A 60,948-nucleotide genomic window follows, 5' to 3' on the forward strand; every position below is an offset into this window, starting at 1 on the left:
CAGACACTCCAGAAGAGGGAGTCAGATCTCGTTACGGATGGTTGTGAGCCACCATGTGGTTGCTGGGATTTGAACTTCGGACCTTCGGAAGAGCAATCGGGTGCTCTTACCCACTGAGCCATCTCACCAGCCCCGAGATAAAAGATTTTTAAGACTAGAAAGTAGAAACACTTTGGAGATAAGAGACTTTTGGAAGGGTAGCAAAAGAACATTTAGATGTAAAAGATTTGGAAATTATTTGTTTATGCAATGGTAGAGGTTGTTACCATAAAAGATAATATAGAAATGAAGTATGCCAATCTTTTGTTATGGAGCTGTACCAAGGCCAAGCCATTTACAGTAAGACTGTGCGACCTTAATAAAACCTGAGTCTGGGGTGCAAACTAAAAAGGGTCATAAATGGAACTCCAAAGTGGAGGAAAGCTTCAAAAGGGAGCTGAGAGACAGTACAGTGGCTCAGACTGGCTTTAAGATTTGCAGGATTCCAGGCAGGTCCTAAGGGGAGACTGACTAGAGAAAGCTCTAAGAAGGAACTATGCACAAAGAGAAGTCTTAATGACACAAATTTCAATCCCAGGTGTCCCAGAGCAGATGAAAGACTTGCTTGAGATAAATGTCCCAGATTGCAGAGAAGAAATGTCCCTTTCCATGTGATTGGCAACCCCAGACAGGTTAGAGAAAATTGCTGGCACATTGGTGCAGATTTTGTAGTAATAGCAGACGAAGCTGGCAGCTACAGGGGGACATTTATCAAGTAGAGGAGAAAAGGGGGGAAAGAGAGATGACTACATGGGTATAGTTGCCCACATAGACATGGTAGCTCTAAGAGCCAGAGAGACACTTACCAAGTAGTTGAGAATAGTTGAATAGATAAGAATCAAGACTCTAGAATTTATAGCCAAAATGGGTAGGTGGCAAAAGTCAGCAGAAAGAAATTATCCCTACAGACCTTAAGAGATTCAAATAGTCAGCATAATTTAGAGAGACCAGCTACCTTTAAAAGAAACTAATTTGTGTTATTTCTGTGGTGGTTTCTGCACCGGATGAAAAACAAATGAGAACATGACTATGTTGAAGGATATTTAATCATACTGTGTGTACCTTGAGATTATGTGATTTACTGGAAATTTTTTGTTGTGGTGGTGGTGGTGTGGCTCAGTCTTAGCACATACTTTTAATGCAAGAGCTTTCTGTCTGAGTAGTGTAAACAGGATTAAATAAAGTCAAGAGTTAGAGAAAGCAACCACTTGACAAGAAATGACTATAGAATTATTGAGAAAAGAACCAAAGAGAGTAAGAGTATGTCAGAAGGATGGATAGAGAGACACACAGGAAGTAAGAAGGAAGAAAATTCAGTTTAAAAAAGATTTTTTTTAAGGTGGGCATTTTTTAAGGGGTATTCCTTCTGGGACATTGGCTGAGGAGGAAGGTCAACTGGGTACTTTCTCTGCCTCGCAGAGCTAGCAGGCTTTCTTCCCAGCATCTGGTTCCCAAGTCTTCATAGGAAAAATCAAACAACATGACTGCCCCAAGGTATGTTTTGAAGAGGAGGTTTATTGTAGATATGAGGGAGAGAATAGCCAGAAACATCTGGAAGTGTTTATACTGAACATGGCCAACAGACAGAGCTTGGCTTTGGGGGGTTGGGAGGGGGTAAGAGAGAAGAGAGGGATGCAAGTGTACCAAGAAAGAGCCAGGAGTAGAACCAGATAGGAGCCAATAGGCCAAGAGACCCAGTGTCCAAAATAGCTATGTTATATGGAGATCAATAAGTCGGGAAGGGAAGAAGCAGAAAGTTAGTCCCTGAGATGGAAAGGTTTAGGGGAAGGGGAGAGGTGAGCAGTGCTGGGAGGAGCAACAGGTACTGAGTAATGTTGCAGAGAGCTGCAAGTATTTGCATTGATGTTTTAGTAGGCACTTCAGTCAGTGATTTGTCCCTCTTTCTTTGAGGCCTAACAATGTGGAGTTGAGTAAATACTACAAATTAAAAACAATACTGTTACTGTTTTTTTGTCATGAGTCAATCTCATAATAGGGATATAATTATTGTCTTTAATTTTTCTGCCATTTAAACTTTACTTTGAAATATCTTTCCTGAAGTAGATCCAGTTTCTTCTGTTTTAGAGTTTCTACTCTTTCTGGTTTTTTAGATTATATTATAATTTACTCATTGCATTTCCTACCTCCAAACCCTCTCCTATACCCATCGTCCTTGCTCTTTCAAATTCATCACCTCTTTTATTATTAATTGTACATACATACATTAATACAAATTGTACAATGTTTCTTGTATTTAAGTGTTTTCAGGCTGATCATTCATTGTTGGATAAACAATTGGCGTGCTCTTCCCTGGAGAAAAGTATTTCTCTTGCTCTCAGAATTCCTTATTTGCATATTGTTCTTTGTGTAGGGTTTAGACGTTCTCGACTCTTTGCCTGACCACACAAACACAACCGTTTTCATTGTCTTTGTTCAGTTCAGTATAGGCAGTCACACTAGAGAGACTTTATGGGTGTGGCTTCTGATGTTCCCAGGAGACACAATTCACAGTAAACTTCCGTTTCTCCACCTCCATTTTCTCTGCAGTGTTCTAAGCCTGAGGTATAGGAGTTGTGCTGTAGATGTCAGTTGAGACTGAACTCTACAGCTCTGCATTTCGATTGGTGTGGTTTACACAGGTAAGTTCCCTTAAGACTACAGTTATTTGTGAGTATAAGATCAAATGTTTAGCATTTAGTAACGTGATAGTTGTAGGTCCTATTCCAACGATTACTATTCACCCAAATAAAGCAGCCAAATTTTCTGTTTCAAGCAGCAGTTTACAGACATTTGGCGGAGAAAGGGTCAACAAAGAATTTGAGTCCCGAAGGGGGTTGTGGTAGCCCCAGGGACTCATGGGAAATGTAGTACTATTGTCTGCAACATGGCGGCGTCCGGTTGAAAGGGTGTCAGAGCATAGGTGGTCAGGCTGCACCGGGGAAGGCTGGCGATTGACAAAGCAGCTGGGAGGTGAACATTTCTGGTGAGGAGAGAGAAAAGTGTACGCCACCTGATTGGGGCCTGGGGATATGGAGGATCGCAAATCCTGGCTTACTCCTTTCAGCTCCCTGTCTGCTCTGTCCTGACCAGCATGGGCCGACTCAGACCGCGAAGAGTGCAGTTTATGGGTTGGGGAGGTAAGGCCGTTGGGAACCCTGGTAGGATCTAATGTCCTTATGTTTGGCATATGATGGATGCCTAGCGGTGTCTGTATTAGCTGCCATAGGGGTTGAAGACCAACCCTTGCTTTTAGTCGTTTTTCAGCAAGCATCAATTCTGTGAAGCACGGATATGCAAGGCACTCTTGGCCCACATCTGCCTTATATTTTTTTCTTGATCAGTCCTTCTGCTTCTGGGGTCAAGTAGTGTCAGACTGTGGTTTTGATGATTTCGTTTAACGTTTGTCTCTAGCTGTTTAGCAGGTACCCAAGATTGTAGACGAGAGTTTCTGACTCCAACACATGCAGATAATTGGGATACTCACTCGGTGGGTGTTACGGAAATCGCTGAAGATGGCTGCCAAAATTAGAATTACGGAGTTTAATAGCTAAAATGGCAAATTCTGCTTAGGTTTATTTAAATATGTATATTTAATGAGTCGCTACTACATATCACATCCTGTTTAAGTGCTGTGTACTACCCGGTGAATAATACAGACAAAATCACTACTTCATGTACTTAACTTTCTATTCACTTACAGAAGATAACAAACAATGAGTGTAAGAAAAAATAGAGTGTGTAATTCAGAAACGGTAATTTTTTTCTAAGTCTTAATGTTTAACTCTGCTTTCTTTTTAAATAGATAATGTAATTTGGATAGCTTATTAATTCAAAAGACATGTATCACCTGCATGTGTATCTATATACCACCTACATGCCAGAAGAAGGAGTGAGATCTGGAACTGGAGTTGTGAATGGTTTGAATTACTATGTGGGTGCTAGGACTTGAACCCGGGTCCTCTGGAAGAGCAGCTAGTACATATAACCAGAGTCATCTCTCTAGCCACAGCTCTATTTTCTAACTCAGACACGGATACAGTACAGTTGGTACTTGGGGTACTATCCAACAAGATATATTGAGAGTTTACTAGTAGCAGAGCCTTTATTTCTTTGTTCTCGTCTTACCAACAGAGAATTTGCTCAGACTGAAGGCAACTGAACAACTAACTGCGATGGCTAGTATCCTATTTAATAGTGACCTTACTCCTGTCACATGCCAGGTGCATCCAAGCAGCTGTGCACTGACCCGATCCCTGTTCTTCACATCTGAGTAATCAGCCAAGGCCTATTGATCCTGTGGGAACTTTGTTCTCATCCTTGCCCTCCTCTCCTCCCCTCCCCTCCCCTCCCCTCCCCTCCCCTCTCCTTTCCTTTCCTTTCCTTCTATGCCTCCAGTAGAAACTAGGTTAACATTTCTGCTTGCTACAGGTGGATTAGTGCAGGTCTTCTCATTCTGAATTGTCCTATCATCATTTACAATTAACCTGCTTTACTGACTGTACCTCTTAACTTGTTTGCTAAGAAACTGAAGTAATGCCATTTTCCTACTGTCAAACTACTAGAGTTTTGACTGTGCCTTAGTTGGGTTTTTTTGTTGTTTTTTTGTTTTTTGTTTGTTTGTTTGTTTGTTTTTTGAGACAGGGTTTCTCTGTGTAGCCCTGGTTGTCCTGGAACTCACTCTGTAGACCAGGCTGGCCTCGAACCCAGAAATTCACTTGCCTCTGCCTCCCAAGTGCTGGGATTAAAGGCGTGCACCACCACACCGGGCTTGCCTTAGTTGTTTTGAAACATAATTTTATTTGTTTATTTTGTTTGTTTACTTTGAGGTATGCAGCTTTATTCTAGAGGGTCAGTAAACATATGCTACTCAAAAAATTTTATGCCAGCTGGATATGATGCTGCACATTTGTATTCCTAGCATACAAAGGCTGAGACAGGATAAACATTATGAGTTTGAGGTCACCTAGGTCTTCATAGTAAGAAACTGCCTGAATAAACAAAACATAAGCATATATTGGATATGTGGGTATATACCCACTTCAAAGGTAGATATCAGAAATGCAAGGTTATCCTCTGCCTTGTCACAATCTGGAGACCAGCCTGGGAGATACATGGCTCCCTCTTTCAAAACAAAACAACAAGAAAGTGGGGAGGGGGAACCCTTCAAATTATGTCTGTATTTCACTATTGTTGGACATTATCGTTTTTCCTTTTTCCTTTTTTTTGTTTCAATTATCTCTCTGAATACCTTCTTTTAAAATGACTATTTGTTCTGTTCCTTCTAATTTGAAGTTTTACAAACTTTTTCAGTAACATTGTTTTTGTGTTTTGGTCTCTAGTTATGCCACAAAACCCAGTAATACTGTTAAATACTATTAGCAGTTAATTATATGGAGATATGTCATAACTTTTCATTGTTAGGTATGTGCTTGTTTTGCTCATCTCACAAGTTCCCACAAAGCCACGTGCCATGTTACACTTGTATGGTTAGAGCACTGAGACTATCATAGGCATACATGCTCACTTGGTTACCATTCACTCCTTCTTTCCATATGTTTCCTGGGCACATACTATATGCTGGCATTCCTACTTTGCCAGAGTTTACATCATGATGGAAAACTTAAGCTAACAGATGAATTGTTATGCATGTTGTGTTAAATTCTGAAGTATTTTTACATTTTTATTTGTTTTCCATTTTCTAGATTTTTGGAAAGGAAACTAAAGTTTCTTTCTTTTTTTTTTTTCTTTACGTAACACAGAAAATTTTATAAAGTATAGAATGTATGAATAATAATTGTTCCTTCAAGACTTTTAAAACATATTTTTTATATATTTTACTTACAGTATTACTATGAATATCAATCATAAAGGTGTTTTGAAACTCACTAAAATGGAAAAGAAGTTCTTAAGGAAACAGAGTAAAGCCAGGCATGTGTTGCTGAAACATGAAGGCATCCAAGCAGTGTCTTATCCCACTCAGGTGACCTTAAATTGTTATTATCATTTGAATGTGGCTGTACCAGTATGTTAATATATTATGGGGTTTTTTTTGTTGTTTCTTTTTTCATAATTTATTTACTTTACATCCCAGTCCCAGCCCTCCCACATTTGCCCAGTACCATCACTACATCCCCATTCCTCCCTACTCCCGTTTTACTCAGAAAAGGGCAGCCCTCCACCCCATGGGTACCAACCCACTTAGGCAAATGAGATTGGAGTAGGACTAGGTACATCCTCTCTCACTGAGGCCAGACAAGGCAGCCTAGCTAAGGGAAAGGGACCCAAAGGCAGGCAATGGTGTCAGAGACAGCCCTGGCTTCAATTTTTAGGAGATACACATAAAGATCAAGCTTTACATCTGCTAACTATGTGTAGGTGGCCTACATCTATCCCATGCATGCTCTTTGGTTGGTGGTTCAGTCTCTGTGAGCCCCTATATGTCTAGGTTAGTTGACTCTGTAGATCTTGTGTTATCCTTGACCCTCGGTCCCATCCCTCACTTTCCCATAAGACTACCCGGGCTCCACCTAATGTTAGGCCGTGGATCCCTAAATCTGTTTCCATTAGCTGCTAGATGAAGCTCTTCAGAAGACAATTATGCTAGGCTCCATTCTGCAAGCATAGCAGAGTATCATTTATAGGGTCAATGGTTAGCTCCCTACCGTGGGTATTATGTTAATATACTTTAGGATAGCTCAAAGCTGTAATTGTTATGTATTGCACCCATATTAAATATACATTGTGGCAGGATGTGCTAGTTTTCCATTTATATGGTAGCCTAGTCTGTAGTTTGAATTCCTTTCACTAGTGGAAGTTGAACTAGAGCAGTGGTTCTCAATCTGTAGGTCAAAACCATTGGAAAATACATATTTCTGATGGTCTTAGGAACTCCTAACCATAAATTTATTTTCCTTGCTACTTCATGCTAAATTTTGTTGTTTAACAGCGTCTCATTTCCTAATCCCATCAGAAGTATGTGTTTTTCAATGATTGTGGCTCACGGGATAAGAACCATTGAGCTAGAGCATGTTGCAGGTACATATTAGTAATAATATTGTACAAGTCTTTATAGTTGATAATACAAATTCAACAATCATTATTATGTTTAGTTCTTTTTAAAACTCTATATGAGCTAGATTGGAAAACTATCTAGAGAGATTAATTTCCTCTATTATAAACCAGTTAGTGATTGAATAGAAACTTGAAGGTAGATCTTTTATATCCTAATATAGTCTTGTTTCTTTTCTCCCCTTTTCTATGTTACAAAGTATTTAGATTATATAATACAAAATATTTTCATTAGTCCTTATTTATAAAACCTTTTCACTGTCTGTTGGCAGTAAGATGATATGAGCTACTGTAAAGTTTCTTGGGCTTTAAATTACAGCTCAGTTTAAATCCTCACTTCTCTTCTTATTTAGATAGGAGCATTATTTTTGACCTGGGCTTTATTTCTAAGCTGGGCATAGTATAGCATAGCTAAAGCTTTTGGACTCTCAGAGGTAAATCTGCTTGTCTTTTATTTATTAATGAAGTGACTAATGACTTCTAAGTAGCCTCTGATCACTGGAGACACCAAGGCATGATTGGATAAGTCAACTTAGCCATCCTTTTTCCTGTGAAAGGAAGTTGAGTTGAGTACTATATTAGTTACTTTTATTATCATTACAACAGAATATGTGACAGAATAAGGAAGAGAGAAATTAATTTTTTATCATAATTTAGAAACTACAGTTTCTATAGCAGAAAAGACATGATATAATATAGCAGAAAAGACATGATATAATACTAGCTTCTGTTCTTCCATAGTCCTCCCCAAAACATGGTCATGTTTGTCACAACTTCTGGTGCCAACTTGTATTAGTTAGGGTTTCTATTGCTGCAACAAAACACCATGATCAAAAAAGCAAGCTGGAGAGAAAGAGGTTTATTTAGTTTACATTTCCACAGCCCTATTCATCACTGAAGGAATTCAGGACAGGAACTCAAAGAGGGAAGAATCCTGGAGACAGAAGCTAATACAGAGGCCATGGCTGCTGCTGCTTATTGGCTTGCTTACCCTTACTTGCTTTGCCTGCCTTTTATAGAACCCAGGACCACCACACCAGTGGTGGCACCACCCACAATAGGCTGGGGCTTCCCCCATTGATCGCTAGGTTTGGAAATGCCTTAGAGCTGGATCTTATGAAAGCATTTCCTCAACCAAGGCTCCTTCCTCTCTAATGTCCCTAGATTGAGTCAAGTTGATACAAAACATCCAGTACACTGGTATTCTAGATCATGTTGTATGAGAATGTACAGAGAATAGAAAAAGGTACTTTGTTTCCTTTAGTGTCTCTTACTCAGTTTTAGGGAAAGAATCGAAATGTTTTTGTAATGTTGTCACATATAACCAAATTGTTATGGCATGTTTTGAAAATACCTTACTGAATAAGGTCCATGGTAAAGCAATCTGAGAATAAATTTTATGCTGTTCAATGTAGTACTGTAGCAATGAATTGAATATAAGTATATCCTTATGCTTGTGTGTAAAATGTATTTGACTAGACTCTATAGAAGAGAGTTTTATCTTTCTTATTGTCCAATTTATTGGCAGTTCTATTACACTCTTCAAGGAAGCTTATAAATATCCTCGTTTTAGGTAATCTAGTTAATTTACTAAATTTGAGCTAAATACATTTCAAAAAGTTAGTAAATTTATAATGAGAACAAATGTGTCTTGTAGGCTAAGAATTTTTTCACATTTTAAAAGCATATTAAATAAATTGAACTGAGAAATTTATATGGTCTGTATACCCTTGAAATACTCTTTTAAGAACATTTTCAACACTTGGTATAAATAATGAAATTGGTAAGAGTACACCATCCCTGCTGAGGAATGGTGGTACATATTTTTCATCTAAGCACTCCAGAGTTAGAGGCAGATGAATCTTTGTGAGTTCGAGATCAGTCTGGTCTACAGAGCTAGTTCCAGAACAGCCTACATAATATATTCGTAATACATGGGTACTGTGGCACATGCACTCCCGCACACAGACACACACACACACACACACACACACACACACACACACACGCATGCATAAGCTTTCACATGTATACAAATAAGATTTAAAAATAATAGGTGGTAAATTACATTGACATACTTTAACATTATAACATTATATATGGATTTTTTTTTTCAGAATCTTTCTTTTTTTCTTTTTTTTTTTTTCAAAACAGGGTTTCTCTGTATAGCCCTGGACTCACTTTGTAGACCAGGCTGGCCTCGAACTCAGAAATCCGCCTGCCTCTGCCTCCTGAGTTCTGGGGTTAAAGGTGTGCGATACCACGCATGGCTGGGAATTTTTTTTAAGTATAGTAACTATGAGAGTACTATACCATGAACATAAAAATAAAGATGAGAAGATTCCCTCTTTCACTCCAAATCCCTTGACTAGAGCAGTCTTCAAATTGACAGAAAATAAGCTTGCAACTTATAAAGGAAAGAAAATTACTTAAAATTTGACTGAACTATTTTTTTTTTAAAGATTTATTTATTTACTGTATGTAAGTACACTGTAGCTGTCTTCAGACGCACCAGAAGAGGGCATCAGATCTCTGTTACGGATGGTTGTGAGCCACCATGTGGTTGCTGGGATTTGAACTTTGGACCTTTGGAAGAGCAGTCGGGTGCTCTTACCCCCTGAGCCATCTCACCAGCCCCCTGAACTATTTTTGACTCAGTTAATTTCCTTGAGAAGAAATCTTTTCATGTTTCGTGAACCTGCTATTAATTTTTTGATTCAATTTCTTGGCTTTACCTTTTTGGTAAACGTGGCATAATGTTTATATTCAAAGTGTGAGTTCCAGAAAACTAACAGCAATAATATTTAAACCTAGCTCCTTAATTACTCACTTAACTCAACTTTTTGGTGAGTACGTTCCCACTCTATAAAGTGGGGCTTATATTATACAAATAAGTTTACTCTGTCTTAAAAATTATGCTAAACATGATTAAATGGGTAAAGGCAAAAAGTATCAAGGTGACCGCTGGCTGCATGCTTCTCTCTCTATTCTTCTTTTCTTTCTTTTTATTATGCTAATTTGGATTGCTGAACAATAGGAATTTATCTCTTAACTTATATTTCTGCCGATGAAGAAATGAATATATATATATAAACAATATAAGTATTTAAAAATAAATGTTTATAGCATAGGAATACTTTTACCCCAAATACTTAAAAAATTAGTTTGTATACTTTGTATGAAGTCATCAGAACAAATAACTATTTTTGTGTACAAAGAAATCAGAAACTATTTTCAATTACATTTTTCTGAAATAATGTAATTTCATTTTAACTTGAAAATAAATAGGTTATATCCATTATACCCATTGTTTATTACTTTTTTTTTTTTTTTAGAGCCTGGTTATTGCCAATGGTGGTCTGGGTAATGGCGTGAGTAGGAAACAACTGCTTTTGACTTTGGAGAAATGTGGACCTGTGGAAGCTCTCCTCATGCCACCTAATAAGCCATATGCATTTGTAATATTCCAAACTATTGAAGAATCCAAGAAAGCATATTTTACCCTCAATGGAAAAGAAATCATTGATGATTTGGGGCAGAAGATCTTTCTGTACTTGAATTTTGTTGAAAAAGGTACCTTGACATTAGCTTCTTTCAATTTACTTTTTTTGTGTGAATTTTCTTCTTACAGAGAGTCTCTTTCAATTATTCTTTATGTCTGGGAGGTGTGTGCTGGTGTGCTTGATCATGCTGTGCCTGTGGGGGTCAAAGGTTAATGTAGGAAGAGAAGAGCCCTGATTTGCTGCTAGTGGGAATATGGATAACAACTTGAAGTGGAATTTCCATATGATCCAGCTTTTCCACTCCTGAGTATATACCCAAAAGTTTTAATGTTTACTTTTCTGTTGGCTAAAAATGTTGAACATTTTTCGTTGTTTCTATTTCTTCTTTCGAGATTTGTCTGCTTTATTCATTTGCCTGTGAACAACAACAAAAAAAAAAAAAAAAAAAAAAAAGACAATAACAAACAACTTCCCTTTGATTCCTTTCTTTGCTACTTCATTATTAACATGTAGAAAAGCTGATTTTTTTTTTTTAGCCGGGCGGTAGTGGCACATGCCTTTAATCCTAGCACTTGGGAGGCAGAGGCCGGTGAATTTTTTGAGTTCGAGGCCAGTTTGGTCTACAAAGTGAGTTCCAGGACAGCCAGAGCTACATAGAGAAACCCTGTATCTAAAAAAAAAGAAGAAAAAAAAAAGCTGATTTTTGGGTGTTGATCTTGTACTCTTATTTTGTTGAAAGTGTTTATTGGGTTTAAGTGTTTTCTGATGGAGGATTTATGAACACAAATATAGATAACTTGACTTCTTTCTCTGTGTATACCTCTTTTATTTCTTCCTCTTTCTGCTCTAGCTAAGACTTCAAGCACTATATTGAATAAGAGTAGAGAGAAGACACCTTTGTATCATTACTCTTCTGATATTAGAGGAATGAATTCAGTTTTTCTCTTTATGTACGATTACTGTATATGTAGCCTTTATTATGTTGTGGTATAGTACTTTCTAGTTTCATCAACCCTTTTATCATGAAGAGATATAAAGACTTCTACATTGTGTGAAATGATCATCTAGTTTTTTCTCATTCTGTACTGTCTTACACTTGACTTTTTTTAATAACAATTTATACAGTAAGTATTATGAAAAGCGTTATCCTTGAATGATGTTTAGAAAGCAACTCAATTATTTATGTACAAAGAGAAGACTTGGGTACCATTCTTTACTGAAGAGAACATAACATGGAGTATGACTAATTTGGTCTTTTTTTTTTCCTCCATTTTGTGGGTGCCATTTAGCATTCTTACTTCTGAAATGACAATTAAGAGCCTTTCAGACTATGCTTCTGGGGCACAGTTCTCTGTATAGAGGAGTATGGGTTTTGCATAAAACGGATTTTTTTGTTTTTCTGTAGCACAATGGAAAAACATGGGCCTTGAAGCCTTACCTCCAGGCCTCTTGGTGGTAGAAGAAATTATTTCTTCTGAGGAGGAGAAAAAGCTTCTGGAGAGTGTGAATTGGACAGAAGATACAGGCAATCAGAATTGTATGTAAAAATCTATGGTCCAAAATTAGATTGTTGGATACTATCCTGTTCCTGGTCTTGCTTTTGTTTTCTTATTGTACATTATAGGTTTACTGACATTCTACTATTTCCTCAAGATCACTGGAAGCAGCTTAGAGCTAATAGTAGGCAAACTACACTGACAATTATTAAGTACAGTGTTATATATAACATTTCTAGAGCTACCAGTTCTAAATTCCAGTCTTTTATAAACCCCAAAGGAATAGTTTTTATCAGCCCTCCACTGTTTGAAATCTTGTTTGGTCATTGACTTGGTCCAGCAGGTTGTTCTTAGTGACAGTTTCCTGAGGACCAGGGGATCAAGACTAGAATGTTCAGGTCAGCAGGTCTTGCACAAGTATGTTTTATGTCAAACAAGCTTATTAAGAAGTACAGCATCATACATACAGTTTATAGGGGGAATGGAACAAAATCAGGAGAAAGTTAGTCAGCTAATGCTGCACAAAACAACACATTGTATCTTATGTGTGCCACACACCAAGTACTCAGTCACCCTGGGACTGATTACTGTTTCTTCAAAGGTGAAAAGTCAGGTTCCCAGAACTGAAACTTTGACTCTTTCAAGGCCCTGGCCCAACTCCCAGACTGGAACTTGCCAGATCTGTATGGAGCAAGGACACAGAGGAAGTGTTCTTTTCTCTTTTCATCATTGCCTCTGAGAAGCCAGAGAGTGACCTGGCTCCCAACAGGTCCCTTCTGCCCTGAGGGTTCCTCTAAGTTCTTCTCAGTAGTACAGGACATCCCATAAGCATGAAGCTGCTATGAGAGCTGCTCTGCCTTTCTCCAGATCATTAGCAACTGTATAAGTGGCAGTATATATGCACACTTCTGTCCCGGTAATAGGTGAAACTCTTAAGGGTTTTAAACAACAAAACAAATGACATAAGCAAAATGGCTTATGATATTCAAACAATAATTTAGCAATTAACAGAAGTTTTTATTACCTATGACTCCTTACAATGTTAAATGAAATATGAAGGGTTGCTATACATTTTTATCAAAGAGTTTTTTTCCTTATACAGTTCAAAGGTCCTTAAAACACAGAAGAGTGAAACATTTTGGCTATGAATTTCACTATGAGAGCAACACTGTGGATAAAGACAAGCCCTTACCTGGGGGTAAGTACATGTTAATACACTCTTATTGCTGGCTTAGAAACAGTGATACATTAGAAGTTAAGTTTAGTTGAGGAGCATGTCATCTGTCAGCAAACTTTTGAGATAACTGATTAAATTTAGGTCATTTTCATTTATTAAGTGGCCTGGTTTTGTTGTAAAAGTTCAAACATCTGATGAAGTCAAAGCTCCTGCTTACTTCTACCATCCTTCTCTACTTCTTCCCTTTAAAAGTAGGTGCTCTTATCAGTTTACCACACATTCGTCTTCTTCTTTTTTTTTTTTTTTTTTTTTATGAAATGAGTTCATATTCAAGTGTGACTATGTAGTCAAGTACATAGTTGAACATGAGTAGCCTCATATCATAAAAGTAGTCTTCTATCATTCATATACAGTATATATCATTTCTATACACTCCTTTGCTCTATACTGTGCCTTGGAGATCTTAAGTCATGTTATCATCTTAAAGTGTGTCAGGGTAGTTACCTACCTCAGGCATTCAGGTTATTTCTAGTTTTCAGCACTTACAAATAGCACTTTAGTGAGTATCTTTGTGTGTACTTTTTCATATGCTGTGTAACAGTTTCTTAAGCAGGACTGCAAAAATGTAAATTGCTGCTTTTCAGCTTAGGTTCATCTAACAGATACACTTTCCTTCAAAGAGCTGGGTCAGAATATTTTTACACACTCTCCCCTTCCAGTCTTTCCAACATGCTGTGCAGCCTTTCAGTATATGGTTTCCTAGTTAGTAATGAGGTTTGCCACTTGTAATTTCTTTTCTGATTTTCTTTTCATATCTTTTACTGGGTGCATTTTTAAAAATGGTCTATATAAATTGGTTACCTAAGTTCGACTGGCAGTAATTCTTTTATTAGATTCAATTTTACGTATTTATTTATGTGTTTATTTGTGTGTGTGTGTGTGTGTGTGTGTGTGTGTGTGTGTATGTTTGTTTGTGTGTTTGTACAAGTGTCTTTGAGGAGGGGACAGTCTTCAGTATTGTTCTTCTGGAGCTGTCCATCTTATTTTGAGACAGGGTATCACTGGCCTTGAACTCACCAAATAGACCAGTCTGGTTGGCCAGTGAAGTGTCTGTCTCTGTCTAGTTTTTCAGGTATATATTACCATGCCCAACTTTTTTTCTATCTTATCCAACAGGTCCTTTGTGGGTTGAACCATCTCCAGTCCTACATATATATATTTTTTTATGATCTTGATCATATTTAAGGCTTTCAAACATGGTGAAATCACATTTATGACCTCATAAAAATTTTATTTGATTATGTATGATTTTTTTAAAAAGTAATAATTTACAATCTTTGAGGTAAATGGAATACTTTCGAAACTTTACAAAGTATACAATTTAATTTCTAACATAAAATCTACAGGTTGAGCCTCCCTAATCTGAAAATCCAAAATTCAAATTTCTCTAAAATCTAAAGGTGTTTGGGAGCTGACATTATGCTACCAGTGGAAAGTCTCCATATCTAAGCTCATGTGATGGGTCAGTCAAGACACAAGTACATGAAAAATAAGGTATAAAATTACTCTCAGCCTGAGGTGTAAGGTATTATGAAACATTATTAAATTTGGATAAGGGCAATGCAATGTGTATTAAGTTTTATTATTTTATAAAGTATCAACATTATTAGTAGTAAAATTACTATTTTGTGCTTTTTATTTGCTAGAATCAATGGTGTACTAACTTTAAAGGAGTCTTACAAGTCTATTTAATTTAATTTGCCTGTGGACTTATCACTTTTATTTGTTTATTTGCTTATTTATTTATCATTTTTACTTACCATGTTTATTAGTGTTATTTTACAACACTAAAAACTTTGATCACTATCATAGTGTTACTGTCTTTTTTATTCATAATTAAACATGCAGATATTTGAGTGTGTTTTGCTTTTCTGGTTACCGACTTTAGGTCTTCCTGAGGTTTGCAGTAGCATTTTGGAGAAGTTGTTGAAAGAAGGTTATATTAAACATAAACCAGACCAGTTGACCATAAATCAATATGAACCTGGGCATGGTAGGTGTTTCTTTAAAAAAAAAAAAAATGTTAGTTTTACTTTTTAGATCATTTATTTTCTTTCATGTAGGTGACTGTTTTACCTGCATGAATCACATGTGTCCTTAGTGCCCTTGAAGATCAAAGAGAGCATCAAGTGCTGTGGAGCTGTAGTTATGGATGGTTGTGAGCTGCTGTGTAGGTCCACTGATAGAGTAGCTAGTGCTTTTTTTTTTTTTCGATAATTATTTTTTATTCACTTTACATCCCAATTGCAGTGTCTCCTCTCCTCTCCTTCCAGTCCCACAGTTAGAAATGCTCCTCTTGCCCCTCCTTTTCTCCTCAGAGAAGGAGAAGCTTCTGCTTGCTTATGACCCAACGCTGCGACACATAGTCCCAGCAGGACTAGGCACATTCTCTCCTGCTGAGACCCAACCAAGCAGTGCAGGTAGGGGAAGGGGTGCTCTTAAACTTAGAGCCCTGGGCTGATGAGATGGCTCAGTGGGTAAGAGCACCCGACTGCGCTTCGAAGGTCCAGAGTTCAAATCCCTTAAAGCTGTATCTTAACTGTTTAGCCAGACTGACTCAGACTTGAGCTGCTTGTGTCTCAGCTCCCCCAGGCCAGGATTGCAAGTGTGTGCTATCATACCCATACTGTAAGTATCTGAACCGCATATATTCCTGTCTATAATCCTTTAGGAGAATGTACCTTTTTTCTTTGTATTGTTTCTTTGTGTTGCAGTTCCCTTAGCAATGGCTGCTTATTTACCAGAAATTGTGTCTTGATACACTTAGTCCTTACATTTGTCCTCTGCTCTCCAAGTCCTTGAGAATCCCAGTGCTTAAAGGAAGAGGATGGGAAGAGAGAGAGAGAGAGAGAGGGGGAGAGAGAGACACTAGTATTTTTCTTCCACATTGTCCTCTTATGCTATGAATGTTCCTATTTAAATAGTGACTCTTGATCCTGAATTTTATAGTCAAGTTTCAGTGTGGTGATGTTGAGATATTGTTTCAGATTTAGTTTAAATTTATTGAATCATATTTATTATGCTTGCTGTGATGGTTTGTATATTCTTGGGTCAGGGAGTAGCACCATCTGGAGGTGTGGCCTTGTTGGAATAGGTGTGACCTGGTTGGAATAGGTGTGCCTCTGTGGGTGTGGGCTTAAGATCCTCACCCTAGTTGCCTAGGAGTCAGTTTTCCACTAGCAGCCTTTGGATGAAGACATAGAACTTTCAGCTCTGCCTGTTCCATGACAGCCTGGATGCTGCCATGCTCCCACCTTGATGATAATGGACTGAATCTCTGGACCTGTAAGCCAGCCCCAATTAAATGTTGTTTTTTATAAGACTTGCCTTGGTCATGGTGTCTGTTCACAGCAGTAACACCCTAACTAAGACACTTGCCTTTAACTAAGATTATTGTAGCTTTTAAAGAATCAAACACCCTTTTCATTGTCCTTATGTGCAGCTAGGTGTGCCCAGTCTGAATCTGCATCGGACAATGAAATGATGTCATGTTTTCTATCTCAGGAATTCCTGCCCATATTGACACGCATTCTGCATTTGAAGATGAGATTATTTCTCTCAGTTTGGGGTCAGCGGTAAGTGCAGTGTAAAACATTTTTCTTTTAAATTAGCTTTTAGCATATTTTTACCTTGCACATTGCCTCTCCTTCACCCTTGTGGGACTATCTACATTGTAAAGAAAATAAATAAGATTTTTTTTTTTTTTTTTTTTTTTTTTTGTAAATAGAAAGGGCTGGGCTGGAGAGACGGCTCATCAGTTAAGAGCACTGGCTCTTCTTCCTGAGGTCCTGAGTTCAATTCCCAGCAACCACATTATGGCTCATAACCATCTGTAATAGGATCCAATGCCCTCCTCTGGTGTGTCTCAATGTACTCACGAACAAAAATACATCTTAAAAAAAATACCATTGATATTAAAAAAGAAAGAAAAGGCTGGGTGGTGGTGGCAGCAACACACACCTTTGATCCCAGCACTTGGGATGCAGAGGCAGGCGGATTTCTAAGTTGTAGGCCAGCCTGGTCTACAAAGTGAGTTCCAGGACAGCCAGGGCTATACAGAGAAACCCTGTCTCAAAAAAACCAAAAGAAAAGAAAAGAAGAGAAGAGAAGAGAAGAGAAGAGAAGAGAGGAGAGAAAGCATTACACTTTAATTACTTCCAGAGGAGGAAGTTTTTACAGTCTCTCATTTTAGATGTCTGAAATTTTATCTTATATAGTTCATTAGATGATATGAAAAATCTATTCATTTATGTATCCATTTCACATTAGCAGTTAAGTGCAATCCAGATTTTGTCTAGTGCCGTTTGGCCACCTTTTGACCTACCTTTGCATCCTTGACACCTAGTGGCAAAAGATAATAACTGCAGGAAGTAGACTAATGACAGAACTGAAGTTCACATACCTGGGAATTTTATTCATTTTTTGCTCCTGTTTTTTAGTCTTGGTCTCTTTGTCCTTGAACTCCCTCTGTAGACCAGGCTGGCCTGGAACTTACAAAGATCCATCTGCCTCTGCTTCCTGAGTGCTAGAGTAAAGACATGTCATGTACCACCATACCTACTCACATGACAGATCTTTTTACATAAGTACCTTGAGTCAGACCTATTAGACACTTCAGCAGAGGATTATTTCTGCCCTTCCAGGTCAAGGAGAGGCCCATATTATTCAGTGCTTAATTTCTGTAGTTGCAAGCTGGTAACCATGTAAAACCATGATTTAAACTGGTGAATGTAAGCCCTTCCAGCTACAGTACAAATTACTACTCTGACAGCCAGGCTCAGCTTCTTGGGGCATGTAAGTCATCAGTCCCCAACCCCATACTACTCTAGTGGCCTTACTGGCCATTTCCAGCTCCTGGAGATGCAGGCAGCAATCTATGCCTTACAGAAAAAGAACACAAGATCTGGCCACAAAATCCCATCAATTTCTGGGTTTTTCCCAATATCAGGACACAGAATCCCACCAGTCTACTTGCTCTAAGGTCAGGCCACAGAATATCAGCAATTGCTAAGCATGCCCTAAAATCAGTCCATAAAATCCCAACAGTCCCCAGGCCTCCCTGGAAAGCTCTCCCCCAACTTAGAAACCCTACGTACAAATCTGCCTCCTGCTTAGTTCTTTGCTGCTTCCTTCATGAGCAGAGGCAATCACCCTTCTGTGTCTTTCTCAATAAATTTCTTATGTGAAGTTTGTTGGGGGTATGAGTTTGTGGTATTCCTCAGTTTCCAACTGCTAGGATACCCTTCCCCTTAGAGCTGTAATACTTATAGTATTAGCAGCAAGTTACACATGAACTTTCAGACAGAAATAAAAGAAAATAAATTCAGAATAATTCTTGAAATATTGAGATCATCTGATCTAACTAGAGATTGCTTGAAAATCTGATGTCTCCTGGAGGCAAATACTATTTTTTGTCTATCCTCCTCTTGTCCTCTTTATCCTTCCTCTTTTTGTCTCTTCCCCTATATCAATATAGTTCCCATCTCTATAGTTTAAGTACTTTGGCTTCTTAATGTTTGCTGTATTTTTGTGATCATCTTGATGCTGTGGTTAAGGAAACAGAAATGTTTGTTGGATACAGTAAAACCATCGTATCATTTACATATATGGATTCTTGATATAGAGCTTTTTGGAAATAGCATGAGAGAAAAAACAAAAGTTCCTTTTCCATGTTGCTGATTCTTTTTTGTAGTTTTAGAGGGAATTCCCTGAGGTTTTTTTTTTCCCAAAGTTGAGAAATCAGAAAAAGAACAATGGGAGATCAATCTGTTTTCAACTCTCTACTGAGAAAAGTGATTGCAGACCTCACTATAATGTCTGTGGCTATGTGGACCTCTGAATTACAGAGCACTGTCTTGGTTCCCAGCCCAGACTCTGCTTAAAGGAAGAGGCTACCTTGTAGTGTTGGACTGGAAGTATCCTGTTAGATCTTACAAACTGGCTTGTAGGAAAAAGATTAAAGAAGAGGGCAGGGACAAGTGAACGTGGTTATAGGCTAATGGGTAAGCCAGCATTTCTGCTCTGCTAGGAAGCTATCAGCAAGGTGGTAAGTAAAAGTCACAACTGTGCTTTCTGTTTCTCCTTGAAAAATGTACTTTGCTTCTCAAGAAATAATGCAGATGTGCGGGAGCGAGGGAAGTTGACTGCACCTTCCCAACACCTCCAAAGTCACTGAAATGGTTTAATTAAAGATGGTAAGATGGGGAAATCTTGTGCTTTGTTTAACTGAAATCACTTTGATCATTATTTCCATTTGTCATCTCTTGAGACGTGGTTTTCAGCTGCTGGTGGAATGATAGTTTTTGGTTAAAATTTTCTTTGTATTAGCTAGAGAGCATATATGTTATAGTTATGACAGAAATAGATTTTACTTTAAAAGATAGTTTGAGGGTAAGTAAATCTTTGACATTTTGAAAATTTGAAAATTAACCTTTCAGATTATTATGCTACTTAAAATAAGATTCTAATTCTGAGCATTTATTTTATTTACCAAGTGGGATTAATGACATTAATTTCTTTTTTTAATTTTTTTATTAGATATTTTCTTCATTTACATTTCAAATGTTATCCCATGACATTAATTTCTTAACCAAAGGATTATGATAGGAATAAAATGAGTTAATTTTGTGAAAATGGTTTTCAAACTTGGACCCATCCATATAGAGTCAAAAGGCCTGGTCCATTAGGAATACTTGTTTGAAGCTGGAAGCATATGTTCTCATCCTTGGCATCCTCATTTGTTTTAGTGTACCTTTGGAACCTAGCTGCTGTGGTGGCTTTCTTTTCTAGCCACAGAAGAGCAGATTCTTGTTTATTGTCAAAGCTGTCACCATTTAATTTGTATCAGATTCTAACTTGCACAGTAAACTTCTTCACTGCAAGGAGATTCTGGGATGCTAGGTTATTGGGTGTGTGAAAATGTTTCAGTAGCTAACATTTAGTGTATACCTGCCTATAGAATAGGGTACAAGCTTCATAGCGAACCTATGGCTACCTGTATTTATGGTAGAATTTATAGCTGCCTATTTACTAGTGTACAGTGTCTATATCAGCTTTCTGTCTCATTTGAATACAATTTTCAGCAGTGTCATTGTTTTGTATTTTATGCCTTTGTTTGCCTTTTTTTTTCCCTCACCACCTAAAATCCAAGAAGATATGTATTTATATTACTTTTCTCCTTTCGTGGGAAATTTCTAAGATCACTTTTAATACTTAAATTTTCTAATTCAAGGTGTTCCTGGGAGGTTTTTTCTTCATTTTAAACTAAGTCTCATTTAAATAATTTAATTTATTACTATCCTAGGTCTTATGATATTTCTAAAAAAGTAGTGTAAGTCAGAAAAAATGTTGTCAGACATGCTAGTTTATACATTAATCCCAGTACTCAAAGGCGAAACCCAGAAGATTGGGATGAATTTTGGGCCAGCCTGGCCTTTAGAGTGAGACTCTGTTACAAAGTCAATCTGAAAACAGTAGTGTACATCTTATAGAGAGCCAAGTAGCTTTACCTTTTTCAGATATATTTTTATTGCTTCTACAGCTAAATTATGGTCATCTTAAATGCGTTTGTACCTTTGGAATTACCTCATGTATGTACGAATACATTTCTTTATATGTATTCATGTGAGAAATTTTTAGCTGCAAATAAGAAAAATTACAATTACATAGTAAGTTACGTTGATATCTCAGATAACAAAATGTTGTTTGAAGACTAGTTCATGCTCTACTACACAAGATCTAGCTTAGTGAGATACTAGCAAGAGGTAGAATGTATTGGGATATGAAAGTATAATAGATACCCTGTATAGTTTCATTTAGGTGTTCCTTCACCAATAGGTTTGTTCTGGTATAAACTGCAGCCTGACTTTTCTGGTCATGTGTTTTTTGAGTAATACCCTTACCATAAACTTCCTTGAGATAATGAGCTAGGAATGTTGAGCAGATAATCCGTTTGGCAAATGCCATAAGGACTCACTCAGCTGGAGAGTGAGTTGTTATTATAAATACCAAGTTGTTATTATAAATTAAAATTTGACCAGGGCATAACTTGAAAACTGAAACTAAAAATTATGGAGATGGTTGTTTTTTCTTTTTCCTTTTAACAATATTTAATTTGTATAGTAACTACTACTTTTTAAACAATGAGTTATATGGACTTTATGTTGATACTGTTTTATGGTAACATATGATGACATAGTAATAAAAAAAATTTTACTTGACTTTTACAGCTTTATTCCAAAAAGAGTCTCTAGCCCACATATTTCGAAGTTTTTATCAATTTTTTTGCTTGTTTGTTGGGATAAGGTCCTCCTCTGTCATGTAGGCTATCATGGTACTCACTAGCCCAGGTTGGCTCTGAATTAGTTGTAATTCACCTGACTCAGCATCTGAGTGCTTGGATTACAGGTGTGAGTCATCATACTGTTTTTCCAGGAGTCTGTCTGAGCTTTCTGATATTCATACCACATTTAGAAGCTCAAATTATGCCCTGATTGCTATATTTTCAAACACGAAGTGGTGTTGGCAATGATTTAAATAATTCTTAGGCATCCCTTTTGTCAACTTTAGAAAGTCTTGTAGTATTCTTTGTTAGAATTTGTAACTTTAATTTGCTTATATTTGTATTACATTAGTTAGGTTTCTTTGACATCAACATTCACTAAAAGAACTGAAACTGGGCAGGGATAGTAGCTGATGTTGAACATAGAAAACTTCATTACGGGGCCGGGTGTGGTGGCGCACGCCTTTAATCCCAGCACTTGGGAGGCAGAGGCAGGCGGATTTCTGAGTTCGAGGCCAGCCTGGTCTACATACAGAGTGAGTTCCAGGACAGCCAGGACTACACAGAGAAACCCTGTCTCAAAAAAAAAAAAAAAAAACAAAACAAAACAAAAAAAAAAAACAAAAACTTCATTACGTTATTAATTTTATAAAATTCTCATTACCTCTGGTTTTGCATTCAAGGTCATGATCACTTTAGAATCAGCAAACATTTTTTTTTTGAAGATAATTTTGTAATTATTTTTATGTACAGAAAACTTAGTGTACATTTAACTCAGTTTGGTGGTGAGTTCTTTAGCTTTTGCCTTTTCCAGCTTGGCAATGTGAGCCACAAACTTGGGACCCAGGACATTGCCTCCCTAGTGGCAACGGATCTCGTCATATCTGTCATTATAATTGGTCCTAATAGCTTCCACCAGCTTAGCCAGAGCACCCTTGACTTCCGAGTTACCCTGTGTGAAGGCAACAGTGGTGCATGCCTTCCTGTGGACCAGGCACCCCAGCCTGGCCTTTCCCTTGATGATGCAGTAGGGCATACACCCCCATCTTTCAACACAGGGCAGGCGGGAAAACCACTAGCTCAATGAGGTCTACATCATGGGCAATCACCACCAGCTAAGCCTTCTTGTTCTCCACCAAGGTGGTGACTGTATTGACTCCTGCTTGGAGGACAGGTGGTCTCTTAGTTGGGACGTCTCCTTTGTCAGCAGCTTTCTCCTCAGCATGTGCCAGTAGCCTTTGCTGCTTCTCTTGCTTTGTCTCTGGCCTATGTTTGTGGACAAGCTTAAGTAGCTGAGTAGCTGTTTGCCTGTACAGGGCCTGAGTGAACTGGTTAATGGCAGGAGGTACTTTGAGCCTCTGCAGCCTGATGTAGTGTGGCCATTTGAAGAAGGGTGTTGGATCTCTTTTGGGCTGGATGTCCTGCCCAATGCCAACGTTCTTGGGCATTTTCTCAAACAAAGGATTGACCACCTTTTTGGCCTCCTGTTTCTTGATGACAGCAGATGTTGGGGCCACCTTCGTCCCTCTTGGCCTTCTTTCCATCTTGCTCTGGCGGTGGAGAGAGCATCAGTAAAAATTCTTGACATGTATTTTAAGGATTCTAACTGTTTGTGGTATTGAGCTTTGAACCCAGAGCCTCACTCATGCTAAGCTGTGCTACTGAGCTATGTTGGTGGTCCATATAACTTTGCTCTGAAGCGTTATTTATTACATCCTATGCTTTCTTTTGAACCAACTTTTAAAAGGGGAGATTAACACAAATGAGCTCATGTATAATGAAGCTCATAAATAAATGTCTCCCATACTCAAGTTAACACATGCAGCCATCATCCTCTTTGTTTCCATAGGCACTGTTTCCTTCAGTATTATGACAAAAAGGAAAGTGTTTCTAGCTAAACTTCTAGACATTAGAACATCTGATGTCCTAAAAGCATTTTAGCTACTCTTCTTCAAGATTTCATATACTATTGCCTTTCAGTGGTTCTCAACCTTCTGAATGCTGTGACCCTGTAATACAGTTACTCATTTGTAGTGACCCTCAGCCATAAGAGTTTTTTTTTTTCTTGTTACTTCATAGTTGTAAGTTTGCTACTATTGTGAATGATAATGTGAATATCTGATATTTCTGATGGCCATAAGGGTCTGTTCAACCCCCAAAGGGATTGTGATCCACAGGTTGGAAACCAATGTGCTAATGCTTTCTTTTACTTTTGAATGTAACTTTGGCACATTTCAAGACTTTTTCCTTTTATCTTTTTGTTTTTTATGGTTATATTATGATGGGTTATTTTTTCCTCAGTACTGATGAATGGTTTGAATATTCTACATTGAGTTTATTGGGTTAGATTTGTCCATCGTTTTGCACAGATGTTAGGTACTGTCTCTTCATTCTGCTTCTGATGGAGAAAAGTTGACCAGCCATGTGACATTTCACACAGAGTGGCTGTTGGGGGTGTCTAGCTGGGCACTAGATGTAACTGAGCAACTAAAGTTCATGGCAGATGGAGAGGTGCAGAGATAAGAATACTGATAAGAGCACAGTTTTCCAGGTGGGAGATAGTAGCATCCAGCAACTTTTCCAAAAAGGAAAGTTGAAATTCAACTACTATGTGTGTGTCTGTGTCTTTTATCCATGGATTCAAGAGAAGCTAGGTGGGAGCTGGTAGCATGTCCCATTCCCAGAGCTTAGGCTGGGTAGCAAAAGCTACATACAACATTATAGCATGTTAAAGGTTTTCTTTTTAAATTTTTGTGAGTTTTTTGGTTTGTTTGTTTGTTTGTTTGTTTAATATGCATGGGTGGTTTTGCCTCATGTTTGTGTACCACATTCAAGAAGTGCCTGTCTCCACAGAAGAGGTCATTGGATCTCTGCAAATGGTTCTATGCTATGTGGTTGCTAGAAATCAAACCTGGGTCTTCTGGAAGAACAGTCAGTGCTCTTAACCACTGACCCATCTTCCTAACCCCTACATTTATATTCTACTAAACAAAGAATAAATAAAGAATACTAAACAAAGAATAAATAAAGTAGAGTAAACCCCAGATGGCAATTTTAATCAACATTTGATTACTTTTGCAACATAGTATTAGAAATTACAAAGGTAAAGCCTATGTGAGTGTCTTCAGATCTTTATATGCTGGTACCGAGAGTAGGCTAAGAACTCGGTAAGCCAGACTTGGATTTTAGCTCTTCCTGATTTATAAATTAATGACCCCAAACCAGTCCTTAACAAAACGTTTTAAAAGGTAGATGCTGGATAGATGCAAGGACAAAGCAATAATGTCCTTTAGCAGTAATAATTCTATATTCAACTTCTCATAAGCTTGTGCTGTTGGTTACTCAGATTTGTTGCATAAAATATTGATTGGGTATATCAGGACAAATATTTCAAACTAACTAGTCTCACATTTATGTTCTTGTCAGTACTAATTATTTACTTAGATTTCTGTTTTTAAAACCATTGCCATCCTTTGATGCTGGGGAGGGTGTTTGAGTTTCACAACTAAATGTGTGGTGCATTTCTAAAGTGATTCATGTTGGCCATAAATTGTGACCTTTAGTGAGGGAGAGCTTGCCCCTTGCATTCAGTTTTGCGATCTTTGACTGATAAATATTTGTTGATGAATGAATTGGAATCTCATTTTCTAAAGTCCTTCCCAGTCACAGCATGGAATTTCATTTACTTCACAGCTGATCATCTCTAATGAAAATAATTTTGTTCACTATTTTGTCCTCTTATGAGGACCTTAGCTTAACTTCACAAAATTGGAAACTGTATATTTGTTTAAAGTAAGCCATGTGGGTTTTCTCCTTTCTCTCAATAATTTCTTATAAATACTTTCATACAAAAGATTTGAAAGAATTTTAAATATCCCTAAACCTGCTCCATAGCTCCTGCAGTTAACATTTATTATATTAGCTTTACTCAGATATCACTCTTTCTCCATCAGTTTGTTAGTGTGTTTTATATTTACACATTCCAAGCCAATCACAAATAAGCACACTTCATCTATACAAACCAAATTTATGTATTGTTTATAAATAGAGTGATTTTAGAATATAGCTATATGAAATTATTTGTGGATATTTGGGGAAAAATGTTTGTATAAAATTTACTCAGTTATCTTACTTTGCTATATTTATATTGAAACAAAGTAGAAACAAGTATGTACTTGTCCAATTCATTATTATTTAGAGATAGTTTTTATGCATATCATCTAGTATTTTGTACAGTATTATTATTCAGAATAACAGTGATAGTCACTGACATTTGTTGTATTTTTTTTCAGCTACTGTGCCAATTCTCTTTATCCTACTTATATTTTCTGATCACATTTTAATTTTAATAGGTGATTTGTTCACATAAAGTTTTTGTTTTCAGTTCTATGCTACACTGTTTAAATTCTGTTTCTTTGGCTACTGCTATCCATAGTCTGAAGTGCCTTCTCGGCCATTGTATTTTTGTAGGGCCATTTAGAATATTTGAATGTAACTTAGAAAAAGTTGTTCTGGTTTTTTTGCTCATTTGTTAGTATCTAATTCCAGTGTGTTGTATCTGTGTACCACATAGGCTCTGAATCTAATAATTATTTGTCCCTTAAATTATTGTTTATTAACAGTCTATGGATAATAAAAATATGCTCCTTTTTCATATTTGCCATGTGCCAACCACCATGGTTTATAATATTTATTTATTATTTAATTCATGCAGCAATCATGTAAGGATTAAGGAAAATAGATGCAGAGAGGCTCACTGACTATTACAAATGGCTCCTAAACTGAAGAGCCAGACAAGGAATGTTTCAGCAGTATGACACTGCTTTAGCGTTTCTGATGCTCTGATCCTAATACTCATAGTTTCCTGGGGGTCATTCTTAGAAATGTGAATTTCGTATTTGCCTAGTATCAATCTTAATACAAAAGCATGCTACCCCAGTAGCTCACCTATCTTTATTGTATTGTGTTAGAGTAAGTTGTAGCTTTATTATCTCTTTTTAAAAGATTTATTTATTTATTATATGTAAGTACACTGTAGCTGTCTTCAGACACTCCAGAAGAGGGCGTCAGATCTTGTTTAGGATGGTTGTGGGATTTGAACTCAGGACCTTCGGAAGAGCAGTTGGTGTTCTTACCCGCTGAGCCATCTCACCAGCCCCCACTTTATTATCTCTTAATGTAGAACTAAAGTCAACATAAATGAATTATTCTTAATCCCTGTAGTGTATGAAAGTAGACTCATAACCTTTCTTGGTGATAACCTTTCCATTTTTGTCTTTGCTCCAAGATTGTTATGGATTTCAAGCATCCAGAGGGTGTCACAGTACAAGTTATGTTACCTCGTCGGAGTTTGCTGGTGATGACAGGAGAATCTAGATACCTTTGGACTCATGGGTGTGTATTAAGATGAATTTGGTGACTTTCTGCCTAGTGAAACTTCTCATTCTTCTTTGTTTACTATCTGAGCTGCTGAAGCCATGTCCTGTGCTATACATCAAATCATTTGGGTACAGCCTCCTAAGATATATGCAAGGTTTTTTCTTTTTCTTTTTTAATACACTACCTTTATATTTTGAAAAGACTTCAATTTTAACGAAATCTTGTAAATATAATAGGGCACACTCCCTTCGCTTTTCACCTATAATTCTCAGTTGTGAACACTTTGTGTATTTTCTTTTTCTCACATATTATCATTGCTTTTACTTGATCATCTGAGAATAACTTATCATGATTCTTCATTTTGGTGAAAATGTATGTTTACTTTTTTTTTTTTAGGAAGGAACAGTATACTGCTAGAATGTATGTGTCTGAGAGAAAGCATATGTGTATATGTGTCTAAAAATAATTAAAATATTGCTGAATTTTATATGTATTCTTTTTTGCTTATAAATTTTAGCTGACATATTTTAAAATATTCAAGAAAATGATTATGTTATTATATTGGTAGCTTGTCTTACATTTTATTTATTTATTTATTTAAAATAGATTCTTCTCTTATACAGTAATCCTATCCTCGGTTTTCACTCTGTCCACTCCTCCCAGCTCTCTTCCATCTCCACTTTCGCCCCAGATCCTCTTCCCTTCTGTTTCCTCTTTAGAATAGAGCAAACCTCTAAGACACTATGGTCAAATAGGAAAAAACAATATACAGTAAGATAGAGCAAAAAAAACCCACCCTAATATTGGTGTTGTACAATGCAAACCTATAGCAGGAAAAGAGTCTCAAGATCAAGCAAAAGAGTCAGAGATATACTCACTTCCACTGTTAGGAGTCCCATAAAAACACCAAACTTAAACCTACAACAGAGGATCTGGTTCAGACCTGTGCTTGCCATTTCAGTGTCTGTAAGCCCATATGAGCCTGTCAATATCTAGTGCATTGGGTTCCCAAGGATAGAGCTGCATAATGAGGACACAGGGGGTACACAGGCATAGTCAGACAATGTATACTTTATTCAAAGTTTCAACATCTTTTATACAGAAAACATTATAAAGATTTCCCACAGTTTTCCATTCCTACCAGGTGCTGTTTACCTAGTAATAGCTTATCATGGTTCAAAGTGACCTATATCTCCTTGCAGACTGAAAAATCTGTCAGCAGTCTCACTCTTTGGTGTGATGTCTAGTTAAACTATAAGCAAAGTTACTTTCACATGAGAAAATGAACATGAAAGCCCTTTTCTCAGGTTTGCAACGTACTTGGTAGAACGCCAGGATTCTGTGTTTGAGAAACTATGCTTCTTCAGTCTCAGTCTGCTGAGAATGACAAAGACTCTAGGTTGCCTCAAAACTACCAGTCTGGGAGCAGTCTCCTTATGCTATGTCTCTACATGAGCCCTATGTAGTTGATTTAGTGGCCATATTGGGCCATATTCTGATGTCCTCCGTCCACTCTGACTCCAACAATCTTTCCTCCCTTCTTCCTCTTCCTTGGGATTCTGGAAACTGAAAGGGGAGGAACCTGATGGAGACCTTCGGTTCAGACTCTGTTGCCTGATTGTGGGTCTCTCTCTGCTCTTTCTTGAGGAAGTCTCTCTGATGACAAATGAATAAGGAAACTATCTATGAATACAGATATATAGTATCATTAAGAAAGATTGTGGGCTTTTTGTTTTTTGTTTGGTTGGTTTTTGCAAGTTGTATTTTGTTCTACCCAGATCTTTGAGCTATGCAGACTCTGGTTCCTAGCTATGTAGGCAATGTAGGGCATGGGCTCACTCTTGGGCCTCAAGTTAAACCAAACATTGGTTGGCTACTCCTACAAGTTTTGTGCTATCTTACAAGCAGGATCGATTGTAGTAGGTCAGGGGTTTTGTGGCTGGGCTGGTGTACAAGTTGCTCTTCCCATAGCCTGCAGATTACCTCCTAGTAGCAAAGAGAATAGAATGTAGGAATGAAGACTCCATGCAGACACCAGTTTATCCTCTCTACATTTGATGAGCTGTGTGAATTTTGTCCTCAGTAATGGAGCCCCAATTTCCATGGAACCACCTTAGCCAGCAACACAACCAAATGCAACCCAGTCACACCAGTGGAAGCTTTGGCTGGCTACAAAAGAGAGCCAGTTCAGACTCTGTATCCTCCATCCACTGTACTAGGTTTCCACTCCATCACACAAAAAAACCTCTAAATTTGAGTTGTCTCTTTTTGTTGTGGTAAATCTCCAACCCAAATATGCCCCTGCAACGAAAACACAACTCAACTAATATGAATACATGCTGTGCGCCTAGATTGGGCAGATCTACTGCTACACTACCATCTTCCACATCTATGAGGCCCCTTATAACTTGCAGGTTCTCCAAGCCATGTGCTTTTGCTCTGCTTTTCTTATTCTTATTCTTCTTCCTCCTCTGTGTCCTCTCCCTCTTCCATTTTCTCCTTCTTCTCTCCCTCCACCTTCTGTTCCACCTTCCCTTTATCTCCCCAAACCTGAGTGCTGACTCACAACCCCTCACAGGAGAATGAAATTAATATCAAATGTAACTAGCCGTGGGGCTATCCACAGCAGTCTCTCCCTGCAGTCCCTTCCTCCTTCCCTTCCCACCCACCCCAATTGATCACTTTCACCTTCCTTGTTGTGTGTTGTTTCCCCACCTCCACCATCACCACCACCACCAATTCCCTCTCCAATGAATTTTATTATAGTTGCTCTTCCCAGAGAGATCTATACTTTCTCCATAGAGCTCTCCTTTTTACTTGACCTCTCTGGGTCTGTGGACTGTAGATTAACTAACATTTACTTAACAGTTAATATCCATTTATGATGGGTAGATACTATATTTGTCTGAGTCCATGCTGTCTCACTCAGGATGACTTTTTCTAATTCCATCCTTTTGCCTGAAAATTTTATTATTTCATTTTTTTTTAACTGCTCAGTAATACTACATTGTATAAATGTACATGTTCTTTATCCATTTTTTTGGTAGAGGTTCATACAGATTGTTCTAAATTTCTGGATATTATGACAAAAGTTGCAATGAACATAATTGAGCAGTGGTCCTGGTGGTAGCATGAAATGTTTTTTTGGGTATATAGCCAAGCGTGATATAGCTGGCTGAGTCTTGAGGTAGATTGACTTCCAGTTCTCTGAGGAACTGCAATTCTGATTTCCATTGTGACTATAAAAATCTGCATGGTCAACAGCAATGGAGAAGTGCTCTCCTTGTACCACATCCTTACCAGCATTAGCTGTCATTTGATATTTATTGATCTTAGCCATAATGACAGGTGTAAGATAAAATGTTAAAGTCACTTTGATTTCTGTTTTACTAATGGATTGAATGTTTCTTTAAGTGTTTTTCAGCCATTTGAGATTCCTCTGTTGAGAATTCTTTGTTTAGATCTGTACACCATTTTTAAATTGTATTATTTGGGGAGTTTTTTGTTTCTTTGTTTAGCTTTTGTTTTGTTTGTGTTTTTTTTACATCTAATCTCTTATGTTTTAAATATTAACCTCTATCTTATATGAAGTTGGTAAATATCTGTTTCCATTCTGTAGGCCGTTGCTTTGTCTGAATGACACTGTTGTTAGCCTTACAGAAGCTTTTGATTTCATGAGGGTCTACTCATTAATTATTGATCTTATTGCTTGCACTATTGGTATTCTGTTAAGAAAGTTATGTCTTGGGCGGGCTGGTGAAATGGCTCAGTGGGTAAGAGCGCTGACTGATCTTCTGATGGTCCTGAATTCAAATCCCAGCAACCACATGGTGGCTCACAACCATCTGTAATGGGATCTGATACCCTCTTCTGGTGTGTCTGAAGTCAGCTAGAGTGTACTTATTTATAGTAATAAATACATCTTTTTAAAAAAAGAAAAGAAAGAAAGTTGTGTCCTGTGCCAAGGTATTAAAGTCTATTCCTTGCTCTATCTTCTAACCAGTTCAGTATGTTGGTTTTATTTTGAGGTCTTTGATTCACTTGGTTTTGAATTTTGAGCAGAGTGATAAATATGAATGTATTTTTATTCTTCTAAATGCAGATATACAGTTTGAATATCACCATTTGTTGAAAATGCTTTCTTTTGTTCCAGTGTACATTTTTTGGGTTTTTATAGAACGATAACCACAGGTATATGAATTTTTGTATAGATATTCAATTCAACACCATCGATCAACATAATCTCTTAGTATTCCAATACCATGTTGGTTTTACTGCTAAACCTCTGTAGAACAACTTGTAATCAGGGATATCTCCAGTAGTTCTTTTCTAGTTCAGGATTGTTTTAACTATCCTGGGATTTTTTTTTTCCTTATAAAATTAGTTATGGTCTTTTAAATGTATGTAAAGAATTATATTGGAATTTTGATGGAGATTGCATTGAATTTGTAGATTGCTTTTGGTTGGATGGCTACTTTTAATGTTAATGTTACTGATCGATGAGCATGGGAAATCTTTCCATCTTCTTGTACCTTCTTCAAGTTTTTTTGGAAGTACTTGAAGTTTTTAATCATACAAATCTTTCACTTGCTCGGTTAGGGTTACCCCCAAGATACTTTATATTGTTTGTGGCTATTGTGAAAAGAGTGTTCTTTCCCTGATTTCTTTCTCAGTCCACTTGTGATTTGTATATAGGAGGGCTAGTGATTTTATATATATAAAGTAAAGTTAAACTACAATCCACAGACCCAAAGAGTTCAAGTAAAGAGGAGGGCTCTATGGAGAAAGTATGGATCTCTCTGGGAAGAGTAACTATAATAAAATTCATTGGAGAGGGAATTGGTGGTGGTGGTGGTGGGGTAAACAACACACAACAACAACAAGGAAGGCAGAAGTGATCAATTGGGGTGGGTGGGAAGGGAAGGAGGATGGGACTGCAGGGAGAGACTGCTGTGGATAGCCCCAGGGCTAATTATATTTGATGTATATCTCCTGTGAGGGGTTGTGAACGAAGTATATATATATATATATATATATATATATATATATATATATATATATATATATATATATATATATATATATATATATATATATATATATATGTGTGTGTGTGTGTGTGTGTGTGTGTGTGTGTGTGTGTCACCCTGTAGATGAGGCTGGCTTCAAACTCAGAAATCCGCCTGCCTCTGCCTCCAGAGTGCTGGGATTAAAGGCGTGCACCACTATGCCTGGCTTCTTTCTTTATTCTTATTATTCTTTGGTTTGGTCATTTCATAATAACATAGATTTCCTTGATATTTTGTGTCAGGAACTTTTAAAAATTGAACATTTATTATTAAAATGTATGTATTTCTTCTATCGGATCTTCAGTGTCTGAGTTTGTCTCTTTTATCTCATGTATTCTGTTGGTGAAGTTTCCTGTTCTCATTTCTAAATTTTTCATTTCCAGAATTCTGTCAGTTTGTGATTTCTTTTTTGCTTCTATTTCCATTACCAGGTCTTGAATAGTATTGTTTCCTTCAACTGTTTATATTTTTCTTGGCTTTTAAAAGGGATTTATTCATTTCCTCTAATTGTTTGTGTTTTCCTCACTTTCTTTGAAAAATTTATTCATTTCTGCTTTAAAGACCTCTTTCATCTTTATGTATTTATTTTTAAGGTCTTTTGCTTTTGCTTTGGCTATGTTGGAATATCTAAAACCTACTGTGGTGGGATAACGGGGCTCTGTTGGAGACATATTGCCCTGGCTGTTACTAATTGTGTTCTTAATCTGGTGGCATCTGGGTTTGGTGTGTTGTAGGGGCAATGTTTTATTTTTTGGTTTTTGTTTCCTCTCTGAATTTTTAAAGAATCTTTTGACTGATTTGTCTTTTTTTTTTTTTTCTGGTTTTCTAAGCTGGTATGTTCATGGGGAATGTTTGCAGTAGTCTACAAGTCAGTTTCAGCATTAGGAGTGACCCTGAGTTTTGGGTCTTGGGGAACACAGAAAGTAGAGAAGGTCTATTGGCATTCTTCCTTGTCATCTGGCAGGCATAGCCTGTGGGAGAGCAGTGTGTGTCTTCCTGAGTTGGGGTTAAAGCACAGTGTTGAGGTGGGTATAGGAGCCCAAGAGGGAATGTGCTTTGAGTTCCAGGGATGCGAGGACAGGAGGAAAGGGAGGTTGTAGCTTATATTCTGTTGTTGCTCTAGAGTTGACCCTGAGAATTTGATTGGAGAAGCAGAGTACGGAAGGTTGTCAGGCACCATAATGGGGACAAGCTAATAACTAGCAGGTGATCATCCTGAGGTGGCCTGCCTCGGATTATTATATAATCTGCTACAGGTGAGCCCCTCATTAAGCAAGGCTGTGAGGGACCCATTTTAAGAAAGATTCCTGCTGCTAATATGCTTTTCCTGTTATTACTAAACATATATATCACTAAGCAGGAGCACACCCTTTTGGAGCAAATCTCTGCAGATTCATGAAGATGTACTATCTTGTAGTGATGCTATATAGACAAATAGATGACTTAAGTCTTAATGATGATCCTATAAGAATACCTAAAATTATATCTGTGATTATTAAGCTCTTTTATTAATGGGACTGCTATTAGGTCCTTTTCTGATAGTCAAAGCTGCAATGAGAAGTCTCCCAAGTATCACCAGTTAATTGCTCTTAGATGGTAACCAGACTTTCTCCTACCCAGAACATATTCCAAGAGGTTGTAAAACAATTAACCAAAGGACATTAAAAGGGAACTAAAGATTTATTATATTTATTATATATTATATTTATTATATATTATATTTATTATATATTTATTATAGGTGTTAGGATAAAATATCGACTGGGTTTATCTATACAAAACTTCACTAATAACTTGGTTAGGGTTTTAAACCTTCAATGACCCTGTGGAGCTGAGAGTGATAATGGATGTTTAACAAGATAATTACTCCTAATGGATATGCGTGTAAACATTCCCTGTTGTAAATGTCTATTTCAATTTATGATTTGATTTTTTTGTGTGTGTGAACTTGTGATGAACTTTGTAACATGTGATCATGTATTCTCTCCTCCTCCCCTCCCTTCCCCTCCACTCCCCCTCTGTCTGTCAGTCTCTCTCTCTCTCTCTCTCTCTCTCTCTCTCTCTCTCTCATCCAGGCTCTTTGTTGCCACTCATTCTTAAACTTTTTAAGAATAATGGCACTTAAAGTATTCTATTCTATTTCTTTTTTGGTTTGGTTTTTTTGAGACAGAGTTTCTCTGTATAGCCCAGGCTTTCCTGGAACTCACTTTGTAGACCAGGCTGGCCTCGGACTCAGAAATCCTCCTGCCTCTGCCTCCCAAGTGCTGGGATTAAAGGTGTGTGCCACCACTGCCCGGCTTCTATTCTATTTCAATCTATAGCATCTCCTGAGATGATTTTTGGTTGGGTTTTCCAGCAAAGTACCTTGGCAGGTCAGGACCAAAGTATGCTTCAAAAATCACACCATGCAACACTTTTCACATTAAGGATTTATTGGTTGTGGGAGCAAGGGAAGCGAAAGTCTGTCTCAGAGTTGGGACATAAGAGAAACAGAGACAGAAAGAGAAAAAGAGCATGCCATGATGGTAGGGACCTTTTAAAGGGTGCACATGCCACACAGGCAGCTGGTGATGAAATAGCTGCTGGTGCTGAGTCCCTGAAAGTGGGCTGGGATTAACAATTTGTTCACTTTTTTTTAATTGAAAATTTTCATGCCAGTAGTGATTTCTGAAAGTTTGTATTGTAAGTCACTCCTGTTTAATGCTGGTATAGGATTGTATATTCTTTATAATATTTTTAGGAGAAAGAAAAATAAATCTCAACATTATTTTTGAAGGTTGCTGTTGGCATTACTGATTGATTGTGTATGTGTAAGTGTGTGAGTGTGTGTGCATGTGCTAGTGTGTGCACAAGTGTGCACACTTTAGAAAGAGATGAAGGGAAAGGTGGGAGGTACTCAAAAATGGTGAAGAGGTTGATATAAAAAGAAAAACAAACAGGATACCAACAATTGAAATGTTAATTAAGATCTTGTGAAAGGGAGAAAACATTGAAGTAAGCATGAAAGCATAGGAAATAAACTTGGTAAAAACCTTTTGATTTTTATTTTGGAGAAAACAGAAAAAGGGTTCCAACCTGCTATATGTAAATTCTTTCCCAAGTACATTGTAGTTTGTAGAGTGTTAGAGATGTTAAAAGATATATTAATTCCAACATTTGTTATGTTTCTTAAGATATTGTTTTCACTATAATGTCAAATAAGTTATTTACTGTTTTCAGAATTACACCTCGAAAATTTGATACCGTCCAAGCGTCTGAGCAATTTAAAGGGGGAATAATCACCAGTGACATTGGAGACTTGACTTTAAGCAAGAGGGGAATGCGCACATCCTTTACGTTTAGAAAAGTGAGGCGAATGCCCTGCAATTGTAGTAAGTCTCTAATTTCATCTGTGCTGCAACAGAATAAATCTCGTAAGAAAATGCTTTAAGACTACCAGTGCTTAGGGCTTTTTCCTAACTTTCCCAGTGACATCTCTTATACTCTGTTCTGGATTAGCTTTCCCTGCAGTTCTCTGAGCTTTCTTCATTGATGTTTATATTCTTTGAAAGCAGAGGCTATATTTTATCATTAAATATGGGAAATAGCTTTCGCATTATTGAATGCCAAGAAAATGCTTCATTTTTTAAAGTGACAGATTAGAAAGTGTTGTGCTATTCTGATTTGTTTACTTAAGTATGTTGATTCCTAGATGTATTTCTTGGACTCAACAGAAATTCTTTTTATTTTATAAATGATAATTTGTAATGATAAATATCAGAGAATGCTTTTCATATCACAAGTATTTCAATTTGGGGTAACCTGCAGTAGTAGCCTGCAGTAGTAGCTATTATCTGTAGTAGTAGTAGAGCTGTAATCCTAAAAACATTTTAAATTAAAAATCTTTTATCTCAGGGCTAGAAGATGGTTTACCTGTAGCTTCTTTCCACTACCCAAATTATTGGACTGTCTGTTCAGGTCCAAAAGATCTGATACATTCTGGCCTCTACAGGTACCCGTACTCTGTTTGGCATGTACAATCAGAAACATATACACATAAATAAAAATACAAATAAATCTAAAAGAACAAAGCCTCTTACATCAGAAGATAGTAATCCTGTTTAATAAAACCTTAAAATTGCTGAATTTGTGAGGCAAAAATGAGTGTTTACTTATTTTGCTAATGGTGTCAATAAGTTTATATAATGTGATATTTTAAAATGTTTAGTACTGGGTGAGTTTCCCACTTCTGGCAGCTTTAAACGGAGTAGAAAAGTGAAGCAAAGCTCCCCTTCTAGAGCTTTAAAGCTTTAAGCTACTTAAAGATGTGGTTGGAGAGACAAGCTAGGTTTCTTATACAAATGTTTCTTTGTTGGGGATGGTTATTAATTAAAAATCAAATGCTAAAGCCTTTGTTTGGTCTTTCTATTCAGTTTACAGATGTTTCCCTTTTTGTTTCCCCTCCTCTTGCTTTTGTGACAATTTCATACTAATTTTGGTCTTTGTTACTCACCGTTAGTCCTCTCCAAGTGACTGCCTTCTTCCCAAAAAACTTCCCACCCCTTAATTGTTTTGTTTCTTTTTTTGTTTGTTTGTTTGTTTTATAATTCATTGAGTTTAGTTAGAATTATTTGTTTGAGTGTGGGTATAGAATTATTTTCTGGAGCATGGACTACTTATCATTGGCAGCATTACCAAAGAAAATGACACTCCTTCCCCCAGTAACCATCAACTACACTTAGACCCTGTACCATACATGGATTTTTATCTGATACCCTAATATTTTGCATAAAAGGTAAAAGTTTGTTACTTTACTTATTTAATGAATTAATTTGTTTATGATTGATTTGTTAACTAGGTTTATTGATTGATTGAGATAGGGGTTTCACTCTGTAAGCCTAGGCCACATGGAAATCAATATATAATACAGAGTGCCCTCAAATTCTTATTAGTCTTGCTGCTCAAACTCTCAAATGGTAGGGTTGTAGGTATGAGCTACCACACCTGGATACAGAACTTTTTCTTTTCATATAGGTTACTCCTCAGTCTGCGACAGACAAAGGAAGGCCACACCTCCATCCCTTACAGAGAGCAGTAAAGAAGCATTGGAGTTAGAGCAAAAGCATGTCCATCAAGTGTACAATGAGATTGCAAGTCACTTCAGCAGCACAAGACATAGCCCATGGCCACGCATAGTAGAGTTCCTGAAAGCTTTGCCAAGTGGTTCCATAGTGGCAGATATCGGATGTGGAAATGGAAAATACCTTGGCATCAACAAGGACTTATATATGGCAAGTAATTGTGCTACTTCTTCTTTTTTTAAATTTAAAAACAAATGGGGAGGATATTGTTCATACATGAGTGCTGTAATTTAACATTATTTCATTCCTCCCTCCCTCTCCCTATTCCAATTTCTCATATGTTTCTTTCATTCTTTTTGAACTCCATGACCTCTTTTATTAAACTGTTACTGTTATATATAAATATTCATATATATATATATATATATATATATATGCATATATATATATGCATACACACACACACACACACGAAGCCTGCTGAGTCCATTTAGTGGTATTTATGTATATGTGTGTGTATATGTGTTTAGGGTTAATAACTTGAGACTGGATAACCTATTAGAGAGGCTTCTCCCTGAAGAAGATGCCCTCTTTCCCTCTCTCATTCGTCATTAACTGCCCACAATTCTTCATACAGGAGTGGGCCTTGTGAATTTCTGCCCATCTACATTAGCATGTCATCTGGTATTGTCATTTTTCAGGTCTTGATTAGGCAGTCATATTGAGATTCCATTGTATAGCTTTCCTGTCATATATAGAAGATGCTGTCTTATAGCAGATGTCTTGTTCCTCTGGTCCTTACAATGTTTCTACTCCTCTTCCAGTTTTTCTGCTTTATGCATCTGCTTTATCTTTATAAGGAAAAGTTCTCTATAAAATCTCTTCTAATCTATAGTTTATAATCATAAAATAGTTGATTCATGACCACACTAGAAAGTAAAGTCTAAGGACAAGAAAAATTGCAAAGAGTACAATGGTCATAAATACCTAGGGAAACAGAAAAAAGAATTGGAGAAGTCTTGGGGTGATACCTCAGTACATAAATTGCTTTCCACATAAACATGAGAAACAGAATTCAATCCCCAGACACTCACATCAAAAGCTGGGTACAGTGGCACAAGATTTTCTTCCCAGTACTGGGAAGCAGTGACAGGAGGGTCCTTAGGGCTCAATGACTAATCAGCATACCTGAGTCAGGCATCATTGAGAGATTTTTATCTCAAAAAACAAGATGGACAGCTCCTGAGGAATGACACTTGAAGCTGGTCTACGGCCTTCATAATTGTACGCACACATGTATAGTCACCAACATGCACGCATGTGCATACTTGTGCACACACACACATGCACACACATAAACACACATTTAAGAGATAAAAAAGAATGGGCATGTTTGCTAACTTTTAGTCTGTTGTAATAACTTTTTTTTCAGTGGCCTTAATAACAACAGTAATATACTATGACAAGGAAGCACAAAAATAGAAGCACTATAAACCCTGTGTCTTAGCTTGGGTTTTGTTGCTGTGAAGAGACAACATGACCAAGGCAACTCTCATCAAGGACAACATTTACTTGGGGCTGCCTTAAAATTTCAGAGGTTCAATCCATTGTCATCATGGCAGGAAACATGGCAGCATACAGGCAGACATGGTGCTGGAGAAGGAGCTGAGAGTTCTACATCTTGATCTGCAGGCAGCCAGGAAGAGATTTCTTCCTGCAGGCAGCCAGGAGGAGGCTCCCTTCCACACTGGTGAAAGCTTGAGCATAGGACCTCAAAGCCCACTCCAACAGTGACCCTTTTCTTCCAACAAGACCACACCTATTCCAACAAGGCCATGCCTCCTAACAGTTCCACTTCGCATGGGCCAAACATATTAAACCACCATATCCTAATTCCAAACGTAAGTGTAACTCTTGCAGCTCATCAAAAAAGCATTTTTTTGAGCAGATGAATACTATTATAGAAAGCCACAACTAGTCAAAATACAAAGAACAATTAGTTGCTGAATGCCAACTTCAGCATAGCCCCTATACCTAAATAACAGACTTGATCCTCAGTACTCATTCATTCATAGTCAGAAAAGGAAAGTATTCCCTCATAGATTTAAAATTTTATGAACTTAACCATTCTAGATCCAGAGGTAAAGCCATTTCCAATTCTGCAATTATCTGCTTTCATTTGTTATAATTTTGTTCTTTGAGCCACCCCTTTTTTTTAATTTTTCCTTTCTATGTGAAGAAAGTTCTATGTGTGGTAGGCTTATCCACATTATCTATGTTATCACTGCTCTGGATGACTAAAACTTTTATTTCTCAATATTAGGGATGAAGAGGGGAGGGAAAGGAAAGAGGGAAGGAAAAGAGGAAGAAAATGCATGAATGAATGAGTCAGTCTATATCCAAGTTATTGAAATATCTCAGATTACTTGGAATCTTGGCTTCATTCTCCACCTTTAACGCTGTGTACCAACACAAAGGAAATACTACCACTGCAATTAAGGGAACTTAGAGCTAACACTCAGTGGCAGAAGAAAAGAATAGTTTTCCATCAACAACAAAATGATACTCATGTATTGTTATGTATGTAGTTCAATTTCAGTTTGTGAATAACAGACTAATTTGCTCACAATGCATAGGTATTCCTTTTTTATTTATTTTTATTTATTTATTTACTTATTTTTGTTTTTTGAGACAGGGTTTCTCTGTGTAGCCCTGGCTGTCCTGGAACTCACTTTGTAGACCAGGCTGGCCTCGAACTCAGAAATCCACCTGCCTCTGCCTCCCGAGTGCTGGGATTAAAGGCATGCGCCACCACGCCCAGCTTTTTTATTTCTTTTTTATTTCATTGTTTTTCATTAGATATTTTCTTCATTTACATTTCAGTTGCTATCCTGAAAGTCCCCTATACCCTCCCACCCCTAATCCCCCGCCCTGCTCCCAACCCACAGACTCCCTCTTCCTGGCCCTGGCATTCCCCTGTACTGGGGCATAATGATCTTCACAAGACCAAGGACCTCTCCTCCCATTGATGGCCGACTAGGCCACCCTGCTACATCTGCAACTAGAGATACAGTTCTGGGGGGTACTGGTTAGTTAATGTTGTTTTTCCTCCTATAGGGTTGCAGAGCCCTTCAGCTCTTTGGGTATTTTCTCTAGGTCCTTCTTTAGGGGCCCGGTGTTCCATCCAATAAATGACTGTAAGCATCCACTTCTGTATTTGATAGGCACTGGCATAGCCACACAAGATATAGAGATATAATCGGGGTACTGTAGGCAAAATCTTGCTAGCATATGCAATAGTGTCTGGGTTAGGTGGTTGTATATGGGATGGATCCCTGTGTGGGGCAGTCTCTGAATAGTCCTTTCATCTGTCCCAGCTCTGAACTTTGTCTCTGTAACTCCTTCCATGGTTATTTTGTTCCCCATTCTAAGAAGGAATGAAGTATCCATACTTTGGCCTTCCTTCATCTTGAGTCTCCTGTGTTTTGCAAATTGTATCTTGAGTAGTCTAAGTTTCTGGGTTAATATCCACTCATCAGTGAGTGCATATCATGTGTATTCTTTTGTGATTGGGTTACCTTACTCAGGATGATATTCTCCAGATCCATCCATATGCCTAATAATTTCATAAATTCATTGTTTTTAATTGCTGAGTAGTACTCCATTGTATAAATATACCACATTTTCTGTGTCCATTCCCCTGTTGAGGGACATCTGGTTTCTTTCCAGATTCTGGCTATTATAAATAAGGCTGCTATGAACATAGTGGAGCATGTGTCCTTATTACAAGTTGGAACATCTGGGTTTATGCCCAGTAGAGGTATTGCTGGATCTTCCATTAGTATTATGTCCAATTTTCTGAGGAACCACCAGACTGATTTCCAGAGTGGTTGTACCAGCTTGCAATTCCATCAACAATGAAGGAGTGTTCCCCTTTCTCCACATCCTCACCAGCATCTGCTGTCACCTGAATTTTTGATCTCAGCCATTCTGATTGGTGTGAGGTAGTATCTCAGGGTTGTTTTGATTTGCATTTCCCTGATGATTAAGGATGTTGAACATTTTTTCAGGTGCTTCTCAGCCATTCGGTATTCCTCAGTTGAGAATTCTTTGTTTAGTTCTGTACCCCATTTTTTAATAGGGTTATTTGATTTTCTAGAGTCCATCTTCTTCAGTTCTTTATATATATTGGATATTAGCCTCCTATCTGATGTAGGATTGGTAAAGATCCTCTCCCAATCTGTTGGTGGCCTTTTTGTCTTATTGACAGTGTCTTTTGCCTTACAGAAGCTTTGCAGTTTTATGAGGTCCCATTTGTTGGTTCTCGATATTACAGCACAAGCCATTACTGCTCTGTTCAGGAATTTTTCCCCTGTGCCCATATCTTCAAGGTTTTCCCCCATTTTCTCTTCTATAAGTTTCAGTGTCTCTGGTTCTATGTGGAGTAACTTGATCCACTTAGACTTGGACTGTATACAAGGAGATAGGAATGGATCAATTTGCATTCTTCTACATGATAACAGCCAGTAGAGCCAGCACCATTTGTTGAAAATGTTGTCTTGTGCCCGGCAAATACAGAAGTGAATGCTCACAGTCATCAATAGGATGAAACACAGGGCCCTCATGGAGGAGCTAGAGAAAGTACCCAAGGAGCTGAAGGGATCTGCAACCCTATAGGTAGAACAACAATATGAACTAACCAGTACCCCTAGAGCTTGTGTATCTAGCTGCATATGTATCAGAAGATGGCCTAGTCAGCCATCATTGGGAAGAGAGGCCCCTTGGTCTTGCAAACTTTATATGCCCCAGTAACAGGTGAATGCCAGGGCCAAGAAGTAGGAGTGAATGTGTAGGGGAACAGTTCTAGGGGAGGGTATAGGGAACTTTTGGGATAGCATTTGAAATATAAATAAAGAAAATATCTAATAAAAAAATATTGAAAAAGAAAAAAGAAAATGCTGTCTTTTTTTCACTGGATGGTTTTAACTCCTTTGTCAAAGATCAAGTGACCATAGGTGTGTGGGTTCATTTCTGGGTCTTCAATTCTATTCCTTTGATCTTCCTGTCTGTCGCTATACCAGTACCATGCAGTTTTTATCACAATTGCTCTGTAGTACAGCTTGAGGTGATTCCCCCAGAATCTTCTTTTATTGTTGAGAATAGTTTTGGCTATCCTAGGTTTTTTGTTATTCCAGATGAATTTGCAAATTGCCTTTCTAACTCAGTGAAGAATTGAGTTGGAATTTTGATGGGGATTTCATTGAATCTGTAGATTGCTTTTGTCAGGATATCCATTTTTACTATATTAATCCTGCCAATCCATGAGCATGGGAGATCTTTCCATCTTCTGAGATATTCTTTGATTTCTTTCTTCAGAGACTTGCATATAGATATTTCACTTCCTTCTTTCACACTAAGGTATTTTCTATTATTTGTGTCTATTGTGTAGGGTGTTGTTTCCCTAATTTCTTTCTCAGCCTGTTTATCCATTGTGTAGAGAAAGCCCACTGATTTGTTTGAGTTAATTTTATATCTAGCCACTTCACTGAAGCTGTTAACAGGTTTAGGAATTCTCTGATGGAATTTTTAGGGTCACTTGTATATACTATCATATCATCTGCAAATAGTGGTATTTTGACTTCTTCCTTTCGAATTTGTATCCCCTTGACCTCCTTTTGTTGTCTAATTGCTCTGGCTAGACTTCTAGTACTATATTGAATAGGTAGGGAGAAAGTGGGCAGCCTTTTAGTGGAATTCTTTCCAGCTTCTCTTCATTTACTTTGATGTTGGCTACTGGTTTGCTGTATATTGCTTTTATTATGTTTAGGTATAGGCCTTGAATTCCTGATCTTTCCAAGTTTTTTATCATGGAGGGGTGTTGGACTTTGTCAGATGCTTTCTCAGCATCTAACAAGATGATCATGTGGTTTTTGTCTTTGAGTTTGTTTATATAGTGGATTCCGTTGATGGATTTCCGTATATTAAACCATCCCTGAATCGCTGGAATGATGGACTATTGTTTTGATGTGTTCTTGGATTCGGTTTGCGAGGACTTTATTGAGTATTTTTGCATCGATATTCATTAGGGAAATTGGTCAGAAGTTCTCTTTCTTTGTTGGATCTTTGTGTGGTTTAGGTATCAGAGTAATTGTGGCTTCATAGAATTAATTGAGTAGTGTTCCTTCTGTTTCTATTTTGTGGAATAGTTTGAGGAGAGTTGGAATTAGGTCTTTTTTGAAGGTCTGATAGAATTCTGCACTAAACCCATCCAGTCCTGGGCTTCTTTTGGTTGGGAGGGGATATGGGGCTGTATAGATCGTTAATCTGATCCTGATTTAATTTTAGTACCTGGAATCTGTCTAGAAATCCATTTCTTGCAGGTTTCCAGTTTTGTTGAGTATAGCAAAATCATTTCTGATTTTGTTAGTTAGGATGTTGTCCCTGTGCCCTCTAGTGAGTCTGGCTAAGGGTTTATTGTTGGGGCCGGCTTGAGGCTCTCATGTAAGATTTCGAGCCTGGGAGGCAGCCTGGATCTGAAAGAAAAGGAAACTAGGCAGAGAGAGAGAGAGAGAGAGAGAGAGAGAGAGAGAGAGAGAGAGAGAGAGAGAGAGAGAGATATGGAACCAATACAGTATTCTGATCAAGGCTCAAATTTTTAATGGGGGACAAGCTTTATAAAGGAGGGGGGAAGCCCATTCCTGCCAAATCATACTCGGAGCCCAGCTGCAGGTGACCAAGTGTAGGATCAGATGTAGACTGTGGAACAGCTAGGCAGACTCCCAGCAGGTAGCAGCAGCAGCAGTTGCTGAACAATAGAGTGATCCAGGGAGGCAGGCTCCACCCTAGGTGATCTCCTTAGTAGCAACAAAGTCAAGGTCTGGCTCAGCCTGCTTCAGGCTTGTTAGAGGCTACAGTTTATCTTTCTTGTTGATTTTCTCAAAGAACCAACTCCTGGTTTGGTTAATTCTTTGAATAGTTCTTTTTGTTTCCACTTGGTTGATTTCACCCTTGAGTTTGATTATTTCCTGCCTTCTACTCTTCAGTGAATTTGCTTCCTTTAGTTCTAGAGCTTTTAGGTGTACTGTCAAGCTGCTAGTGTGTGCTCTCTCTAGTTTCTTTTTGGAGGCACTCAGAGCTATGAGTTTTCCTCTTAGGAATGCTTTCATTGTTTCCCATAAGTTGGGGTATGTTTTGGCATCATTTTCATTAAACTCTAAAAAGTCTTTAATTTCTTTATTTCTTCCTTGACCAAGTTATCCACGTGAATGTTGGCTTTGTTTTATTTATGTTGTTATTGAAGATCAGCCTTAGTGCATGGTGATCTGATAGGAATCATGGGGCAATTTCAATATTTTTGTATCTGTTGAGGCCTGTTTTGTGACCAATTATATGGTCAGTTTTGGAGAAGGTACCATGAGGTGCTGAGAAGGTATATCCTTTTGTTTTAGGATAAAATGTTCTGTAGATATCTGTTAAATCCATTTGTTTCATAACTTCTATAAGTTTCTCTTTGTTTTTATTTAGTTTCTGTTTCCAGGATCTGTTCATTGATGAGAGTGGGGTGTTGAAGTCTCCCACTATTATTGTGTGAGGTGCAATGTGTGCTTTGAGCTTTACTAAAGTTTCTTTAATGAATGTGGCTGCCCTTGCATTTGAAACATAGATATTCAGAATTGAGAGTTCATCTTGGAAGATTTTACCTTTGATGAGTGTGAAGTGGCCCTTCAAAGTTATTTTTTAAAATAACTTTGGAAGTTGATTTTATTCGATATTAGAATGGCACTCCACCTCGTTTCTTCAGACCGTTTGCTTTGAAAATCGTTTTCCAGCCTTTCACTCTGAGGTAGTGTCTGTTTTTTTCCTCTGAGATGGGTTTCCTGTAAGCAGCAAAATGTTGGGTTCTGTTTGTGTAGCCAGTCTGTTAGTCTATGTTTTTTTTTATTGGGGAATTGAGTCCATTGATATTAAGAGATATTAAGGTAAAGTAATTGTTGCTTCCTGTTATTTTGTTGTTAGATTTGGGATTCTGTTCTTGTGGCTGTCTTCTTTTAGGTTTGTTGAAGGATTACTTTCTTGCTTTTTCTAGGGCATATTCTGTCCTTGTATTGGTGTTTTTCCATTATTATCCTTTGAAGGGCTGAATTTGTGGAAAGATATTTTGTGAATTTGGTTTTGTCATGGGATACTTTGGTTTCTCCATCTATGGTAATTGAGAGGTTTGCATAGTAGCCTGGGCTGGAATTTGTGTTCTCTTAGTGTCTGTATAACATCTGTCCAGGATCTTCTAGCTTTCATAGTGTCTGGTGAGAAGTGTGGAGTAATTCTAATAGGCCTGCCTTTATATGTTACTTGACCTTTTTCCCTTACTGCTTTTAATATTCTGTGTTTATTTAGTGCATTTTTTGTTCTGATTATTATGTGTCAGGAGGAATTTTTTTTCTGGTCCAGTCTATTTGGAGTTCTGTAGGCTTCTTGTATGTTCATGGGCATCTCTCTCTTGGTATGGGAAGTTTTCTTCTATAATTTTGTTGAATATATTTGCTGGCCCTTTAAGTTGAAAATCTTCATTCTCATCTACTCCTATTATCCGTAGGTTTGGTCTTCTCATTGTGTCCTGGATTTCCTGGATGTTTTGAGTTAGGATCTTTTTGCATTTTGCATTTTCTTTAATTGTTGTAATCATGTTCTCAATGGAATCTTCTGCATCTGAGATTCTCTCTTCCATCTCTTGTATTCTGTTGCTGATGCTCGCATCTATGGGTCCTGATTTCTTCCCTATGGTTTCTATCTCCAGAGTTGTCTCCCTTTAGTTTTTCTTTATTGTTTCTACTTCCATTTTTAGATCCTGGATGGTTGTGTTCAATTCCATCACCTGTTTGGTAGTGTTTTCATGTAAGGGATTTTTGTGTTTCCTCTTTAACGGCTTCTGGCTGTTAACCTGTGTTTTCCTGTATTTCCTTCTTAAAGTCCTCCATCATCATCATGAGAAGTGACTTTAGATCCTGTCTTGCTTTTCTGGTGTGATGGTGTATCCAGGACTTGCTATGGTGGGAGAGTTTGGTTCTTATGATGCCAAGTAACCTTGGTTTATGTTGCTTCTGTTCTTACGCTTGCCTCCCGCCATCTGATTATCTCAAGTGCTTGCTGCCCTCAATATATCTGATTGGAGCCTGTCCTTCCTATAATCCCAGTTGATTCAGGACTCCTCAGAGTCCAGCTTTCTCTGTGCTCCTTTGATTGTGGGCTCCTGTGAACCTGAGATTCTGGGTGTGTCAGAGTTCTTGGCAGTCAAGCTCCTCTGAGACCCTGAAATACTGGTGTGACCCAGTTCCTGTTATCCTGGGATCCTGTTGTCCTAAGATCCTGGGCATGTTACAGTGCCTGGAAATGGTGTCTTCTTTGAGGACAGTGGAGCTGTCTTGTCTGTTTGAAACCAAGGTAAACCAGAACTGATCAAAAGGGACCTGAGCTGAGCCTCTGGTCAGGAAGGGCTCCGGTGTCCTTGTTTCTGCTGTCACAGGCCCGTCACAATTGGATTGGAACTGATGTTGTGTTCTGCTCACCAGTGATCCTAAGACCGTGTGGAGAGTCCTCTAGGGACAGTCGGGATGTCCGCCGACTCTGTGCCCAAGGTAACCTGGTGCTGGTGCTGACTGGGCGGGATTTATTCCATTGGTCAGGCCAGTTTTCTGCTTCCCTAATGCTGTCTCAGGTCCTGCGAGATTGAATTGGAACATATGTTGTGTTCTGCTCACCAATGATCCTAAGATCGCGTGGAGAGTCCTCTAGGGACAGTGGGGGTGTCCGCCAACTCTGTGCCCAAGGTGACCCAACTGGAAGGGACTTGTGCCCCTGGTCAGGCCGGTTTTCTGCTCCCCTAATCGATATTTTGATTTATTTAAAACAGTTTGGGAGTTCTCTGCAGTCCACTCTGCATACTGAAGGGTGTGCTTACCTTCTTTTTTTTATTTTTTCCTTTCTTACTTGCCAAGGTAACAATCAATTACTTTCGTGCTTTAAAAATTATGCATTTGATAGTTTAGCAGTAGAAAATGGAACTTTATTTTAATGATTTTTTTTTTTTATGTTTTACTTATACTTCCAGAGTCATGTATTTATAGTTTTGGTTTGTTTAGTTATTTCTTTGAAATTTTTAAAAATCATGAAGTTACAGTTGTGGAGATGGTACAGTGCATCATACAAGTGCTTATGTACAAGGAAAAGGACCTAAGTTGAAATCCTCAGAACCCATATAAAACCCAGATAGCAGGTAATAGGTGTCTGTAATCCACACTCTCTTCCAATGAGATGGGCAGTGGTGACAGGAGAATTCTTAGAAAGTGGTGGGCCAATTAGCCCGGTGTAAATAGCAGGAAGCAAGAGACTCTGAATTAAGCAAGTTGGAATGAAAAGACTAACACCTGGGGTTGTCCTCTGATGTCCACACATGTGCTTTGGCACACATCTTCTTGACAACATAAACACATCACATGTACACACATAACACATACACAAACGGAGGAGATTAAAGAAAGTATTTTTAAACCTAACATGAATGTTTATGTCCTTGATATCCATCCAACAGAATGAAATATGTAGCTTTGAAAGTGTCCTTGGGTTCATGGTTTTCTTATAAATAGGCCATCTTTCTGCTCTGTTGTAGACATTATGCAGAATTATGAAGAACTTCAAAAATGTGATACTATTCTTGGTGTTTATAAAAGAAAGATAAAACAAAAAACAACAAACAACACAAAAACGTGATTTGAACTATGATGTATGGAAGACTCCCACACTTTGGCCACTATCAGTAGTATTTGTGTGATACAATGCCTATTCTTTCTTGTTGATGAGAAGGAATGCTATGTCCAAACTGTCAAAAGCATCTTGTGAGAGGAGAGAGGCATTTCCTCTGATTTTACATGAATGCTGTTCTGATTTTCTTTGTGATTCTTAGCAACTTTCCTCTGAACAACTTGAGACCTACCTTTAAAGTTTTGTTTTTCAGTCAGATTGGATTTCTTCCTGTTAGCTTTTAGTAAGATTTAGCTTTCAGTCACAACTAGGCATACTTATGGCTTATTATTTTTGAACTGATTTCAAATGTAGGAAAATATAGCCAACATCAAACTTAGTGTATATTACTTGACTGGAGTTTTGACTCAGAATTTGGGCTTAATTGGCTGAGTTGTATAGAATATAAATGGAAAAAAAAAAATGAATGTGATCAGCCAATCATGGATCTTGAATAAAGAGGAGAGTTAGGAATGATTCTGGTCCTGTTATTAATAGCCCATTGGGACACCGCATATGGAATTATATCAAGGAAAGATTGCTAGTTGGGAACTTTTATCCAACTTCAAAAATTAAAGCAGCTCTAAGGGTTAAAGAATTGTTTTGGTAAGAAAATCTGAATTCTTTATTTTTAGCAGAACTGCAAGAGCCGTAAGAGCCAGTGTTTATTATAATGAAAAATAAATGAGTAAATATGAGTTCAGACTGGCCACCATTGTTGGATTAAATCTGCCACTTTAATTACACATTCTTACAGAAAGAAAAGCATTGCTCAGTATTGGATTTGGTTAGGAAAAATGTCTAGAATAATTATTAAATGGTGGGTTACCACTTCTTGGGTCTCTTTTATATCGTCGTTAGTTTACATGTACACATAACAGTTATATGTGTATAGCTGTGCATGTACATATACGTAGGTATGCATAGTGCATAAATATTTGGTTGTTTGTATATATGTTACTAAATAGGAGAGCTTATACAAAAACAACAGAGGTATACTGAAAATGAAGCCCTTGAAAATTTTAGACAGAATCGAGATCATTATGGGGCTGCCTCATTAGGCCTTACCTGCTTGGGGAAGTGGAAATGTTTGCTCTGCTTGCTGCCTTCAGTGGTACCATTCCCTTAGGATGCATCTCCTATAAGAAAGGTATAAACAAATATAGTGTTTACAAATTGTTAGTTCAGTACTTTGTTGTTTGTAAGGCTAGGCTGTGGGATCCAGAATCAAGGAGGGGAAGAGGAAAGTGGAGTCACCTGGGAAACAAACTCCAGAAACCAATATCAAGGTGCAGATCTACTGTGCAATGCAGATCTGTATTGCACAGCAGCAAGCCTTTTTATACAGCCTTGGACTAATGGGAAGTCAACATGAGCTCTGGAGTAGGCAACGATCCCTCTGGTATTATGGAGAAGTTCCAGGCTGCCAGTACCCGAGGGTTCCTCCTTAAAGACAGGGAAAGCAGCCACCACCCTGTTTTGGAGCCATTCTGAGATTTCACTGATTTTTCTAGGATCCTCTGTTTGGTGTCATGTGGTATGCCAGCGGATGTAGACACTTGTACTATTAGAGTGTTATAGAAGCCTCCCTCTTCATCAACTGAGCCCTACCCAGGAGCCACAACACCCAGATCAGGTGTTTAACAGAAAATAGGAGCTGGGCGTGGTGGCGCACGCCTTTAATCCCAGCACTTGGGAGGCAGAGGCAGGTGGATCTCTGAGTTCGAGGCCAGCCTGGTCTACAAAGTGAGTTCCAGGACAGCCAGGGCTATACAGAGAAACCGTGTCTTGAAAAACCAAGAAAAAAAAAAAAAAAGAAAATAGGTTTAATAGTTTTAAAAACTGAAATAATCTTTACCAATAATAAAAAAAAAAAATACAACCAAAGCACACCACCAACAAAAATAAACAGGGTTTCACTGTTTAATACTGGCTGGCCTTGCCTGCCACTGCTTCCAACATGCTAGGATGAACTATTTGTGCTACTGTATATGACCTCCACTTTTGGGGGTGGAATGGAATGGTAATTGATTTTTCTGACTATAGTCATGACTTTGTACTGACTGTTATGACTGGTAATGTCGCCTTATGAATATGAGCCATATGTGATTAGTCTAAAGTATGAAATAAACTTCTTGTGATATATAAATGAAATGTTATTTATTTATGTATTTATTTATTTATCTTAATCACAGATTGGGTGTGATCGTAGCCAGAACCTTGTGGACATTTGTAGAGAGAGGCAGTTCCAGGCCTTAGTCTGCGATGCGCTGGCTGTTCCTGTCAGAAGTGGGTCTTGTGATGCTTGCATCTCTATTGCCGTCATTCACCACTTTGCAACTGCAGTGAGTGTTGCTTTTCTTTCTGTAAGGGTTTGTAACTAAAATGGCAGGAAAAGTATGGGTGTGTGTGGGTCAAAATAAGCCTTTCCTTTCTTTTTTTTAATGATTTATTTATTTATTTTATGTATGTGATTACACTGTAGCTGTACAGATGGTTGTGAGCCTTCATGTGGTTGTTGGGAATTGAATTTTTAGGACCTCTGCTCTCTCTGGTCGTACCCACTCTATCAGTCCCTGCTTGCTCCAGCCTAAAGAGCTCACTCCAGTCAACCCTGCTTGCTCCAGTCAACTCAGCTTGCTCAGTCCCTGCTTGCTCCAACCCAAAGATTTATTTATTGTTATAAGTAAGTACACTATAGGTGACATCATATGCACCAGAAGAGGGCATCAGCCACCATGTGGTTGCTGGGATTTGAACTCAAGACCTTCAGAAGAGCAGTCAGTGTTCTTACCCGCTGAGCCATCTATCTTGCCAGCACAAGCCTTTCCTTTCTTCAATTTCTTTTCTTTCTTTTATTTTTTTCTAGTTTTTTCATGGTTTCCACATGAAGTATCCTCCAAAAATAAAAAAATTAAAAAGGCTTTTATGTACTGAAGGCTTGGCCCCAAGCTTGTTTTTCTGTTAGAAAGTGATTGGGTAATGAGGGTACTAATTCCATCAGTGGGTCAATTCACTGACTATTTTATGTTGTATGCACTATTAAGAGGTGGGGCCTGATTTAAAGAAAAGAGTTCACCAGTACAGTGGCTTTGAATGACATATCTTGCCCTGGTTTCCTCTCTTTTCTTCTGCTATGTGCTGCAATCAGATAAGCAGCTCTGCCAGGATGTTCCCTTCTGTGATGTTCTGCCTAATAGTCCTAGGAACAAGAAACTAAAAGGATATGGACTGAAATCTGAAGTCTGTGAACCAAAATAAATCTACATTTGTAATGTTTTTCTTGGACATTTTACCACAGTGACAAAAAATCAGTAATAATTCTTTTTGATTGCTTGCTGTATAGTTTTAATGCAGTTTTCCCTCCTCCTTTAGCTTTCTGGATAGTCTTTGGTTACTTTTAATATTTACCATAGGTGACCAATATCTACCTATGACATTAGTCTACTTTGTGCTTTTATACTTGGCTCTTCTAGCAAGATAAGACATCAGAACAGCATTTAGCTCCTCTGTCTTTCATGGTAGCATTACTATATATTGTTTTTGTTGTTTTAGGCTCTTGGTATTTATTTATACTGTTGAATATTTACTCTGGGCTGGTGAGATGGCTCAGCGGTTAAGAGCACCAACTACTCTTCCGAAGGTCCTGAGTTCAAATCCCAGCAACCACATGGTGGCTCACAACCATCCATAACAAGATCTAACTCCTTCTTCCAGAGTGTCTAAAGATAGCTACAGGGTAGTCACATATAATAAATAAATAAATCTTTTTTAAAAAAAAAAAAGAATATTTACTCTATCTAGTACTTCTTCTTTGAAGCACTTTTTTTTTTATTGGATATTTTCTTTATTTACATTTCAAATGTTATCCCCTTTCTGGTTTCCTCTTTGGAAACTTCCTATTGCATCTCTCCTCCCCCTGCTTCTATGAGGGTTCTCCCCCATCCCCCATTAATAGTTGCTTTAATATACTCATTTATAATATGAGTCACTATAAAATAATTGAAATGATGAAATATAAAATTTTTAACTTGCATTTTTTTTATTTGTTGTCTCTCTGTGTGTGTATTGATGTGACTGTGCATTTGCCACAGGGTATTGTTTGTTTTGTCAGAGATGAACTGTGAGACTGAATTTTATCCACCAAATGGGTTCTGGGAGTTGATTCAGGTCATCAGGCATTGACAAGAGCATTTACCTACTAAGCCATCTCCCTACCCCAAATTATACAGTGTTTAATTCTTAATTATATTGAATATAGCTGTGTTTTTCTATGACATAACAGAGTTGTACCTAGAGCCTGGTGTCCTTAGGCCACTGAATCTTCTGTTTTCTGCTTGTATTTTATTCCCTCTCACTGTGAATTAAAATTCAGTCAGGTCCAGCCTGCAGACTTGCTTACCAGTGCCTTAGCCAGCTGTTATATGTACAGTTTTGAGCACCAGCAAACAGTTATACATTTAATTGGGTTTCCCCACTTCTTTTCTCTGTCTCCTCAGGGTTGATAAATTACAGTCATCTCATTTTATTGGGTTTTTTTTAGGAGCGCAGAGTGGAAGCTCTCCAAGAACTTGCCCGTCTCCTGAGACCTGGTGGGCAGGCCCTCATTTATGTCTGGGCAATGGAACAAGAGTATAAAAATCAGAAGTCCAAGTATCTTAGAGGAAAGAGAATTAGCCAAGGAGATAAAGATGAGCTAAACAGTGCCACATCTACGGAAGAATTTCTAGTAAATCAAACGCCTGAGGGGGTCAATGAAGACCCAGCATTGTCTGTCAACTCCAGTAGTATCACCAAGGAAGAAGAGTATAAGTCAAGGAAAGTTCCTAATTCTGAACTCCCTATTCATATAAATAGGACCTGCTTTCATTCCCAAGATGTGCTGGTTCCCTGGCACCTCAAAAGAAACCCTGGTAAAGACAAAGCTATTGAACCATCTGGTGTAGCAGGATGTCCTGACCCAAGTCCTGTGTTTCATCGTTATTACCATGTTTTCTGTGATGGAGAATTGGAAGCTTCATGCCAGGCTGTGGGTGATGTTAGCATTCTGCAGAGCTATTACGATCAAGGGAATTGGTGTGTTGTTCTTCAAAAGGTCTGATCACTTATCTGAACATATCATGTGTAAAGAGAAAAAAAAAAGTCAATCTCTTTTTGAAAAGGAAACTAAATTATCTCTTTAAATAAGGAGGAAATTTGGAACAGAGATACTTAGGAAACATTTTTCTCTATTCCCGTTGTCTGACTTCATAAACGTAGGTTCCTCTTACATGCCTTTTAAGTATGGTGTTTGACATTAACTTGTGAAAAGTCTGTGATGTTTGTATATATATAGCATTTGAAGATAAACTTTTGTGTTAAAATCTTTTTATAACTCCAACTTTTGTAGGGTCATATTGAAGCAATTATGTGAGATTTTAATGAAGTGAATATTCCTGGACAATAAGGAAGTATCTGAAGAGCTGGGTGTGGTGGCGCACACCTTTGATCCCAGCACTCGGGAGGCAGAGGCAGGCGAATTTCTGAGTTCAAGGCCAGCCTGGTCTACAGAGTGAGTTCCAGGACAGCCAGGACTACACAGAGAAACCCTGTCTCTAAAAAACCAAACCAAACCAAACCAAACCAGAAAGAAAAAAACAAATATATATCTGAAGTTTTATCTGAAATTGTTTGTTCCAAAAAAAAAAAATTATACTTTCTCACTGCATCTTGCTATTACATTCTGGATGCCTGCCCAGAAACACTTTAGCCAGAAGATTCTCAGTAATTAATAGAAATTTAATTCAACAGATACTCATTAAGCACACACCCTATACTGAGTAGTATTAAATACTAGGAGTGAAGTTGTAAACAAGTAAAAGAGGTTGGGGTGTAGATGAATTGAAGAACCTATGTTTGTCATTGAAGCTCTAGATTTAGTACTGATTACCACAAACACAGACAAACCAGCAGGAAACAAGAACGAAGTACCTAGGGAGCTGACCTTCAAGAAGGGATGGCTGGTACAAGCGAACAAATAAGTAAACATGGTGTGTGTGGTGATCATAAATGCCATGTAAAGAGTATAAAAGTCTTTGAGCAAAAGATTACTTTTCAATGGCAAAAATAACTACTAATCCCGACTAATTTATTACCAGAAATTACTATTCCTGATCCATTTGTCTAAGCTCTAAACACAACTCTAATAGTTTCCTTGAACAGTTAAATTGCAAAAGTTAAAATGTTTTCAGTGAAACCAAACATTGTTCTTGCAGTCACAGTTGGCTGTTTCTTACTCACAGTTTGTCTCAGTTCAGGACAGGGGTTGCATTTTTATCTAGTCAGTGAAACCAAAAGCATGTTCTTGGAAAGTATTAGTAAAATTGATGAATATCTACCCAGACTGAGTATACCAGGGGGAAATTTTTGTGATTTTTGTAATTGCCTCAATTAAAAAAAATAATTAAAAATAACATGTAAATGTTTTAAAACCATCATGTTCTTTAAAAAAATGTTTATAATGAACAATTTTTAAAATTGTAGTAGGATTTTTTAAAAATTCTATTTGCATATACATTTTGTTGTCTATTTTTTTCTCTTTTGAGAGGGTATCTCATATGGTCCAGGTTGACCTCAATCTTGCTATGTAACCAAGGATCATCTTGAAACCTGATTCTCCTACTTTCACCTCTCCAGTCCTGGGGTTACATGTACCATCACAGCAGGCTGAAGTTTGTAAGTGTGTGTGTGTGTGTGTGTGTGTGTGTGTGTGTGTGTGTGTGTATGAAAAAATTAAGATGTTGGTTATATATTAAAGCAGCAGTTCTCAACCTGTAGGTCATGACCCCTTTGGGGGTCAAACGACCCTTTTATGATTACCATTGGAAATAATAAATATTTACATTATGATTCATAATTGTAGCAAAATTATAGTTATGAAGTAGCAACAAAATAAATTTATAGTTGGGGTCGCCACAACATTGAAGGGTCACAGCATTAGGAATGTTGAGAACCACTGTATTAAAGGAACATGTAGACCAGTGAAATGGCTTAATTGGTACAGGAATGTGCCACCAATCCTGACACCCTGAGTCCCCAGAACCTATATATATCCACTTATGCCTATGCATGTGTGTATAAGCATGCAATCACACATACACACGCACAAACACACACGTGCACACAAATACTCATACAATTAAATAAATACCTCCTTTAGAGAAAGGGTTTCACTTTGTAGTTTGACTGTCTTGGAACTAGCTAAATTGAACAGGCTGTTCTTGAACCCACAGAAACCTGCCTGTCTCTGCCAAGTGCTGGAATTGAAGGCAAGTGCCACCATGTCCAGCTAAATACATTTAAAAAAAAGATATAAGATTTTTAGCTATTCCTAAATCAAAATTTGAATATTGTTCTTGTGAATTCAAGTTTCCAAGTAAGCAAGTTAGCCACGTTGACTGATCATAATGAAAGACTCCGAGAGGAACCCCTCGCTCAGGCCTCAGGACAGTAGTGGACCCCCTAGAACTCATGAGAGACCAAGCTTGATTCCATGAGAGACCACATGAGGCTTTATTCGGGGGAAAGCCAGAGCTCTGGGGACAACTCATATCCCACACAGGGGTAGAGGAGTCAACCTCGTGAGGAAAGGGGTCCCAGTTTTTATAGGCTCTCAGGGGGAAAGGAGAAGGGGGGAGTAGGGGGGAGTAGGGAATTTCCAGATCTAAACAATGTCTATTCTCAAGAAATGGGTATGGGAGGGGTACAAGGAAAGAGTCTGGTGCAGGTGTAGCAACTCAGGATTGGCCCGGCTGTGGTTGCTGGGGAGATTTTCCCACTCTTCCCCAGCAAACAATATCACAAACACCTGGCAATGGGCTTCATCAGTGGGCACACACATGGGTTCCAGGAACTGTCAAAACATTGGCAGACACACGGGTTCAAGGAGTGGCCAGAGCATTGTGTAACTCTATTTTTCTAAATCAGTGAAGCTAGTTCTCCTAACAATGAAATCTATCTTGCCAATATCAGGGCTTCTGTGACCTTTTACATTCTGTCAGGATCTTTCAATAAGAACAAAATCTCTTGAAATGTATGTTTACTCATTAGGCTAATTTTAATATTTCCTTATTATTGAATATTTTAGAAATAAACTTAAAGGCAGGCATAGAATTGAGGCAAAGACAGGCATGAGTTCTCGTCTGCTCCGAAGTCTGTGTCCCAGAGTTAAAAACTGGCCTAGGGTTACATAGTGAAAGTGTACTGGCTGTTTTTTTTTGTGTCAACTTGACACAAGCTGGAGTTATCACAGATAATGGAGCCTCTCTTGAGGAATTCCCTCAATGAGATCTAACTGTGCCACACCTATTCCTGTGGAAACTGCATGACTGGCCCAAAAGCTTGGACGCCATTCTGAGGCAAAAAGTTTCACGGAAACTTAGTCTCCTGGAGTCTTGGCATCCCATAGCACGAATGCTCCAAACTTTGTCCTTGCATCAGTCGGTGAACGGATTTGTGTGCTTTCCTTCAGTATCGTTTTATTATAAGAACCTCCAAGGAAAGATTTGACATATAGCTAAGTTAGATTGGTCTCCACCAGTGTACCAATATTCTAGGAAATCGTTGAGCCAACCTTGGGTTTTGAATTTAGTTAGAATGCTACTCATTCAGACGAAATGCCACCAGTGTAGATAGTGAAAGAAATCAGGCATTACAATTTACTAGATAAGAGCTAGAAATCCCAGGGCTAGTTCTACAAAGTAAACTTAGAATAACAGCCAAGTCACTCCCATATACAGGAATTTACAATGGCCTAGGAAGAAGGAAGGTTGTGGTCTAAGAAGGAACTAGAGTAATTACTTAGAATAACAGCTGAGTCACTCCCATATACAGGAATTTAAAATGGCCTACAGAGAAGATGGATTATTCAATAGACTAGAATTGGAACTATGGCAAGGGCATAAAGCCCTTGGCCCTGGCTTCTAAGAATAAGCTGACCTTAGTTGGGCCTGCTTTTTATCCCAGTTGTAAACACTGTCTGGTTCCTTGTAGCTTTTATGTATGCATTTCTGTTTTGTGTAAAGAGTTATTTTGCATCGGGCTACCTCAGTATACCTTGGTTGATCTTAATGTATCACCTAACTTCCTTGTTTTCTTCTGTGATATAAGTCTCATCCTCGCTTTGAGACATTACATTCAGATCCAACACTTTCTCTGCTGTTTGTCACCCTGCTGACTCCTTGCCCAACTGAGTACCGGAACCCTGATTCTCCTGAGGGTTGAGGGACTGACTGAGTCCAGTCCGAGGCACAACTGTAAGGCATTTTTTTCAATTAGCAATCATGGCGGGAGAGCCCCATTGTGGGTGGTGCCATTACTGGACTGGCAGGGGGTGGTGCCATCCCTGGACTGGCAGTCTTGGGTTTTATATGAAAGCAAGCTAAGCAAGCCAGGGGAAGCAAGCCAGTAACATCCCTCCATTGCCTCTGAATAAGCTCCTGCTTCCTGACCTGCTTGAGTTCCAGTCCTGACTTCCTTGGTGATGAAGAGCAATATGGAAGTGTAAGCTGAATAAACCCTTTCCTCCCCAACTTGCATCTTGGTCATGATTTGTGCAGGAAATCCTGTCTTAAAAAAAAAAAAGTAAATCAGACATTCATTTCCATCATTTCTTCTCCTTTGAAAGGGCATCCTGGGGTGTCAGTCAAAAGTATAGGAAGAAATATGTCCATTGACCCTGCAAGGCCTAAATGCAACTTACTGTATGTTTTCTACCAATAGAATTAAGAAGTGTTTGTGAGTTTTTGTTACTACTCATTTCTAGCACTGTCAGGCTGCCTAGCTATACCTTTGTAACTAGAGTTTTCTTGAGACTAAATAGGAACTGCCAGTGTGAAAACCTTGCTAAGTTTCTCCTAAAGTCTTTAGTAGATAACTTTTTTATTTTTTCAAAAAAATTGTCTTAATGCAAGAAAATATAAACAATAATGGCAATTAGCTTTTTTGCATTTATGACTATAATTCTGAAGAATTCTGTAGTTCATAAGGAAAGGATCTTATTATAATTGTGTCTCATACTTGACTCTTGTACTGTATATCAGTTTGTTAATGAAAATACCTCATAGATGAGAGCAACAATAATTTAACTGTGTTCATACCATATTAAAACTGATTTTTGGATGCCCTGTTCAAATCAGAACCCTGTGAAATAAAAGATTAAGAAGCAATAATGGGACTATGGCAATGTGATTTATGTTTTTCATACCTGATGAATTTTAGCTGAAGTTTTTAAAATAAAAGTTGTCATAATCTGGTGGCAGCTGTGAGCCTCCCTTGAGGACTTCCCACACACCTTCATAGCTATGTCTAACCTTAAGTAAATTTGTCTTGTTATATATTGTGGTCTGAATGAAAAATGACCCACAGTTTGTGTATTTAACTACTTGGTCCCAGGTTGGTGGTGCTATTTGGGGAGGTTGTGGAACATTTACGCTGTAGAACCTTGCTGGAGGAAGAATTGTGGAGTACTTTAAGGATTTTTGACCTTTTCCCACTTCCTGCTTCGTGTATGTGGATGAGATGTGATCGCTCAGCTTCCTACTATAGAAATCTGGTGCCATGATGGACTGTTCATTCCTTTGGAACAGTAGGACAAAATAAACTCCTTCTATAAATTGCTTTTTGTCATAGTATTTTCTCACTCAACAAATATCTTAAAAACCTGTGTATCAGATAATATTTTCAAGTCAGATGTTTTTAAAACTGAACTCTACCACTTAGTAGTGGTTAGAATTTGGTAAATACATATCTGAAAGAAAAAAATTATAATACTCAGTTGCAGTTTTATTGGATGGATTACATGAAAGAACACAACTATTTCAAACACTTTTTGCACAAAGGACAGTAAATGCCAGCTTGTTCCATCCTCATCTCCTACCCTAGCTATACACCTGGAAGTAATGTAGTTTTACCTTTCCTCATGTATTTGTGTATGCAGTCAATTTGGCACTGACATTCATTAGTACATCTCTATGATTCTTTGTTGTTAAATTATTGATTTTCCTGTTGCATGTCAGGCATAATTCTTGTTGGAAAAAGTAGTGTATTATGCCCAGTGGTAGTTGTAGAAAGGGCAGTAAGAATAAGCATAATTGAGAAATATACATTATGATCTGAAGTGACATATTTTCCCCATAGGAAAAAAAGAAGTAGATCAGGTTTGGAAGCTAAGAGAGCGAGAAGGCTGGTGGCTTTCAGCTTCTAAAAAATGCAGACAGTTCTCTGAAAGAAGAGGAGTTTTAAGTGAAGATTTGACTGAAGTTGGAGAGTTAGTTATATACTTATATGTGGAAACAGAATTTCAGATTGAGAGAATATCTAGTGTAAAATGCTAAGATAAAGGGCCAAAGTGAAGAACTGCAAGGAGGAGGTGTGTATGTAATAGAAAGAGTGAGACTCAGCCATGTGTTCATGGATTCTCTCCCTTTCCAGTAGGCAGATGACCATTGTTAAATTACCCAGCCTCTGTCATATATACCAATCTAACAAATATTCGTTTTATAATAAATATATTCTGTTGTTTATGTTACTAGAGAACCCATCTACTACATGAATGAAGCAGTATAACTACTACATAAATATTTATATTGTGTTTATAAGTAAGCTGAAGTTCATTAAAATTCATTAAAGAAGGATGTGTGACAGCTGTATTCAAATTTTACTTTATATGCAGTGAACTTGAGTATCTTTAGATTTGTCCTCTTCTAGAGGTCCTTGAATTCTTCTACCATCTCTACCTGAACCCTAGATACTGAGGAATTGTTCCAGTTGGAGACAAGGTCAGAGACAATATAGGATATGCCAAATTTTTGTTGGTTACCATTTTGAGATTACAGGCTCTTTGGACCAAGTGACATATTAGGTCCAATTTGAAGTGAACTTCTGGCTTCTGTGTGAAGATTAGACAATAATTGAATTAAAGGGACCAGTCAGGAAGTTTTTAATGTAATTCAAATGAGTAGTGAGTATTGGTTTGTGATAATGATATGTTAGCATTGGATAGTAAAACAGTATGCTTTGGGTTATAGATTTGGAGGTAGAAAGCCAAAAGTTTCTGATTAATTGGTATGGTGTGAGAGAATAAAAAAGGCCCACAATGTCTTTGTAGTTTCTACAGCCTATTTTTCCAGGGTTACCATTCTTCAGTCTGGATGCAGTTTTGATATCCATTTTTCTCCTCTGTGATATAGGCATAGGCCTTTAGTTTTACTGCCCCAAGCAAATCTTGCAGATAATGCATCAGTAGACAACCACAGCAGTTGCTGTAAGTATAGAAGTTCTACTCATTGCTGAGCAGTGTGTGAAGATAGGAATAAGAAGAACACAGAGCACAGTGCAAAAATTGTGATCACAAATTCATTTAGCAACCATTACACTGAGACAGACACATACATTCAGGGATTCCAAATCACATAGGCAGCTGGATAACAAGCAAATGGTACTCCTTTATTTAAAAAACAACAAAAAGAAGTTGCTTACCTAAGACCCAGACATGCTGAGCATAACATTCAAATGTCCTCTGAAGAAAAAAAGAAAGGCTACTCCAAGCTCTCTTGCTGCCTCACCTGATGTGATGTTGCTCTATTTATAGGTTCCAGAAATCTTTACAAGAAAAAGGAAAAAAAAATCAATGTGGAGGAAGAAAGGAAAAATATAAGACATCATTTCAAAACACAAATCTCATCTTGTTGAACAACAACAACAAAAAAATGCAAGTGAAGGTTGTATTGATTATTAAGACATGAGAAACAAACAATCATTGGTAATAGTCAGAAACTGGAAATAACCCAGATATGCTTCAGCAGAAGAAATAGATAAAGAAAATGGTTCGTTTACACAATGGAATACGATTCAGCTATTAAATTTGAATAGTGAGTTTTGCAAATATCAAATTTGCATCATGAATTTTGCAGGCAAATGGATGAAACTAGAAAATATCCTAAGTGAGTTAACCGAGACCCAAAAGGACATTCATGGTATGTACT

The 60,948-nt window shown here is 37.8% G+C and overlaps 1 protein-coding gene and 1 non-coding gene across 8 annotated transcripts; both read left to right on the forward strand.

Moving 5' to 3' along the window:
• The first annotated feature begins 2,658 nt into the window (after nt 1–2,658).
• Alkbh8 (alkB homolog 8, tRNA methyltransferase) lies at nt 2,659–58,582 on the forward strand. 7 transcript variants are annotated; one of them, XM_006509883.3, is made up of 13 exons: nt 2,906–3,176; nt 5,884–6,019; nt 10,443–10,680; nt 12,016–12,147; nt 13,209–13,304; nt 14,690–14,837; nt 15,232–15,336; nt 16,848–16,918; nt 26,912–27,018; nt 35,292–35,443; nt 37,086–37,342; nt 50,122–50,271; nt 52,470–58,582. In XM_006509883.3, the coding sequence occupies exons 9-13, from the start codon at nt 26,918–26,920 to the stop codon at nt 53,025–53,027; spliced, it is 1,218 nt and encodes a 405-aa protein (XP_006509946.1). In that variant the 5' UTR covers nt 2,906–3,176; nt 5,884–6,019; nt 10,443–10,680; nt 12,016–12,147; nt 13,209–13,304; nt 14,690–14,837; nt 15,232–15,336; nt 16,848–16,918; nt 26,912–26,917; the 3' UTR covers nt 53,028–58,582. The 7 variants fall into 7 exon arrangements, with proteins under 7 accessions (NP_080579.1, XP_006509942.1, XP_006509943.1 ...); XM_030244528.1 differs by having other exon boundaries at nt 2,906–3,022; NM_026303.1 differs by lacking the exons at nt 2,906–3,176; nt 14,690–14,837 and adding an exon at nt 2,659–2,678 and having other exon boundaries at nt 52,470–53,275.
• Nucleotides 20,085–20,214, forward strand: Gm24918. The gene has a single exon (XR_003948460.1). It is a non-coding gene; the product is annotated as a small nucleolar RNA SNORA24 (small nucleolar RNA).
• Nucleotides 58,583–60,948: the final 2,366 nt, after the last annotated feature.

Source organism: Mus musculus, chromosome 9 (assembly GCF_000001635.26).
Source record: "Mus musculus strain C57BL/6J chromosome 9, GRCm38.p6 C57BL/6J".
In the NCBI taxonomy this organism is placed as follows: Eukaryota; Metazoa; Chordata; class Mammalia; order Rodentia; family Muridae; genus Mus; species Mus musculus.

Bases quoted from the DNA above. Each gene is read 5' to 3' on its own strand.
- Alkbh8 (XM_006509879.4), top strand. From the start codon at position 2,895: ATGGGAAATGTAGTACTATTGTCTGCAACATGGCGGCGTCCGGTTGAA. The intron at 6,020-10,442 runs GTGACCTTAAAT...TTTTTTTTTTAG, and splicing joins CAGTGTCTTATCCCACTCAG to AGCCTGGTTATTGCCAATGG. The intron at 13,305-15,231 runs GTAAGTACATGT...TACCGACTTTAG, and splicing joins AGACAAGCCCTTACCTGGGG to GTCTTCCTGAGGTTTGCAGT.